Source organism: Myotis nattereri, assembly GCF_964212035.1.
Source record: "Myotis nattereri genome assembly, chromosome: 1".
Taxonomy (NCBI): domain Eukaryota; kingdom Metazoa; phylum Chordata; class Mammalia; order Chiroptera; family Vespertilionidae; genus Myotis; species Myotis nattereri.
In genome coordinates this window covers 224,822,076-224,893,850 of record NC_138075.1, presented here as the reverse complement: position 1 = coordinate 224,893,850, position 71,775 = coordinate 224,822,076, and the positions used below count along the sequence as shown (strand labels likewise).

Genomic DNA, 71,775 nt, shown 5'->3' with positions numbered 1-71,775 from the left:
ATGGGAGACCGCGCCGGACTCCTCTGTGACGCTGACGACTTCGCCTGAAGACACTGGCCTTTTCTGGGCCGCAGTTCCTAGTTTTTGAAACCGAGGGCTTGGACCTGGTGCCCTCCGAGGCCGAGGCCACCGCTGAACTGCTCGAGCTGGTGTGTGTGTGCGTGTGTGTGTGTGTGTGTGTGTGTGTGTGTGTGTGTGGCTCAGGTGCAAGCTCTTGGGCCAGGTCCAGGCAGAGGCTGCACCGGGAATCACCGTGGTCCCCACCAGCAGGCTCCCGAGGGTGCTCCAAGCATCCCAAGCGCCAAGCAACTGGCCACCGTCCCGCCAGCAAACACCAACCAACTCCTGAATTCCTAAGTCGTCTGCTTTCAGACACCAGGGTTTTTTCACACACGTGGTCCAGGTATATCTGACTTCACAGGGAAGCACTGCTATGGGTCAGGGGAGTTTCATATTTTAAACAAATGCTGTGCACCAGCAATGTTCCAGGAGCCGAAGCCTATTGTTTTATTTATTTATTTATTATTTTTAAAATGTATTTTTATTGATTTCAGAGAGGAGGGGAGAGGGAGAGAGAGAGAGAGAAACATCAACGATGAGAGAGAATCATTGACCGGCTGCCTCCTGGACACCCCACAATGGGGATGGAGCCTGCAACCAGGGCATGTGCCCTAACCAGGAATCGAACTATGATCTCCTGGTTCACAGGTTGACACTCAACCACTGAGCCACCATGGCCAGGCCTATTGTTTTATTTAATCTACGCAACCTTGAGGGTGTGGTGAGTAGAAAACATTATTATCCCTACTTTACAGATGAGGAAACAGAGAGTCACGTAGTTTAAATGACTTGAACAGCGTACACGGCTAAATCAGGATTCAAAACTGTCTAATGTCAATCCTGTTGGGTTTTCTAACCAGTTTTTCTATGAACCTTCGGGTTGATTCTCATTAAATGTTTCTTATTGTCTTCCTGACCCATTTCAATAGACCCGTTCATCAGAAAAAGAGCCTGGAACTTAAGAAAATCAAAGGAAGAATTCGGGCAGGCAAATCTAATGATTTTTCTGTTTCGTGCCTTTGAAAATAAAAGACGCCAAAGGCCCATGGATCTGGACATAAATCTTGGTATATGGAAAGAAAGAAACACCATTATTATTATTATAATCAATAAAATGAACCATGTGTAAAGGGAAACGGTTGGTTGCGTCCAGAAATATGGGGACCTGGGCCTTGCTCGAGGATGCAGTGATAAAGACCTCACGGAAGACGTTTCCTCTTCGGAACTTTGGTTTTCTTACGGGTAAAAAGCCCCTGTTGGGGGGAGATGACTTCTCGCGTTTAGAACATGAGGTACGGTCTCGCGAACCCGCCTAGGTACAATGGAGGACGAGCGCCACCTAGCGGGAGCCCTTGCGGAATGCGTGGCGTATGGATCTACTGAAACACCGAAAAGTAAAAGTTGGTTTCACACAACGGAATGCTTTTGCTGTTAATTGTCTCCACAGTCTCACGTTATGAGCAACCTAATAACGGAGATGTTCCTTTCAAAAGACTCATGCAGACACAGCCCGATCCCCACTGAAAAATCACCTCACTCAAGGGCAGGGATAGGTAGGGGATCCGCTGTAGTGGCCCAAGACCTGACCTAACACATCATCCTTGATTCCTCTGTGCAGGCTCCCCGGGCTGCCTCTGTGAGTGCTCGACCCAGGCTCTGACGGGATGCTAATTTAGGGCACATGTAGTCTGTATGCTTAATTGGAGTCATAGGAAGGTTTTTCAGTTCTTCAGAAACTAATTTTGTCATGAGACTAATGGGGGTATTTCCCCCTAAACATCAGAAAGTTCAGGCATTACAAACAAGCCCGTCTTGTCCCTCAGGTTTTATTTTCTCATTTGGGTTGTAGACGGTGCTATTTCATTTTGTCTGCTTTTGTGGGACGAGGTTAGGAGAAGGTTTCAGTGGATAAACAGGAAGATGATATGTCTGATGGTTTGTGTTTGAGATGCTTATCAATTTTTTTAAAAGTCTTCTGATTTTATTACCTTTCTGAGTCTAAGTAACTATACGGGGGACTCTCAAGGTATTATGCCAGGTTCTCCTTGCAAAATTTCCCAACTCATTTCTCTATTCTCTCCCTTTCATTCATTGAATATTCAACAGATTTTCCCTGAGTGCCTACTGTGTCTCAGATGCTATTCTAGGCTCTGGGGTTCAAGGACCCCTTAGACCAGGGGTGGGCAAACTTTTTGACTCGAGGGCCACAATGGGTTCTTAAACTGGACCGGAGGGCCGGAACAAAAGCATGGATGGAGTGTCTGTGTGAACTAATATAAATTCAAAGTAAACATCATTACATAAAAGGGTATGTTTTTTTTGTTTGTTTGTTTTTTTTTTTTTTTGTTTTGTTTTGTTTTGTTTTGTTTTTAGTTTTATTCATTTCAAACCGGCCGGATCCAGCCCGCGGGCCGTAGTTTGCCCACGGCTGCCTTAGACACTACTCTTCACAGGCTAACATTTCAGTGGTGGAATACCATCAAGAAATAAATGCTTGCCCAACTGGTTGAGCATCGACCTATGAACCAGGAGGTCATGGTTCAATTCTCAGTCAGGGCACATGCTTGGGTTGCAGGTTCGGTCCCCAGTGGGGGATGTGCAGGAGGCAGCTGATGGATGATTCTCTCTCATCATTGATGTTTCTGTCTCTCTAGCCCCCTCTCCCTTCCTCTCTGGAATCAATAAAAATATATTTAAATTTTTTTCTCCTAAAAAAAGAGAAATAAATGCTTAAGTACCACAATGGACAAAACATCAGATGATGTAAGTGCTATAAAAAATTAAAGCACCGTGGTTGGGAGAGGTGATCTGGGTTTACTTTTGATGGAGTGAGATGGGAAGCAGAAGGAATATAGGGACGAGATTTTTAGACAAAGAGAAGAACTAGACCAAAGGACACGTAGTGGGAACCATTAGAGTATGCTCAAGGACTCAAGGGGACACTCCTGGGGCTAGAATGGGCAGAGTGGCAAGAGTTGGGGTCCCAGAGGCAACCGGAGGCCAGACTGTGCAGCCTTCATAAGCCACAGAAAGGAGAAGCCACAGGAAGATTCGAAGCAAAGAGTTAACTGAATATGATCTGCACCTGAAAAAGATCATCGCTCTGGCTGAGGTGCAGAAAGGCTGTGGGGGTTGCAAAAGGAGAACTGTGGAAATCTGTTAGCGGTTACTGAGTCCAAGCCAGAGATGATGGTGGCTTCTATTAGGTGGTGCTGAAGATGGAGGGAAGGGCCGGCGTGGCATGGATTTGGGTGGTATTTATCATTTATTTCTTTAAAAATTGTGGTAAAATATACATAACATAAACTTTACCCCCTTTGAACCCTTTTGAGTATGCTGCTTAGTGTCGGGAAGTACATTCACTATGTTGTGCAACCATCACCACCATCCCTCTGCAGAACTTTTCTCGCGAGAGCAAAACGCGTTAAACTGCACCCATGAAAAGATGGCAGTGCTGGCTGGAGTGGGAGCCTGAGTATCAGGGGTGTTAGTTGGAAAGAGAAGTGGTTAAAGGTTTGGGAACTCAGTGAAGACTTCAGAAGCGCTGCCCTAGCCAGTTTGGCTCAGTGGATAGAGTGTCAGCCTGTAGACTGAAGGGTCCCAGGTTCGATTCTGGTCAAGGGCACATGCCCGGGTTGCGGGCTCGATCCCCAGTAGCGGGCGTGCAGGAGGCAGACAATCAATCATTCTCTCGCATCATTGATGTTTCTCTCTCTCTACCCCTCTCCCTTCCTCTCTGAAATCAATAAGAATATAAATACATACATACATACATACACACACACACTACCTTAAAAAAAAAAAAGACTTCAGAGATGCTCAGGTTATCCGTGACACCCAGGTCCAGGGTGATGGCCCTGGGTGGAGGCCTTGAGTACTGGAGGTGCCCTTCTGCCTTATTCTCCCAATTCCTCAAACAGCTCAGCAAACCTATGATATTCCTGTGAACACTTCCCCCCACACCCTTGGCTCCTGTTTCTCCTACCCATGTGCCATCTGTGCTGTTCCTTGCTGTGGAGACCCTACTGACCCACAGGTCTGGAAAAGGACACGAAAATAAGAAAATATACTATTTTTAAAAGATACTGTTCTTCACAGCCAGTGAAGAACACGCATTCCTTTAGTTCTGCGTCCTTCTGAGACTCTCTCACCCCACCTGCTGCGACCTTTCCCCCTGGAATCCGGGAAGCCCAGCTAGCCCTCTTTGTCTTTAATTAAATCAACTCATGGAGCAAGTTGCCACCTGGTGATGATAGACAAAGACACATCCTTGGAAAGTCTTAGCGTAGCACTTCATACACTACAGCCATTCGCAGACCTCTTCGCACACCTTGCCATCTCTGCATATCCACCTAGATCACTCTTTACTTAATACCTTCATGTAAATGATTGTAATCTAGACCACCAACTTAAACCATACATAAAAATAAACTCAAAATGGATAAAGGACTTAAACGGAAGACGGGAAACCATAAAAATCTTAGAGGAATCCACAGGCAACAAAATCTCAGACATATGCCAACGCATTATCTTCATCGATACAGCTCCTAGGGCAATGGAAACTAAAGAGAAAATAAACAAATGGGACTACATCAGAATAAAAAGCTTTTGCACAGCAAAAGAAACCATCAACAAAACAACAAGAAAGCCCACTGCATGGGAGAACATATTTGCCAATGTTATCTCCAATAAGTGTTTAATCTCCAACATTTACAGGGAACTCATACAACTTAACAAAAGGAAGATAAACAATCCAATCAAAAAATGGGCAATGGACCTAAATAGATACTTTTCTAAAGAGGACATACAGAAGACCAAGAGACATATGAAAACATGCTCAAAGTCACTAATCATCCGAGAGATGCAAATCAAAACAACAATGAGGTACCATCTCACACCTGTCAGAATGGCTATCATCAACAAATCAACAAACGACAAGTGCTGGAGAGGATGTGGAGAAAAAGGAACCCTCATGCATTGCTGGTGGGAATGCAGACTGGGGCAGCCACTGTGGAAAACAGTATGGAGTTTCCTCAAAAAACTAAAAATGGAACTCCCATTTGACCCAGTGATCCCACTTCTAGGAATATATCCCAAGAAAACAGAATCACCAATCAGAAAGGATATATGCATCCCTATGTTCATAGCAGCACAATTTCCAATAGCTAATATTTGGAAACAGCTTAAATGCCCATCAGCAGATGAGTGGATTAGAAATCTTTGGTACACCTACACAGTGGAATACTACACTGCTGTGGAAAAGAAGGCACTCTTACCATTTGCAACAGCATGGATGGAACTGGAGAGCCTTATGCTAAGCGAAATAAGTCAGTCAGAGAAAGATAAATATCACATGATCGCACTCATAAACTGATGAACAAAAACAGATCCAGAGATAGAGAAGCATGGATCAGACCATCAAACCTCAGAGGAAAGGGAGGGGAGGGTGGGGGGAAGACAGAGAGATCAACCAAAGGATGTGTATGCATGCATATAAGCATAACCAATGGACACAGACACTAGGGGGGTGAGGGCATGAGCAGGGGGTGTGGGGTGAGAGATCAACCAAAGGACTTGTATGCATGCATATAAGCATAACCAATGGACACAGACACTAGGGGGGTGAGGACATGAGCAAGGGGGTGGGGGGGCAATGGGGGGATAAGGACACGTATGTAATACCTTAATCAATAGAGAATGAAAAAGCTCAAAAGAAATGATTGTTGGTGAGCTTGAAACACCATATTTTCAAAAGAACCTTTGTATAAATACATACAAATAATATAAGTATATTTGTATGTAAATATATAAACAAATGGAGCACCTCTCACCACATATAATCTTACCCATATATTTTTTTAAAATTTAGATTTTTTAAAATTAATTTCAGAGAGGAAAGGAGAGGGAGTGATAGAAACATCAATGCTGAGAATCATTGATTGGCATGGCTCCTACTGGGGATTGAGCCTGCAACCCAGGCACATGCCCTTAGTGGGAATCAAACTGTGACCTCCTGGTTCATAGGTCAATGCTCAACCACTGAGACACCTCAGCCAAGTCATATTCTCTCTCTCTCTCTCTCTCTCTCTCTCTCTCTCTCTCTCTCTATATATATATATATATATATATATATATATATATATAAAACTAGAGGCCTGGTGCATGAAATTCATGCTCTTGTGCGGGATCCCGCAGCCTGGCCTGCACCCTCTTGCCATTTGGGAGTCCTCAGGGGATGTCTGACTGATGGTTTAGGCTTGCTACCCATGGGGAACGGGCCTAAGCCATCAGTCAGACATCCTTAGTGCTGCCATGGAGGCAGGAGAGGCTCCTTCCATGGCCGCTGTGCTCACCAGCCGTGAGCCTGACTTCTGGCTGAGCAGTGCTCCCCCTGTGGGAGCGCACTGACCATAAGGCCAAAGGGCTGCTCCTGCGCTGGGCGTCTGCCCCCTGGTGGTCAGTGTGCATCATAGTGACTGGTTGTTCCGCCGTTTGGTTGATTTTCATATTAGCCTTTTATTATATAGGATGCTGATAAAACAGTGTTAGTAAGCTAACGAGATATAGTGGGATGCTGAAGCGTGGGCCTGAAGTGCTCTCTATTATAAGGACAGATGAATAAGGGCTGGAGAGATATTATCTCACTCTAGCATCCACCTGAGGCTTTCTGATGTTACCAGAAAGACAAGAAAGAAATTGACCCAACAGAAATGTGCACGTAAGTTCACCAAAAGACACATGCCGGAATGTTAATGGCCTTACCTTCTAGTTCCCCAAAATCTGGAACCTTTTCCAAGGCTCATTAAAAGTTGAATGGATAAGTCAGGGGTGATCTGTTCACAGCATAAGATGTTACACAGCAATGAGAATGAACAAGCTACAGCTACATGCAGCCATATGGACCAATCTCATAAATGATGCTTCCAGTGACTCACCACGTGTCCCAGGTGCCTAGAATGAGCCTGGCACTTGGGATGCTCTTAGCAAATATTTACTGAATGGATGGTCTCATTTTAACCCTCTGAGACCAGTGGGACAGGTACAGGAATTTCTATTGACAGATGAGGAACCTGAGGCATAGAGAGGCCAAGGGAATTATTCGAGGTCATGGTGAACACAGCCATTGAATCAGGACGCCTGTCTAACAGCCTGTTCTGTAGGCCGGCTGACTCCCCATCGCCCTCAGGTACACAGCTATTCCCTTAGCCTTTTAGCACAAATAACATAGTTCAGTTTCTTTTGTTGTTGTTAAATCATTTTCTGAGGCAGAACTTGGAGATGTTTATTTCCATGATGGGATATTTTGGAAAGGGAAAGGGCCAGAAGGCTGTGCTTTTAGAAAAAAGGGGTGTGGGGAGAGGGTGGGGAGAGAGCTCACTGGGGAGATTTATGTCCAGGAATTGCAGCAAGCTGTCATTCTGCCTGAGTAAGTGTGGCTAGGAACAGGAAGGGGAACACAGGATATTGTGGGAGATCGCAGGCTTAATGGAATGTCAAGTGGACAGATGGGACCGAGCTGTCCTGGGAACCATCAGAGGAAGAAGCTTGAGGAGGCTTCGAAGAGAGATCTCCACACAGATGCAGATGACTGGGGCTGGGACGTGGACTTCCTCCAGGTCAGTGGTTCTCAACCTGTGGGTTGCGACCCCTTTGGCGGTCGAACGACCCTTTCACAGGGGTCACCTAAAACCATCCTGCATATCAGATATTTACATTACAATTCATAACAATAGCAACATTACAGTTATGAAGTAGCAACGAAAATAATTTTATGGTTGGTTCACAACATGAGGAACTGTATTTAAAGGGCCAGAAGGTTGAGAACCACGGCTCTAGATTCAAAGAAGGTTCTCAGGGAAACATCCAAAGGAAAAGGAACGGTGCCTTCTGTCCCAGCCATTTTTCTAGTCAATCTGTATCCAGGTCAGAAGGAAGTGGGACAAAATAAAATACTGAACAAGACAGATCCAGAGACAAAGAAACATGAAACAGACTGTGGAGTCTTAGAGGGAAGGCAGGAGAGGGTAGGTGGGTGGGAAGAGATCAACCAAAGGACTTGTATGCATATATGCATAGCCCATGGACACAGACAATAGGGTGGTGAAGGCCTGGGGCAGGGGGTGGGGTGGGCAAGAAGGGGTCAATAGAAGGACATAGGTAATACTTTCAACAATAAAGATTTTTTAAAAAACATGAACAAAAAAAGGAAGTAGGGATGGGGGAGTGGTTGGAGAGTGGACACATTTACTGAAACATGGATTTCACTTAAGGGTTAGCTTTACTTTTTAATTTTAAGATCCAAAATGACCGATCATATCTTTTTAAACTCCGAGGATGTTTACTGGGGAAAGAATCTTTCTGAAGGACCAGAGGACCCCAGAATGACAGGGATGAAGTTAGCAACGTTTGAAGGTAAACAGAGACCCAAGAGCCAAAAATAGGTGAAGGCAAGTTCTTGTTGAATAGTTCCTTTTGGTTGAAAAAAAAATGGGAGTTTGACTATTTTGAGTCAGAGTTGCTGAAGACTGACAAATTGGTTCCCGCAAATAAAAACAACTCTGAGCTCTGATGATAAACTCATTTTGAAAGGAAGACATTTTAAACAGAGCCTGGACGCCATTCTGGGAGAGGTCACAGGGAAGGCATGTTCTAGATACCAACGAGGAGACGGGTCCTTCAGGAGGTCTAAGCTGAGTGAACGAGGACACACAGTTTCTGCAGAGGGGCTGAGAGAGAGAGATGCCTGTGGACTTGCCATTTAGAAAGCAGGGCATCCTAGCATGTGTCCAGGCCCTGCTGCCACGGAGCGCTCAGGTGCCAGGTGAACGAATCCCATACTTGAATCGCACGCTCAGAGTGCATTGCTGAGCTTACCAGGGAAGAAGGGAATCCACAATCACAGTTATTTTTTAAGACTTTTTAATTGAATTTTTAAAGAGAGAGGGGGAGAAAACATCCATCGGCTGCCTCCTGCGTACCACCTACCTGGGATTGAGCCTGTCATCCCCAGGCATGTGCCCTGTCTGGGAATCAAACTGGCAACCTTTCGCTACACAGGATGACACCCAACCAACTGAGCCACCCTGGCCAGGGCATAGCTGTTCTTGTACAGGAATTTAAGTGTGCTTAGGAGGGTGGGTGGGTGGGTGGGTGTGGGTGAGCAGACGTGTGGGTTGTACTGATCACTAAGCTGTGGTCCCTTCACTTCATGCAGCCATCCCTGCTCTGCTTTGTGGTGGGGGCTGGGAGTCTGCAAACATCATTTCTCCTCAGCGGGCTGGCTCTCAGCTTCTGTCAAGCAGAGCACGAAAAGGAGGCCCGAAGGCTCAAGAGCGAGAAGGAATTTGCTTCCTCTTCTTTGCTCACCCTTCCTTCCGTTAGTTAGCTTCCCCTGGCCATGGCTCTTCACCTGGCAGTGCCAGTGGGTTCCAGATTCCTTGCTTGCCCAGAACCAGCCACAGGGTCTGTCTGAGGCAGACGGGCAGCACCCTTCTCCAGATCTGAGTCTCCACTCTGCACCCATCCCCTCCCATCGCCTCCCCACTCAGGCTTCCCTTTAATTCCCCAAGCCCAGGGCGCGGAGGGCTGCTTTCTGAAGTTACTCACTCTGTGTCACATCATGCTGCCCTATTGCTTTTTCGTTCTTAAATAGTGGTTGAAGCCCATTCTCAATATTCAATTATATGTTAAAATAGCTGATGCGGTCTGGCTGGTGTGACTCAGTGGATAGAGCGTCGGCCTGTGAACTGAAAGGTCACAGGTTCAATTCTGGTCAAGGGCACAGGCCCGGGTTGTGGGCTTGATCCCCAGTGGGGACTTGCAGGAGGCAGCTGATCCATGATTCTCTCTCATCATGGATGTTTCTATCTCTCTCTCTCCCTCTTCCTTCCTCTCTGAAATCAATTAAAAAACAAATAGCTGATGTGGTTCCCAATAGCGCACTGCACCCTAAGACAAGGTCTCCGGTGCAGGATGCAGTAGGAAGAGAATGGTTGGTGTTAGGCCTTCAGTCCAACAGGGAGGGGTGCCCGGCAGAGGAAAGTGACCTGGAGGTAGAAATTCTTGTCCACTTTAATGTTGACCTTCGGACAAATGGCTGACTGGGGAGTAGGTACTCATGGAAGGTCTTTAGTGGAAGGTGCCTGGTCTCTCCAGGAACAAGACACACAAAGAAAACCCCTGGGAACCTAGTGGTTTATGGGGCACGGCTCCCTGGAGAACTTCACACCAGCCAGGTCACCCGAGGAGAGATGTCCCACGTCTGTCACGGCGTCCATCGTGTGTGGAGCTGTGGGTGTCCTCAGACACTTCGTGTTAGTCTGGGCACCTTGCGTCCTGGTGGGAACGACCCAGGGAAGTAGGTCGGCTGTCCCGAGCTCTCGACCTCACTTTTGCCCAGCGACTACTTACATCCTTGGCCTTATTAGTAAGCTCGATGCTGGGTATCTCTCGCTCACGATTCTTAGTTATTGCAGAAGCCATTTCTTAGATGCTATTGGTGCTTCAGCAAACTAGGGGAGCAAACAAGCAAGAGGAAGGTGTGGGAAACAGGTCTGACGGAATCTACAAGGGAAGAGATGTGAAGGGCAATGGTTAGAGACAGACCTCAGGGGGCGAGGCGGCCAGTCCAGACTGGAGCAGTCTGACTGAAGCTGTCCCAGCCGCATGCCTCTGGCCTCGGATCCCATTAAAATCTGCCAGTGCCAGGAGTTTGGTCTAGACCAGCCGTGGGCAAACTACGGCCCGCGGGCTGGATCCGGCCTGTTTGAAATGAATAAAACTAAAAAAAAAAAAAGACCGTACCCTTTTATGTAATGATGTTTACTTTGAATTTATATTAGTTCACACAAACACTCCATCCATGCTTTTGTTCCGGCCCTCCGGTCCAGTTTAAGAACCCATTGTGGCCCACGAGTCAAAAAGTTTGCCCACCCCTGGCCTAGACCCTTCTGCGGACTTGGCTTCCTGGGTCATGCGTTAATATTGCTTTCTTTCTTCTCTATGCCATAAACATGGGAGGCAAAACATCAAAGCTTTTAGAATATAGATATGGTTTTCAGCCAAGATGCATCAAGAACTAACCACAAAATGAAGTTTCTATTCACTTAACATTAAAATTAAAAACTGTTCACCAAAAAGTACCATAAGGAAAACGAAAAGAAAAACTACACATTGTGTATATGTGTGTACATGTGTTGGAGAGTATTTGCAACACATATGCACAAAGTTTTATTATGCTGAATATATAGATATACTAGAGGCCTGGGGCACAAAATTCATGCATGGGTGTGTGTGTGTGTGTCTATGTCCCTCAGCCCAGCCTGCACCCTCTCCAATCTGGGACCCCTCCCACAATCTGGAACTGCTGGCTCCCAACCACTTGCCTGCTTGCCTGACTGATTGCCCCTAACTGCTTCTGCCTGCCAGCCTGATCACCCCCTTAACTACTCCCCTGCCAGCCTGATTGACGCCTAACTGCTCCCCTGCCAGCCTGATTGCCCCTAATTGCCCTCCCCTGCCAGGCTGGTCGCCCCTGTCCTCCCCTGCAGGCCTGGTCACCCCCAACTGCCCTCCTCTGCTGGCCTGATTGTCCACAACTGCCCTCCCCTGCCGGCCTTCTTTGTGTTGGAGTAATGGTCAATTTGCATATTACTACTTTATTAGATAGGATGTTTACTAGTATATCTTCATATAAGAATATATGAAGAACTCCTACAAGTCAGCAAAAAAACCCCAACCAAACAAAAAAGCCACAAAGAACAAAATGGACACAAGACATGAACAGGCATTTCACAGAAGAGGAAGAAGGATGGAAATAAACACACGAAAAGATGTTCAATCTCCTTGAACATCTCACCACAGTGAGATCTTTCCCACCTCCCAGAGGCACAACTGAAGCAGCCCTGTACTGAACCACATGTCAGGGAAGAGAAGTACACTGCTGGCAGGAACACACCGTGGCTACAGCATCTGGGAAACAATCTGGCATTATCCTGCAGCGCCGAAAGCATGCTTACCCTAGGAATGAGTTGTACCCTGGAGCAGAAAGCTGGTGTGTCTTGACATGGGGGATGGGGCTACATTCAAGTCCTAGCCTTCAAAGTGTCGGGTGGGCTGGTGCTCTGGTTCACAAGTTATTGGCCCCCTCGGGCAGCAGCCAGCCTTGTCCTCCCACTTACCTCCATGTGCCGACAAATATCGATTTCTGCACGTACAATGATAGTAATAAGTTTGGAAAGGTCTGCCTGCCAAATATTTATAGGATATTCATAGAAATATTGTTTAACCTGGAAACAATCTGAAGACCATAACAGGCAAATGGATAGCTTAGTACAGTGGTTGGCAAACTGCGGCTTGTGAGCCACATGTGGCTCTCTGGCCCCTTGAGTGTGGCTCTTCCACAAAATACCACATGCGGGAGCGCACGTACAGTGCAACTGAAACTTCGTGGCCCATGTGCAGAAGTCGGTATTTTGCGGAAGAGCCACACTCAAGGGGCCAAAGAGCCGCATGTGGCTCGCGAGCTGCAGTTTGCCGACCACTGGCTTAGTATACTGCGATACAGTCTTTACACCAATGAAAATGAATGGACCGGAACTACATACAACTCTGCCAATTCTTGGTGAACCCTGTCAGAAAAGCAATGCCACCCAATATTCCGTTCTGTCAAGGGGGACACCTTCACTATTTAAATGTGAAAATGGAACATGTCTAAGAAGAAATGGTTTTCACAGGGAGAAATTGTAAAGTTAGGAAAAAAAAATTCTTACCACTAAAGTTTTGGGAAACATTTTATAATTTATATATAAAATCTCAGTAAGAAACCATGTAAAATGACAGAAATAACCACTTTACATTGAGTCAAAAAAAATTTCACACACACTGAATGTAAATTTTAATTACAAAACAAGAATATGAATAAAACATTTTAAAATAATCTCAATTATTTGGCAACTCATCACATCATTGCTAGAGACAAATTTGATCGTAAGAACAGTTTAATCTTATGAAAAATTTAAGTTGGACAGTTTGCTCGTATGGGAGTTGAAGGTGTTTAAAAAAGGACCTGGCAGCAAAGCCAGTCTCTATCCTGAAGTAATTGTGCAGGAGACAACACAAAATCCTGAATCATGATAGCAGTGACCTGATCTGTGAAGCGTTTCTCTTCCGGAAAAGGTGATGGGGAAGAACAGGGCCTCAGTCTGGGGGCAGCAGAGGGGCGCGGCCTCGGGTGGAGGGGTTTCTGCCGCAGGCGACAGCCGCCAATGCTACCAGACCAGAGCCCCTCCCGCCCATGGGCTGGAAGTAAAGTCACAGATGCGAGAATCGTCTAAAACAAGTTACATTCCTAAAACACCGACCCACGACTGTGAGCAGAAGAGCGGCGGGCCGTGAGCTAAGCTACTTCACTGGCTGCATGCGCGGAGGCTCCGGAGTTCCTGCCAGGCCAGGCTGAGACAGGTACAGGGCAGGCAGTCCTAAAACACTTCTAATGACTGCACAGCCTTTAAAACCCTTCCATTAATTAAAAAAATAATAAAATAATAAACAGATATATAGTAAAGTTCACAGATAAGTTTTCTCTGTAAAATAAATAAAGTGTTCATTGATTAGCATCATACACAGAGTAAAATACAACCTATTTTTACATGTTTATATACTGTACACAGGGGACCCGCAGGCGGCCTGGCGTCCGATGGGCGGGAGGGTGTGTTGGTGGTGTGCCCCGTGGGGAAATCCTAATGTTAAAATATACAGCTCCTTTGTCTTGAGTTCAGATACAAAGTAAACTTATTTTCCTTTATCTGAAGTAAATGTACATAATACCTTCTATGAACAATAGTTTATAAAGCTGTTTCAAACCTAACGAGGAAAGCTTGCACTAGGAACTCAGCACATGCATGTCCTTTCCCTGGTTAAAGCCCGCTGACGGCGAGGCTGGAGCGTCCTCCCGCTTCTCCATCGAGACCGCTCGGGCTCAGGACGCCCAGGGCGGCAGGCAGATTACCGCTTCACCTTCTTCGTGGGCGCTTCCTCCACTCTCTGCTGGCCTCGCGTGCGCGTCCCTGGTGGGCTGGCCTCCCTCTTGCGCTTGGTGGAAGGGGACAGCTGTGCCTTCGACCTGCAGTGGACAAAATCCAGGCAGGGGTGAGAGGTCAGAGGAGCTGCTTTGAAGGGTTTGGGAATTCTTTAAAAAGATGGAAGGTTTTGACCTTGAGCGCCCAGAAGAGAAAGCTGGGGTAGGGTTCTACGGGAAAAGGAGAGCCCGGAAGAGCTGGAGCCGACCCGCTATTTGCTGATGGCCTCATCCAGAGTCAGAAGCCTGGTCCGGCTCTGCCACACTCTAGGTGCTGACCTTGGTCAACTGGACCGCTGGGCCCCAGCTCTTCCATCTTCACACAGCCACTCACGCACACTGCCCCCCGTGGGAACAGTGGCAGCAGGCATGGTTGGCCATGCTGCGCGGAGTTAGCCAGGCATTCAGGCCTGTGACCGACAGGAAAACAGGCCTCGCCTTCGGTCCCGGTCAGGTGCTGGCACGCAAGGCTCCCAGGTGTTGAGGGCAGGCCTGCACAGAAGGGCCGTGTGGGGAGGACAGACCAGTGAGGCCCCCGAGACGCCCTCTGCACCTTCCCAGTCCATTTGGAGCAGGTTTCCACTTGGGAAACCAGTGATCCCCAAAGACAGTTATTTGGCAAGACACAATTCCTCAGGGAACTTAGGAAGAAGGCGGTGCTGTACCAGAACTCGTCTCAGAGTGTTAGTGGCCTGCAGTGCGCAGGGACTCCCCTCCTACTGGGACTGACCAGCTGTTCCTGGCTGCCCAGACGGCTCTCTACAGAGCTTTCCGAAGGGACTGCAGAAAGCTGGGCCTCTGGAAAGGACGAGGCCTGTGGGTGAGTCAGAGAAAGGGGACGAGAGGAGGACAGTGGCTGGTCTTTGGAACGTGGCTAACGAGCAGATCTCATGTCTCCGAGACTAACTCTGTTTTTTTCTGTGTGAGATAGTTTCCAGCGATTTACAGAAAGACGAATCTGTGATACACAGGATACACATTGGCTGACAAGGTAAAGATCCCAAAGTGTTCACGAGAGTGGAGTGCGGGGCCGAGCTTAATGAAGGCACAGCCTGCAGGCTGAAGGCGAAGGCCCTGGGACTGGGCCCACACAGTCTACTACATAAGTTTCAGGTGAAGAAGACCTGGGTCACCAGCAGAAACGCTACGAGGAGGACCTGCTGGGCGCGTGCGGGTCAGGCGGGAGCTCAGGGTCTGCCACGCCGACGCAAGGTCTCGGGAGCGGGGGTGGGCAGTCCTCCGTGTACATCAGCCTACACTTGGTGCAGAGCGCTTGCTTCTTAGAGGAGATGTAAGCTGAGGACAGGGATGACCAGGGGCGCACACGAGAGAAGCCAGGCAGCTGCCCTGGGATGTTTAAGGGGCAGCCGCAGGGAGGCCGGCTCTTGCGGAGGCCCAGGAAGGAGAACAGGAGAAGGCGGCTGAGAGGCCAGCGCGGCTGTGCTGGTGAAGCGCCTGATACCCAGCTGTTAGCGGCACTGACCCGCCCAGACCCCTCCCCACCCTGAGGATCTGTGTAGACGCAGGGACTGTGAAGACGTGGCGCCTGGAACCCCTCACCCTGCCAAGGCACCTGAACCAAAGGGAAGAACGCTTGTGAACCAAACGCTTTAAAGCACGTAAGGCAGAGCACCGATAAGTCAGTGGTTACAGGACCGAGTCAGGGGAGATGGACTTCTGAAGAGGAAATTGAACAGGCAGATACGACAGCTGCTCTGAGACACTCACTGCAAAATGCTGAGGAGCCGGTGGGACTTTCTGAGGGGGCCCGACTGAGAGGGAGGCGGTGGTGCTGGGGGTGCCCTGCACCTGACGCAGGGCGCTGGGCTCCCGCACCCACCCCTCCTCTCAGCAGGGATCTAGATTCTGACGTGTCTTCTATTGATCTGAGCTGCCCCCCCCACAAACACACACGGGACCACCTCCCTCCCAGACATGTGGGCACCTCAAGTTTCCAGCCCGACAGTCCGAGTCTCTGAGGAATTACACCACGGCCCAGTGGCTGCTAATGACAAGCTGGGAGGAATGATAAATCGGTTGGTATTCAGCCTCTATGTAAACATAAGGTACTCCCATGGCAGGCGTTAATAAGTGATATTCTAGAAATAAATATTCCTGAACTTTTTAATCTTGGATAAGAAAATTACAGATGATGATACCAAGATTAACAGCTGTGAATCACATTAAAAATGGAAAATAGTCTCACTTCAGAAAAATTATTAAACTATAAAGTGATGTAACGTTTCTGAAAAGTGCAGTGGGGCGGGGAACGCTGGTGGTAACAGGAACACTGACCGGCTTCTCTCCTTTAGGACTATGCCAAGCCCCTGATGTTCTAATGCACCCCGAGACGGAAGGGATTGCGCAAACACACTGGACTGTGGCACTATTTCCCAGAGGCTTCTGGCTAGACGAGGGTTTGGGAAACATGAAATTACTAGTTCTGTAAGCTAACAATGGTCTCATGTGGGCAATTTCACGTGAACAGCCCCTTCCGGAGACTGGTTGGAGGCCCCGCCCTCGCTCGTCGGAGCGAAGCTGCTGCCTGTGGGGACTGTGCTGCATGGGTTGTTTTCACCCCGGTGATCAGCGTATCAGAGACACCTACGCACGGTCGATAAATAACGTGTAAAGGCTTCCACCAAACAGGTCTCTGAGACCTGGCAAGGACTGTGATCCCCAGTAATGGTGGAAGATGGAAACAGGTTTGCCAAGGAGAACGAAACGTCAGGGGCTTAGAGCACAGGCTCCCTGACACGCAAAGGCCTCTGGGAGCTCTGTGTGCCCGTTACCTCTGGGCCTCTGACCTGGCGGCGGACCTGGTGGTGGCCCCCAAGGGCTCGTCTTCTTCCTCCTCCTCCTCTTCCTCCTCCTCGGACTCCTGGTCTTTCCTGTCCTCGGTGGCTTCAGAAACCGACTTCTGGCGTTTCCTTTCTGGTTCCGAGGATTCTGCTCAAAGAGAAGAGTCACACCTGGATTGTACAATTCTCAACGTGCTTCCCAGGCCAGAGCCCGGAGTTCAGAGCGTGGGGTGTTAGGGACCTGCAGGCAGAAGTGGTTTTCCATTTCCTCTGGGTTTCGGCGCTTGCGACTCACAACTGTTTAGCTTAGTCTCAAACACATTTGGGAGAGTTTACTTAGGCAGTGCACAGCCAGCGTTCATGCACACTTCACGCGGACTCGGAGCATCTGGGACGTACCACTTCTGACACGGGATTAGAGCCGGTTCACACGTATTTACGTAACATTAATACCAGCTGTGCCCCACCGGAGTTTTCTCACCCCAAGGGAAACTCAGAAGGGCGGTGTTGAGGTGAGAAGGCTCTGCTACCAAGCACTCGCTGGGAACGTACCGGCATCGTCGGAAGAGGTGAGAGAACGCTTGGGCTTCCTTCCTCGCCGCCGTGCACCCGCCACCGTTCTCTCGTCACCATCATCCTAGAAGCAATTATGTTAGAGTTGAAAGGGTGGTCCGCTGAGCATTTACTGAGTTTATCTCTAAAGGCCATGTCTTGATAAGAAAATCAACACTTACGTTGCTTCCACTTCTTTCTTGCAGGGCACCTGGTTCTTTACTGGACTCATCTTCAAGAAAAGGAAAACCTCTGCATTAATACTTCATCAGTGCAACAATTAAATGGCAACAGTCTGGCTTGTGGTCTATGAATACACCACTGCTGATGAATGAATTTTCAAACAATTCATCGTGTTTTGTATGAGCCAAGCAAAGTCAGAGTTGCAACGGCTGGCATATATGGATGTGAGTCACGACACTGAAGGTTTGTCACTAATAAGCTCTGTGATCTGGGCAAATTCCTGGAGCCTAGTGTTTTCAGCTGTAGGTTGAGGAGTTGGGTTAGACCACCTTTATGGTCCCTTGCAGCTCAAAGGCTCTAAACCCAGAAAGGGAGGAGGAAGGGTCATGGAGGGGTCCCCCAAGGGCACCAGGAACTGTGGTCAGGATTGCAGACTCCACTGGAATCTCAATGTAACTCTGTAAATATTACAATCCCATTATATAGTTAGAAAAAAGGAGGCTCCAGTAATTTCATTTAAGCAATCTGTTCATCACATAACTGAGAAATTGGGTGATAGCTGGAATTCTTTGACTCCAAATACTTACATTATGGTAACTAAAAAAAATTTAAAAAAAATATTTTAAGACACTATTAGTTTGTATAAGCCTATTCTTCATGTATTTGTTTTCTGTAGGTATTATAACTTCCTGTGCCTTGGTAAGAAAAATGAACTTTAGAGTTTAGTTTGATACACTATCTTCCAATAGCTAGATTATGGGATCCTCGTAAGGCGCTCCACAACCCAGACACTTATCAGTGATGGGACGATAGCAGTCGCCCTTCTCTGTAGTCAACAGACAAGCACACATGGAAGAGCTGAATCAAGAAAAGGGCCCACAAAGAGGAATCCACTCTAAACTGGTCATCATTACCCCGATTCAGAACAGCACTGCTAAACAACCCCAGACACAATCACATAGCTCACACTGGAATCCTTAAAGGGCATTCAAGTTATAAAAACCCTTGCTATATGGATTTAAAATATTGTAATATTGTGAATAAAAATTGGCTAAAAGCCAAGCATAAGCAGAATCTTGTTTTTAAGACAAACAAGCAAACATTAATCTTCCAAGAGATAAGAAAAACTAAAGTATGACCACAGATCACATGTGTTAAGTGTGGAGAAACTTACATTCTCCATTTGCTTGACCTTGGTGATCAAAATACACCCCCTCCTGATTTGACCATGATGCTCATTTGACCCAAAGTAGCTGCCACACCCATCTTTTTGCCTATGTTGAACCTACAAAACCCCCTAGTGGCTCTTCTTGCTTTTATGTAAAAATTGTTAGACCATGAAATGAATATATACACATTGTAAAAAATTCTGGAAAATGTAGGCAACAGTAACAAAAAACATGGAATGTGCCCATCATCCCAGCATCCGGAGCTAATCAGCATCAACAGTTGGAACCAAGACACAAACACTTGAACAATTTTATCACTTGCATCCTGGCTTTGACACTGCAAAAGCTGCTTTCGAAATTCTCCTTCTGAGAACAATAGGCTCTTGGTAGCAGTGCCCAGCCCCGAGGCTGGTTCATTTCTCCGAACACATGTCCAATAAGTTATGGTTTGCACATGGCAAAGTGCCTTCCCTAGTTTGCATTTTCCTGCCTTCATGCTCCTCTCTGAAGGCTTCCCGGACTTCTAAAACCAAGAATGGCTCAGATCACAGGGAAAGCCAAGAGCCACAGTCTCTCATGGCTGTAAGGACAGCTGTCTTCTCAGTCCAGTGAGAAACCATGAAACTGTAAAGCTACCCCTGCAGCAGCCTTGTGCCTTTCTTACATTACACAGAGCAACACTGTAGGTACACACCTGCTTGCATTATTTTCGGTTTGCCACCAGGGGGAGACTGTTCTACCTAAATTTAAACAAACAAAACATTGAAGTCAGCATTTGTCATCAGCACATAGAGAGAAGGTTCAGGATCTCCATTTAAATAGACAGAACATTTGGGTCCTATTTTCTGCAGGGGATGAAGAACACCAAGTGAACATGATGCCATGCTTTTATTGGGGCTGCCACAGCCTCCTCACTGGCCACTCCCCTCCCCGGGACTGCAGGACATGCAGCACAGCCCACTGTTAATAGTCCCCAACCCCCATGACCATCTCTCACACTGAGAAATGCATTCACATGTGTCTCTTTGGTTCTGATGTCTTACAATAATTCTATGGTACCCAAAGAAATGAACTCTCAAAGGGCCAAGTGGCTGGCCCCATGTCATGGCCTGAGAGTAAGGGGCAGAGCTGAGGCCCAAATCCCACTGCCCTCTGTTAGTTCAGCGGACATGTCTGTCCTTCTGATGATGCTGTCACCAAAACTCATGCAGTGGAATCTGGATTCAATGATCTCGTTGGGCATATGTCTCAGGGTCAAAGATAAAGAAGCCACTATCTAAAAACTATGCAATACAGCGAATTTCTGCATTTTAATTAAGAGTGACCACAGAGGGCAAGTTCCTAGAAAAGTTTCATGTAACCAAACTCTCACGTGAGGAAGGAAGCAGACTGAAGAACCAACAATGCTGATGTGAAAATATTAGCAATCAGATAGTAGTTGAATGGTTATTCAATATTTTCTTTAAGAAAGCCTTTTAAAGCTTTTCAAATACGGTTAAAAAATGAAATTGTTCGGAATATTAGACGCTGCGGTACACCCTTTCTAGGTCAAGAGCAAACATGAAGAGTTCTCATCTTTTGCCATTACTTACAGTGACAACGCCGGTATCTGCTTTGCAGTCTTCTTCTAAAAAATGCAAAAACAAATCTCACTTAGAAAATCAGTTTGAAAATGTCTTGTGTGAACTACAAACACACCAAGTACCCACTTGTTTTTACTGCTGTTTCCACAGGGTGTTTCCGAGGTCTTCCTCTCTTCCTTTTAATGATCACTGGCTGGTCTTCCTAAGGGGAAAAGGAAAAAATATATATTCATTTTACCTGCCATTACACAGATCATATGTCACTGTCTCAAAACGAGAGCTAGGGTTCCTTCCGAAAGGCCTCCGATCCTGGCTCCGTCACGTAAGAGACACAGGACGTTGGGCTCAGCACTGCTTTTCTCAGCGCTGTCCCCTCACCTCAAACACTGGCCACTGCAGCGCGGACTCTCGGCTGTGAGAATCCTGAGACAACGGGACCGTGCCAGTAGGCGCTTGGTGTTTAACTTTCACTTCTGAATAAACATGCACACCCATTCGCCTTCGGGTCCAGTCCAGTCACTTGTGACCACACCTTATTCCTTATAAAGAAGACAGGAGGCCACTGAATTTCTCACATAGAGTATGAGAAAACAGAAAGAATGATTACAAAGTCCGGCAAACGAGGCCATGGTTATCTAGAAGGCCTGGCGGGGGCTCAGGCTGTTTCCCTGGATTCATAGGCCTGTCCCAGGCCACTGCGGTTCTGTGCCCCGCTGGGCTCTCTGCAAATCCGAATGGAGAGGGAGCGAGCAGCCTCCCAGGAGCCTCTGCTGGGCCTCGAGAATCTGGTCCCCGTGGGACCCCCCACACCTGCGGCTGCTGCTCCCATTCTGTCCCGCCCAGACCCCAGGCGCAGCAGCACTTGCACTCTGGCCTGCACTGCTGTTGGGTAGCTGTGCTGAGCTGCCTGTGAGGTACCTGCGTGGCCGTGAGGACAGCTCTGGGCTGAGCCTGTGCGGCTGTGACAGAAATAGGCCTCATATAAATGTTAGGATTAAATGAAGGTGAAGAGAACACAATGAATCAAAATGACACTGATAAAATGGCACCCCCGTAGTTAAAAAAAGCAAACCCAATTTCTTCAACTCCTTCGAAAGAAAACTGAGGTAACAGCATTTTATTTGTTTTTAGTCCTTAAGTAAATGGGAACAAGTATGAAAGCTGTCCTCACTCACCTCCTGAGACTTAGGGTTGTCATCGTCATTCTGCTCTGCCTTCTCGCCAGCAGCTTCGCCACCGCTATACTCATCTGCAGAAATGGCAGAGCTCCGTTGGCTGGGGCCAGGGTCCGCCTCCTGCCGACGCTACCCAGGGGACCACACAGCCCCTGCCAAACACGCACTCCACTCTCAGGCCCAGGCCTCCACAGTTAAGGAGCCAGAGTCCGGTTAGCTGGTAAGCAGCACATTTTGGGTAGCACAGGACCCAAATCAAACGATGCCCACGCCTCAAAAATATTAAGCAGGTGTGTGACCAGACTGTCAAGGGCGAACGAGTGGCGAGTGCCGTTTCTGTTGGGGATGCCTGGCCCGAGAGGCGGCTGCCTGAACAGTTAGTCTCCTCTCAGCACATTTCATCTCAGCAGACGGCCCCTCACCTCGCTCCTCCATGGCCCGAGCGGCAGCGCTGCGCGTGCCGGGACTGGTTTTAGATGACTCTTCCGAATCCCCAGAGCTTTCTTCCTGCAGAGGAGTTGAACAAGATAAGAAATGCTTTTTACAAACTCATCCATTTAGCCTCCCAAAGTTTTCCCTTTTTATTTTAAAAACAATTCCACAGTGATATTTTAGAATAGTCTGTTGTAAACTGTTTTAAAAAAGGAAAAATTGTTGCTACCAGTGAAAGTATAAAAAGGATACAAATTTTGAAGACAGACGGACATGAGATAAGCTTCAAGTATAAAGCACCAACACTGCCAGTTTTCTCCCTGCAAAATGGAAATCGCTCTTTTCCCTCACCCTTGACTTGGTGTTTTCGAGAGAAAATGCAGGAGAACAGGAACTTGAAATAAATTTAATGAAATAAAAAAAAAATGTACCTGGATTTTTATTAGTGTCTATCTTATAACAAGCACATTAATATAATTTATTATTAAAAAAATAAAAAATAAAGTGCACCTTTTGTTTCTTTTTTGAGCCTAAAAAACACACCTTTGATAATACAGTGATTATTATTAGAGATTCGTAAAGGAAAAGGGGAACTGGAAGGAAAATATGTACGTGCTCACACTGCAGGAACGGGTCACTCCTGACATTTAAACGAGTGTGTGGAAAGGTACCTTCGCCTCCCGTGGCTCGGCTTCAGAGCGTCGCCTCCGTGCCGCTTCTATTTTGGAATCCGGGGCATCTGAATTATCGTCTGAAAATCAGTTTGGACAGAATCACAAAGGGATAAAAGCTAAATGGGAAATGAAGCGCTTGGCTCTGTTTTAGGATAGTCTGAGGCTTCTTTCTGGGGCTTGTGCTTCAGAGAGGCTAAGTATTCTAAATGTATGTATAATGTCATGTGATTTGAACACTGAACACTGGCCTTGAGAAAGCCAAAAAAATAAATACTAATATAAAAATCCACAAATGCTCAATGACACCACAAACACAGCAGTTCTACGGAAAGGGCTTAGGGCATGTGGATACTCCACCTTCCTGAATGAGTTTCCTATGAGGTGCAGTTAGTAATGAAGACCATGGGCTTGGCTGGGAATCTCTCAGGATCTTATTTTCTTTATTTATGAAATGGTGATAATACCTAACACATAGTTATTGTGAATGTGTATATTACCATGGATAACTAGATATAGTATGAACTGAATAATTGTAAAATAGTTATGTTCCTTGCCAAAGAAAGAAAAGTATTTATCCATTCTTTCTCACATATTATTTAACTAGTGGCCTGGTGCATGGATTCATACACATTGAAAGGAAATTAATTAGCCGAAACCGGTTTGGCTCAGTGGATAGAGCGTTGGCCTGCGGACTGAAAGGTCCCGGGTTCGATTCCGGTCAAGGGCATGTACCTGGGTTGCGGGCACATCCCCAGTAGGAGATGTGCAGGAGGCAGCTGATCGATGTTTCTCTCTCATCGATGTTTCTAACTCTCTATCTCTCTCCCTTCCTCTCTGTAAAAAATCAGTAAAAATATATTTAAAAAAAAATTAAAAAAAAGAATATTTTTAAAAAAAAAAGAAAGGAAATTAATTAGAAGAAATATTTTAATATCGCTATTCGTCCTTTCTCTGTAATAGAAGTGTCAACCAAATTCATGATTGACAATGACAGATCGAAACACATGCGTGCAATTGGCACCAGCGAGAGCTTTATATGTATACTAGAGGCCTGGTGCACGAATTTGCACACCAGTGGGGTCCCTCGGCCTGGCCTATGGGATTGGGCCGAAACTGGCTCTCCAACATCCCCCAAGGGGTTCCGGACTACGAGAGGGCGCAGGCCAGGCCGAGGGACCCCACTGGTGCATGATTGGGGCAGGAGAGACGTGGGAGGTTGGCCAGCTGGGGAGGGACCGCAGGAGGGCCCTAGGGCATGTCCAGCCTGTCTCGCTCAATCCCAATTGACCAGACCCTAGCAGCAAGCTTATGTACTGGTCGGAGCATCTTTCCCCTGTGGTCAGTGCACATCATAGCAACTGGTTGACTGTCTGCCCCCTGGTGGTCAGTGCACATCACAGAGAGTGGTTGAGCGGCCTTAGCATATCATTAGCATATTACACTTTGATTGGTTGAACAGCTGACCAGTCGACTGGACACTTAGCATATTAGGCTTTTATTATGTAGGATTTTTAAACTGCCACTGTGTGTTATATGTACTGGCTGGTTGGTCTTGCGCATGTACTAGTCAACGTTTATTTTTAAATTGCCAGTGTGCATCAGATGTACCGGCTGGTAGGTCAGTCTGATGGATGGATGGACGGTTGGTCACTTAGCCTTTTATGGAAATAGATAAGCGTTTACTGAACTTGTACTTTGTGTCAGGTATCTATAAATATAAAAGGCTAATATGCAAAGTATCCCCATGGGAGTTCGACCAGGAGCCACTTGCTCGCTATGATGTGCGCTGACCACCCTAATCGCCGGCCAGGCCTGCCCATGCATGAATTTTGTGCACTGGGCCTCTAGTTAAAGTATAAAATCTCTGCACTGTCCAGTAATGGTAGCTACTAGCCACATGGGGCTCCTGAAATTTAAAGTAATTAAATTGGAACACAATAAAAAATTCAATCTTTCATTTACATGGACCACATTCAAGTGCACAGCTAGTAGCCACTGTCCTAGACAAAACAAACATAGGACATTTTCCTGCTGGACGGCACTGCCACAGACCAGGAGGAAGCCAACGAGGCAGAGAAGGGCTATTGGGTGCCTTTACTCTAGTGCTTCACTAGCTCTGTGGGGCACTGGTTTATGTTCTAAAATAAGGAATTTCGTGGTGCCTGGCTGGGCCTCAGGCCCAGGCTGCAGGAGTCCCAGGGGCTGGGTCTCCTCAGCAGATAATCTGGACCAAGTCCATAAAAGACCCTTCAGGCGTCAAGCTGGTCTGGAAACAAACTAGACTCGAACTGGGAAGTAAACAACTACAATTCATCCGTGAACATACAGACTCGATTTAAAAATCCGTGTACATGCGGGCCCAGGCAATTCAAACCCACGTTCTTCAAGGTCAACTGGATTTTCGATCCTTGGTTGGGAATCTGCGTATGCGGAGGGCTGACCTAAGTTACACTCAGATTCTCTACTGTGCAGGCGGTCAGGGTCCCTGCCCCTCGTTCTGTTCAAGGGTCAACTGTACACCCTCTACAATTCGCTGCTCTTAGCCCACTATTTCACATGTGAAAATAACATGATTTTCAAATATGCCTGAAACAAGGACATGCATGTTCAAAGTACCCAGTTCGTCTTCTGAGGAGGGGTAGTGCTTCTTCCTTTTCCTCCCACGCGTATTCCTTTCGTTCTCCTCCGCCTGGAATTTAGAATGACCCTGTTAAAGGCACCTGGATTTGCATCCTGCCTGCTGAAATGCGGCACATTAACTTCTAGCCTTCAGAATATAATTTCATATAAATGTAAAAGTCTAGGACAACACTTTTGGCATCTAGATTTGGATTAGTCTAAGCTTGAGTCTTTTCTTTTTTTCAATTCGAGTATAAATCTACATGAAATATCAAACCTGTCTCTGGTTACATACTATACTTCAACAGCTCTGAAACACATTTACAAAACATTTCTCATGCTGCCATCTCTGCAGTGAGCTATGCGTGACCATCGACGACACGTGATGAACTAACTGGTGTCTCTCTCCCCTCAGGGGCCCATGAAAGGGCAGATGAGAGGCAGGACATGAAAAGAGATTCTTGAGTGTGAACAGGGACATGTCCAAGTCACCCTGGGGTCTGTCCAATTACCTGAACACCACCTGAGCAGACACAGATCACAGTGATATGGAGAACTCTCAACCCTCCCCGTTATGCTTGACATATACACAGAGTGAAGCTTCTGCGCCCACGTGAAAACACTGTATAAAACACGAAATCCCCAAGTGTCTCATAAAACCCACCTCTGTAGGATCTGCTTCAGCACCTTGACCCCGTCCGACTTCTGTGCTGTCATCTCTAGCACTGGAAATCTCTGAGCAATAAACACAAAAAAGAAAAACAACCTTAAATACTTATCCATCCCAGTACCTACTGTAGGGGTGAGTGTGGCAGGGGAAGGAAAGAGGAGGAGACTTTGCAGACGACATGGTGGGACCCTGCCGGCACCCCAGGGAGGCCTAGGACTTCCATTTCCAGATGTGAGCCAAGGGGGTTCAGGGAGGGAAGAGGACCTCTGACTTCACAGCCACCCTCCTGGCTCCGGCAGCAGCACAGCATGAGTGCCCAAGGGAACAGGCATCACTTCTCAGTCATCAGGTTAGCGAACACCCAAACCACAGGATAATTAAACATGGGAGAAGGCGTGGGGTGAGAACTGAAAAGCCACCGGGGACAATTTGGCTCATTCAGTCAAGTGGAGGAGGTGTCTCTCTCACCCACACCTGGAGGGACAGGCGCACTCACTGCACATGCACCGGGAAACGGGCAGGATCACACGCAGGGGCCCTCTGTAATGGGAGAAGTGACAAAAACCTAACGGAGCGAAAAAGTAAGACCTGGTCTATTCACACTCGGAATCCTAAAGAGCAGCCGAAGAAAAGCAACTAGAGTAGACACATGGACAGGACAACCTTTCAGAGCACAGTGCTGCCGAACAAACGTGGTAGAGTTTCTGCAATGAGATACCCTCTTCCTAAAGCTCGCACCATAGGCTACGTACTGTGTGAGAATATATACAGTGAGTACAGAGTGGTGGGTCCCTGTGGGGTAGATTAAAGGAGATTGAGATTGGGATGGTATAATGTAGATTCAACTGTATCTGTAACATTTTAAAAAAAGCATCTGAAGCAAATACACTAAACTTTAAGTTATGACAAAATTAGGTGATGGGTACGTGGATTTATAATTATTGCTGCTTTCTGCTGGTTTGAAATATGGTGTAACACACTATAAAATAGCTGTAGCAAAAAAAAAAAAAATAGCTGTAGTGAGGATTAAGACCACTTTCCCCATTCTTGGATACAGAATGAACAAAATCTATAGGAACAAACCGAACTCCGTGTTCTGTTGGAAAAGAACAACTCCCTCTGGAGTTGGCAGCCTTCCCCGTCATGAAGTCATGAAGTGAGGGCCCACCCCTGGGAGAGACCGACATAAAGGTGACAGCCCTGATCCATGAGGAACTAACCCAGCCAACCCTCAGCTCAGAATTCTCCTGCAATGCAGACCACAGGGGACTGCATGTCCGTATGTGCACGGGAACGGAGCCCAACATGAGGTCACCTGCAAGTTCTAGTGCTCCAGGCACCACTTACACACTGCATGCTGCACGGCCTTGACTAAGCCCCTGGGCCTCTTGGGCCTCACTCCCGATGTGGTGCCACCAACGTTCACCTGACTGCATTACCTTAATTCAATGAGAGGAGACCTAGGGGTACTTGCCCCAGGGCCTGGCACACAGCAGGCACTTAACAATTGTCATTGTAGCTGCTAGTAAAATGACTACTAGGAAATTAGCTAACTTACCTTCTTTGTTATGAGACTTGCTGTGAGCATCTTCATTTGTTCTTGAGCCTGAATTTTCGACCTAAATATACAATAGGAAAGTTGCTGTGGTTGGTCTGAGAAGTCTGGGAGGCAGAGGGAAAGAAGGCGATGAGCGTCATCGGTTAGTGGGGACACTGAGAGGGGCTGGGATGCGTGCTCTTTTCATTTTCACCCGGAAGTTCAAGAGCACAGAGCATCTTCCTCTGGAAGAAGGTCCCGATTAACAATTACCATTCTACCGTGCGTATTCTCCTTGCCTTTAACATTACTGACGCAAAAGTGCAAGAAAGAAAACATACCTGGATTCTGATTTCTCTTCCCATCCAATGATCCCTCTTGATTTTTTTCCCCTTTACTTAAAATGCTAAAGGATTCTGTTGTTCTGTCATAAGATTTCCCTTTGGCAAATTTTGTCAACTACACCTTTTGTTTCCCTCTTTACTGAGGGAAAGTTTCAGAATAGCCTACAACATTCAAAATCCAATATTAGAAAGGATGGCGGTGCCTGGATGGGGAGGCAGCTGTCGGGACGCAGGGATTCAGGGAAACTCTGAGGTAGGACAGGGCACATGCTGGGAGCTCACAGGCACCTGCTAGCTCTGCAGGGAAAGCCTGAACCAAACCAAGTGGGCTTCTCCTTCCTTCTCACTCAGCAGCCTGTGCACAAGCTTCCTGCTCCAAACGGGGTGTTTCCACAGCGTGAGGCCCCTGAGGCCACAGGGAGCTGGGAAAGATCATGGCTGCCTGCAGGGTGCGTTTTACAGTATTCACTACTGGTATGATCTCAGGGCACAAAAGGGATTATGAGAGCCACATGTGAAAAAAAAGTATATATGGCCATTACAGTTTGGTATAATCAGAAAAACTGTACTAAAACATAAAGTCAACTTTAGTTCTCAAAAATATGTTGTGTCCACAGCACTGTGATTAATGACCGCCACAACCCGACTTGCAACGCAGCAATTATCGATGGAAAGGCCAGTTCTCTGACATTTCCTTAGCATTCGTGCCCCAGGTGAGCATTCTAGTCTCAGTGATCTGGGCAGCCTTCCACTTCCTTTTATTTCATGATACTGGCCTACATTCAGTGCTGAAAATTCAGAGTGACTTTTTTTTTTCTTCGAGGAAAACTATATTTCATGACATCAGTAAATATAGTTGGACATGAAAATGGACAAGTAAATACTTTGGTCAGGTGAACTCGAGAGGAGAGCATGCTACTGACGGACTCCTGTCTCCTAAAGTAATGCACAGGACAGGCCTCCCCCATGGCTCTCAAACACTAAACCAAAACCACCCCAACCATGAGGAAAACCAGCCGTCACAGCGACTCACCTTCAGTGATGCATTCACCGACCCAGACTCCCTCTGCTGTTCAGCTGTTCAAAACAACAGTGAGAAATAAGGAAGCTGAGTATTGTGCCTGAACCACGAAGAAACAACTCAGATGTTCAGAGCAGTTAGGCAGGGCTATGATGCTATGCGCCTGACTACCTCTGTGAATTTTAAAACTCTGACCACTTACTCTCGATGGTCCATGTTCTATCAGAACATCCACAGAAATGGAAGCCGCCGGCCTCTTTACTGCAACGGCAGTGTCCCTAATTCACCCCCTGATCTCATGGCCGAGGACCTGAGGCTCGGAAGAGACCTCCACTGACGGGCAGGGTGCAGTGTGAAGCTGGTTCATCAAATGAAAAGTTAGGTCCTCACCGTTGAACAGCAAAGGTCTATTTATATTCTTTGGAAACTTGAAGTACAAGGTCTACTGCTTCTACTCAACATGACAGAACACACATTTTTCTTTCAAACAACTTCCTTTTACGTAAGTAGATCTCTTACGGAATCATACCCAGACACAGTGATCTGAAATAACTGGGAACAAAGGACTTCAGAACCTCCAAAGTGTTCTTTTTTTTAAAGTATTTTTTATTGATTTTTACAGGGAGAGGAAGGGAGAGGGAGAGGGAAAGAGAAACACGGACGTGTGATCCATCGGCTGCCTCCTGCAAGCCCCCGACTTGGGAATCAAGCCTGCAACCTGGGCATGTGCCCTGGGAATCGAACCAGCAAACTTCTGGTGCATGGGAGGGCGCCCACTGACTGAGCCACACCGGCCAGGGCTCAAGTTTTCTTACTTGGTAAATGTCAAGAGGTATAACCCACACAACAAAAACTCTCCAGGATCCTCAATGAGTTTTAAGAGTGTAGAGAAGTTCTGGACCAGTGTGTGTTGCTGTCCTAATCCTTCCTGACACAGGGCACACACTCTAAGAAGACTGCAGTGGCCACTGACGACTGTGGTGTGGACAGGTTGGAAGGCTCTGCAGGCTGGGAGCAGATTTGGCGCAGTCACTAGGGCCCAGAGCGGGGGTTTAGAGAGGTGGGCGCAGGGCAGCAGACCTGCCTTTTGGAAATGAGCTGTGATAAACAGCCTCAGCCCCTAGGAGGGCAGCGAGGTGCAGAGACACATTTTGGGGATGGAGCAAGAGCTTGCTCAAAGCACTTTCTGTTTGCCACAGTGACTGGAGCTATCACATTTAAACAGTGGCTTCCTATGAAAATGACGGGCACTTCATAAGGAAAGGTTTATGTTAAAAATGAAATCTCTCTATCTTAGAAAGCGCAAGGGAAATTCATATATCCTGTCAGCATATTGTGATGAACTGGCTACTGATTCTAAGCCGCAATGAAAGGTACAACCACATGCAAGGGAAAATGATGCAAACACCTGCTGAAAGGAGCTTACCTACTCCAGTCGGCTTTCTCCCACGTGGACTTTCTGACGGTGCTGGAATTTCATGAGTTGTCTCTTCCATTGCTGGTACAAATGTCTAAAAAGTCCAAAGTGCCATAAAAACATAACTTAGCTGTGGTTTTTATAACAAGAAGGCAAGACTAACCTCGAGGGATGTAAAAAAAACCACCCAGAATTTTGTAACAATATAAAAGTCTACTTTCAAGTCTGCAAAATTTCAAAATGAATACATGTCGGCTTTTACAAACAAAAAAAAAACAAAACGAAAAATCAATCTAATTTCATATTTTACCCATCAATGGCTCTCCTACTGCTTCAAATTAAAACTCTAACTTAGTACAACACGAAGGCTCTTCCTGACCGGCACCGCTCCCCCTCGCAAGGCTGGGACCTCGAAACCACCGCAGTACGTGGATTCACCACGGGCCCTTCCCTCTGCGCCTACAACAGGCTTCCCTGACTGGCAGGCTTTTTGTTCTTTCTCTGGTGAACTTCTACTCTACTTGCAAAATTCCAACGCAAACTCCCATGTCCTCCGAGCTCTCCTGCCTGCCTACCACTGCCCTGCTCACCGCTACCTCGGCACACCGGGAGGGCGCTTCGGGAGCAGGCTGAAAAGGGGATACAGCGACTATAAGTATGTAAACCACAAAGGCCATGAGAAACCAGATTTCTTCTAAGTATGACAGAAAGTCACTGGAAATCTTAAGCAGGGTAATGGCATGACCTAATTTATGTTTTTCAAGCTAGCTCCCAGGCTGTGCTAATCAGAGCAGGGCTGGAGAGGAAGGAAGTTAGCAGGGACCCACTGAAGCAGGGCTGAGACTAGGGCAGTAACTGCAGAACCAGAAACAGATGGACTCCAGTTACACTCTGGACGGGAGCCTATGAGAACTGGCCATGGATGAAACGTGGGTGACTCCGGTTTCTGGTTGGAGCAAATGGAACTGATGATAGCCCTACATTCGGGGATGATGGAGGCTCTTGGCTCCCCACCACAGGATGTAACATTAACCATACTTGAGTGTCTTAACTTCAGTGGGAACAAGAGAGCTACACACAGCTTACGTGTCTGTGTGTACATAGGGTGAAACGGTATGGACACACTTACAGCTCAGCGCAGCTGAACCATCAGCCATACCTCAGTCCTCAAGCTGGCTTTCAAGTCCAATCCTCCCAAAACATCCGATGGAGACTCTTCGCTGCCTAATGAAATTCAAAGCCATTAAACCAATGTAAGAACTTGCTTGCAAAATACATCCTGAACCAAAAGGAAACAGAAGGTTCTTATCTAGCACACTGCGCCACTTTGCTGTTTTATTTGGCAGTCAATAGAAAATGATAAAAAGGAACATGTATGAAAATTACCCGAGGAAATGCATGGGTCATTTAAGTTTTTGTGGAGACGGTAAAATTGTTTCTTGCTGTTAGGAGGGCTGCCCAGAAAGAATGACGCAGTATATTATCTGTGGAGACATCTATTCCCAAGTGTTTTTCTACAGCGATCTGGCTCCCCATTTTATACAACAGAAAGCTGAGCTTCCGAGGTAGTGTTTTCTACCTCATTGCAGGCACCCAAGTACCATGCAAGTTACGTAAGTTCTATGACCCCAGTTGCCCATTTGTAAAATAGGTGCTAAGAGTACTGATTTCACAGGGCTGATGGAAGGTGTCCGTTTGGATGGACAAGGAACCTGAACTGAAGGTCAGGGCGGTTCAGTAGCCTGCAGCTTCCAGTCTCTCAGCCTCCTGCCTCTGCCCTGTGTGTCCATGAGAAATGAGTCTGAGGCTTTGAGCTTTTGAACACAAGTTCCTCTTGGAGAGGCTTGATAACTGAGTTTGATAAATTATTTTGTGACATGCTGGAACCAAAACCATGTTTTGGAAGGTTGCTGTAAATGGGCTCAACATACAATCACCTGTGTAAAATGCTAAAATTTGCCATTAGAGAGATTCTCACCTTTGTCACCCAAATTTTCTTCAGGAGAAACAGTGACCGCGAGGGCTCCTTCCTTCTGGGATGGCTTCACCACGCCATCTCCTGTTTTCTCAGCTGGTGCCTGGACACTCTTGATGGGCAAGTCCTGCTCACATGCGGCTGCTGTCAGAGCCGCACTGCAGACATCCAGAAGGACGGAGTGGGCAGGAGTGGCATCGGGTCCTTGGCCCTGAATACGTGCGGTGGTGGTGGGGTCCTGCTGGGCAGGAGGAAGAGACGGCTGCTCCACTTCAGCTTCAGCGTCTCTGCCCTGTGGCCCGCCCTCAGCCATTTCAGCACCGGCTTTCCCTGCCGTCACTGAGTGGGCGCTGATGGAGGAGCCCTCCGCCGTCTGCCCAGGTGTTTGCTCTGGTCTCAGGCTCACAGGCTCGTCAGCACTCCGCTCCAAGTCCCTCCCTGCCGAAGGGCTGGCTGTACTGCTGTCCCCTGCCGTCTCTGCCTCGGGGCTCCAGGGTATTCTCTTCTCTCCCGACTGGCCTCCCCCTGCAGAGAGTGCGCTGACTGGCACTCCGTCCCGCCTCTCCCCGGGGCTCACTGCTCTTCCTCCTGGGAGTGGCCCGGGGCACTGACAGCTGTTCTCAGCAATAAGACTGGGCATGGGAGCCTCACATTTGCTCACCTTTGCAGCGGACTGGCCCCCTGTCCCTTCTGGGTGGCCTGCAGTCAGCAGAGTCTCCCCATGCCCGTCCAGGCTGGCGAGGACCAGCGCGCATTCAGCTGTGCTGGTGGAGATGAGGGCGGCCTCACTCACATCCTCCACCCCTGCGGTGGCAGGCCGGTCTTCATCCCGCAGCCCAGCACCCCTCATGACCGCTTCCCGGCCTTCGGAGGTGCTTGTGGATATCACAGTGGTGTCGCTTATCTCCTCAGCTGGTGTGGCCGAGGGGCGGACTTGCTCCTGAGGGACGGCACTGGACACCGGGCCCTCACAGTCCTCCACTGAGCTGGTGGAGATGACCGCGCTCCCATCCTTCTCCTCTATGGCCGGGCCAGGCTGCTCACCTCCACTCTCTGCAGCGACCCCGGCAATGCAGGCCTCACAACCCTCCGCCACGCTGGTGGAGATGAGGGCACACTCGTCCTTCTCCTCCTTGCTGGTGGAGGCGAGAGGGCTCCCGGCCTTCGTGGGTGCACTGGGCATGGGCACCTCGAAGTCGTTGGTGCTGGCCAGCATGGGGCCGGTGGCTCTTCCTCCAACCGCTGTGACCGGCTGCTGGCTGCCAGCACCCAGGATGGTGCTTGCGCTGGAGACAGGCACTTCGCACTCTTCCCCGAGGCTGGTGGAAATCATGGCGCACTCGTCCTTCTCCTCCTCTCCCACGAGAGCGAGGGGGCTCTCCTCTCCCGAAGCCGCACTGGGCATGGGGGCCTCGAACTCCTCCGTGCTGACCCCGGTGCCTTCCGCACCTTCTTCAGCCCTCAGAGAACTGGGATGACCCTCCCCATCCATCCTGGCGCTGAGCTGCGCGGTGCAATCACTCATTGTGCTGGTGGAAATCACCAGGCCCATGCCTCGACTCTGGTTGGTAATGGTGTCACTGGCGGTGGCAGCCACGTGGCCATCGCACTCCTCACTCTCCACAGAGGTGATGGCACCTTCATCTTCTTTCTCCCTGGGCGACGTGTGATGAACTTCCCGTTCTGGGCCTGCAGCAGATACCAGTCTCTCATGACTGCCCCCCACCAGGCCAGTGGAAATAGCGGTCTCTTCGACGTGGTCTTTTCTGGCCAGCGGACTGTCCTGACCTGAAGCTGCACTTGTCATGGGCCCCTCACACCCTTCAGGCCCCAGTGCCGCCCCAGCCTTTGCCGAAGCCACACTGGTCACGCTGCTTTCCACGATCCCCTTTGCACTGGAGCAGATCTCTGTGTCTTTCAGCTCCTTGTCTGCGGCACTCATGCTGTCGACGTTACTTTCATGGGCACCAACGGTAGCTCCGGCCTCAGCCGCCGCATGCCCCACTGCAGTCCCGATCTGAGCATCCCCTTCCTCCGCACTCTCACACACGGGCACCCCTTCACTCTCCTCTATCCCCGTGCAGGCGGAGGCATGTCCAATCTCGTTGCCTCTTCCAGTGCTAGTCACCACATCCTCCCCTTCCTCATCCTCCTCTTTGGCACCCGTGCTGGTGACAATGTCTTCGTCGTCACCAGGACCGGCAGCGACCAATGGCACGTTGGTGGCTTCTTTGGCTGCAGTGCTGCCCGTGGCACTCTGTCCATTCTCTTCTGATTCACAGCTTAGAGCAAAGCCTTCACTGCCCTCCTCCGAGCCTGTGCAGCTGGCTGGCCCCTCTGTGTCTTCCGTGATCCCTGTGCTGGTGACGGCGCTCTCGCCCTCTGCCCCGTCATTCACAGACCCACCTCCCTCTTGGGGGGCACTGGCTCCCGGTGGCGTGTCATTGTCTGCCAGGACCTCTGCGGCACCCGTCACCAGGCGCTCCTCCTGGGGCCCTGCTCCAGTGACTGCGCATGCCGCCATGCCTTCGCTTCCTCTTTCTGCTCCTGTACATGTCACAGTTCCCTCGGGTTCCTTTTTGGGGCCCACTCTCATCACAGTTCTCTCTCCACTGCTCAAGGATCTCTCCCGCAGTTCTGTCCCAGCACTGGTTACGGCTCCGTCACTCTCGCCTTCCCCAGTGAAAGTCACAGTCCCCCTGACTCTTTCTGAGTCTCGACTGGAAGAACCTTCGCATTTCCCTTCGGAGCCCGCGCTGGTCACAGCATCATCCTTCTCTTCCGTCATAGCACTGTTGACACTGTCATTGACTGTGGCTGCCTGGGCAGCTGCTGGGTCTGCGGCTGGCTCTCCAGATCCGGCCAGAGCACACTCCCCACTCTCTCCCTCCTTCGTGCTGGTGAGGAAGGTCTCGCTCTCTGAGAAGCCCTCCGTCACCACGGCCCCACCTTCTTCTGCTGCGGCGAACACGGTGCCTGGGCTGGCGTGGGCCCTGGCGTGCAGGGCATTGGTTCTGGAGCCCCTTGTGAGGCCATTGTCTGCCTCAACGCTCGTGCAAGGCAGCGCCACCTCCCCGTCGCCTGCTTCTGAAGTGGTTGTGGCAGCCCTGGTGTTTACAGGGTTTGAGGTCATGCCTTTGTCCTTCCCTTCAGTGCTGGTGGCGAGAGAAGGCTTCACCCCATCCTCAGCTTTCCTATTCCTTTGGTGTGAAATGGAGGAAGCAGTGCTACCTCCTGCACTGGTGTCTACCTCACTGTTTTCCTTCCTTCTTGCAACAACTGTTAGGTGTTCTACTTCACTTGGGCCTCTACTGTGCTTAAGTTCACCGGTTTGAGCATCTTTTTCGGTGCTCATGCTCACACCAGGGACAACAGCGAGCCCATCCTTTCTGCCACTTTCTGCTGCAGTTCTAACCATCTGCTTTGAGGTGGGCTCTGCACTCAAGGCACTTTCTCTCCTGGACTCATCCATCAAGCCGTCTTCTTTGCTAACATTCTCATGTCCCACAATCATGTCTGTTAACTTGCTACCAAGAGGTACGTTTACTTTCCCTTGTTTACCATGCAGTGTGGTGGCCTGGGAACCTTCTGGAATTTGTCTTTTGCTATCTAGGCTCGCTTTTGCTGGCATATCTGGTGTGGAAAGTGCTCCACCTTCTTTGCTGTGACTTGACCTCAGGACTTCCGATTCTCTCACCAACAAGCTCTGCTGAGGGAGACCCAAGCGGTCCCCCAGGCAGGTGCTGCCCGAGCCATTATCTGAAACAGGCCTTCTGTCGCCTACAGGGACAACATCTGCACCATGGGGTTGTTTCTGAGGCACAGCAATCACAGGACTTAAGGACAGCGATGGGTCCGAATTTGTGGAATGTTCATGAACAGCACCTCCTTGAGCAACACGCTCCTCAGTGGGTCTTGGGTGCTTCACAGTCTTTTGTGCCCGGCCATTTTCTGCCGGGACACGAGGCACCATTCTGGGACCAGCCTCTGAGTCCACACTGGTTTCATGGGTCCCTGGCTGAGGGGGATCCCTCTCCCCGGGACTCAGCTTGGACACAGCACTTTGGACGTGTGTTTTTTTGGTCCCGGCACTTTTATGGTTTGTGTGCTTTTCAGAATTACCAGCAGCCACTGTTCCACGTTCGGGTTTAAAGGTGGGAGCAGCTTTTGAATCTCCTGTGGAAGTTCTTAACTCATCCTTTAGGACCATGGCTGTGGCTTTTGATTTCATCACATTTTCAAGGCCGGTATCTTGCTGAGAACCGCTGCTGCTGCTCTCCGGGGTTTTTGATACTTCCAGTGCGTTTCCGACAGCAGGCTCCATGTCGGTCTCCATTGGCTCTTGCCCGGGGACCAGTGTGGCATCGACTCCTCTTTTTGGTCGCGGAAGGGAGGAACTACTGGGAGTGCCTGCAGCATTGGCTGCCAATTTCTCTTCTCCTTTGGTCATTTCTTGGGATGAGCTGCCTCTTCGATTTTCACACACCCTTCTACTCAATTTCTTTTCCATGACTGAGCTATTCCCTCTGGCCTTTTCATGATTACTGTCGACTTCTTTCCCATCCTTGTCATCGGATTTGCTTTCTTCCTTCTTCCTCATGTCCTTACTACTGTGCTTTGCGCTTCTGCTCTTGTGCCCATCTGATAATCTCCTCTCCAGTCTGGAGGAGCCTGACTCCTTCTCCCCCTTGTGTTTGTCCTTTGCCAGCAGCGGCTTTGCTCGGTGACCGGAGTCCTTCTGTGCACCGTGGGCCAAGGATGCCACACCCTCAGCTGCAGGGTCAGCACCGGCCTCCTCGGATCTGTCCTTCCGCTGTCTGTCTGGGTCACTGTCTTCTGTGTTCCTCTCCTTATCTGGTTTGGAAGTGGTTGTCTGTCTTGTGACACCTTCTTGTGATTCTATGTCACTGGCTTTTAACGGCTTGCCTTGGCTTTTTGATTTTGACTTGAGCGCAGGTCTTTCGTCTAACAAGCTCTTGGCTCTTCGCTTCTCCTTGGGAACAGCCTCTTCAGGTTTTGAACTGCTATCTAAATGAGTCGAGTCCATGTCACCCTTATCCTCTGAGCAACTTTCACTTCTTCTCTGCAACGGGGTTCCATGTTGCTTGGAACTCAGAGAATCTTTCTGAATTTTAGAATCACCCGATCTTCTCGATTTGTGCTCTGCCTTAGTCTTCTCCGTCAACAGGTGTTTCTCCTTTTTGTTGTTTTCTTTACGCACATTCTCATCTGTTTTTATAATATATTCAGAAACTGGCTTTCCATCTTTGCCTAAAATTGACAATTTCCTTTCATTCCTATGTTTATTCTTCCGTTCAGCTTTATCATCCGCAGAAAGCTTAGGTTGTTGGCTTTGCTTCTGAACGCTGTCCTCCCCTTTGACCCCTTTCTCAGGGGGGTGGGGCTCGGTCTCATCGCCGGCTTTATGCGCACTCTCCCCTTTATGTTTATGCTTCACAGACAACTTGTCTTCAGAGAGAGTTTTCTCTTTCTCAGGCTTCTCCTTGAAGGACTTTGTCTCTTTCTTAGGGAGGTTCTTCACATGCTGTGTTTCAGAATCCTCCTTCCTAACATGCTTTTCACTTTTCAGGGTGCCTTTCTGTTTCGGGGGTTCTTCTGTGACCATTTCTGAGCGCTCTGCTTGCTTTTTCCCATCACGCGCGTCCGTCTCCTCCTGTGCCCCTTCCACCACCACAGGAGCAGAGGTCCGCCTTTTGTGTTCTTTTTCCACTCTGGACTCATTTTTGCTTTCATCAGCTGAATGCAAACACTCTGAGAGTCTCCGGGTAGGTTTACTTGCTTCACTTTTTGTATGAACATGCTTCAAATCCTTGGAAGAAGACACCTTTTCCTTTTCACAATGCTGTAAGAAAGTAAAGGTTCAAATATAAGAAATACTACAGTCCATTTTTTATATCAAATTTAACACCTGGGTGCATTTCATGTGCTGAGTGGTCACATATTTTATACCCTACTTAGTCTGTGTAAGCAGCCTGTGGTTGGGATTATTAATTTCGTTTTTGCACGAGGAAACGAACTCAGCATGACTCAGTAAGCTCATACCCGGGCAATGCGTTCAGAGGATCTCAGTCTAAAATCTAGTACTTTCCCCCTACACCTCAGGCACCATCATAGAGACTAGCTGCTTCTCCAGAGCTGTCCATGCATGTAGGCCTTCTTTAACTCTCAACCACTATAGTCCACCAATGCCAAGTGGTCATTAATAAATATAAAATGAGTGGATGACAATCCAATGTTCTTTTCAGTCCAAAAGCATTTGTAGCCAATTAAAAAACTTTATACTAAAATAAAAGTTTCCAACATTTTAGTTTAGACACAAGAAGTTTTTCTTATTTAAACGATGGGCTGAAGTTCTCAGAAAGATCTCTGTGCCTCTGGGTCAGCTTACCATGGGATCTCCTTACAATTTAACACAAAGATTAACGTACTTCTACTAACACAGGGACCAGGATATAGCAAGATCTTAAAAAATACTTTAAAAATGAAATACCTCAAAGAAAAAACTAAAAGGGATTTCATCAACCTAATTTTACCTTAAGTTCTAACAAATTAATGTGAATAAAATTTTGGGATCATTTTCCAAAGAAATTTATCACAAAATAAAATTAAATATTTTTTAAAGTGACATTAAAATATCTGAATATACTTAAATATGCCTCAAATTTGTAAATAAAGAAATCAAGAATATTTACTGGCTGTGAATAAATAATCACTAAATTATTAGTTTTTCCCCTGGGAAGTGTTAATTCATCTATAGAATTTTAAGTAAGGATTTAAAGCCAATAAAAGCAAAAGTTTATCCCAAGAAAATAATCCAAAAAGGGGAAGAAATGTATTCATTGTCCATATTTTTACAATTTAAAATGATTAAATCTCAGAAATATCTAAGTGCTCGACTATAAGGAAATGTTTACATTATGGTCTATCCGTTCAATATACACTATGCTACCAGTAAATATAATACTTAGGAAGCTTATAAGGTAAGATAAAATAAGAGTGAATGGTAAAAACATTTTGCAAGAATACATCCACACTACAAAATTATGTGCATATATGGATGAGAAACAAAAGAGAATGAAACAGGTGCTTTGTTATGGGGGAGGGATTTTATTCATTTCCCTTTTCTTCTACGTTACTGTAACTGGCAATTTTGTTATTGCCAATATAAGAAATGGGGTCGGGGGGGGGGGGGAGGGAGGAGTAGAAAAGTAGCTACTATCTAGATAGAAGATCACATGAATCAACTTGCCAAAATGAGGAATTCAGACCATAATAGGATGTGAGGGAGTTTTTATTTAACTTGGAAAAGATGAATTGTATTTCTAAGTGTTACTTCAAAGGATGGAAGTATCTAACAAAAGAGCATTGAAAATGGGCTTATTAATCAAGACACACCTCACTTGTTTTGAGTGTTTCTTTGGAATCTTCTTCTGCTTGCTGTTTCTTTTTAGAATTATCTTCAACATTCCTATGTAGGGGGAAAAAGTCAAAATAAAACTTTGAAATGTAAGAAATTTTCAGGAAGGTTAAAAAAAAAGTGCTTAGCTTCCCTTTTGTATAAACACTTGATCCATAAATGGAGACTTGTTATGTTTCAATTGAAATGCTATTCTTGCCCTAGCCGGTTTGGCTCAGAGTGTGGGCCTGCGGACTGAAAGGTGCTGGGTTCAATTCAGGTCAAGGGTACATGCCCTGGTTGGGGGCTCAATCACCAGTAGGGGTCATGCAGGAGATAGCCGATCAATGGTTCTCTCTCATCACTGATGTTTCTCTCTCTTTCTCTCCCCCTCTCCCTTCCTCTCTGAAATCAATAAAAATATATTTTAAAAAAATAAAGACTTTTTTAAGAAATGCAATTCTTAGTCAACAGAGAACACAATCCAAATGTGATGTGGAAACACTCTTGGAACACTTACACAGGAAAATATAATGGACACAGAAATTCCTGATTTGCTGCTTGAAACTGAATATATTATGATCTATAATTACATATTGAAAGTCTTACTATTTTTTTTAGTAAACAGGGTAGTCTTATTTGTACAGGTCAATAGGAATGAGGTATTAGCAAATTGAGAGCTTACTCTCTCACAGATTTTTGCAAATTACTGACTTAGGTGTCTTGAAGTCGTAAAAAATTCACACGATTGCATCTTAATGGCACAGCAAATTGTAGCCCATGGCTCACATGACGCTGGAGCCACTCTGCCCCCTCAGCTTTCTAATTCTACAGAATTAACTATGATAATGCAGTATTACGAAAGAATATGGGTCAGACCTCTGGTTTATGGGGAGAAGCATGGAATACTGGTGAAGCGAGTCGCTGGAAAGACGGGAAAATGAAGGCCGTCAGTGTAAGTGGTTCCTGAATGTTCAAAAGGGAGACACTTCCTGAGTCCATCGAGAGCGTCCATAAGCCCTCTGAAACTCTAGGGACAACTGTTTGTTTACTCACATGTATTTTTCCGGGGAGAAAGTCCAAAGCTTCTATCAGATTATCAAAAAGATCTGGGCCCCCTCCACCCCCAGCGATTATTAAGGTGAACACTTGGAAATATTATAAATATTAGCACACTGAATTAGGATACTAAAAACAAAACTCCCAGGTCTTTAACAAGCATGCAACAACATACACACTCAAGTCTGGCTCTTCACTGTCACTTTCAATGCCGTGCTTCTGAAAGCATGCTGAGAGAATGCTACAATGGGACCGTGGCCAGGTAAAATATGTACCTTGAATCTTTTTTTCTTTTTATGCTTAAGGCTACTTTTTTCTCTAAAACTTTCCGTTCTTTAAGGACTTCTTTAATTCTGGGGGCTTTAGGTTCCAAACTCTTTGCTGATGATTCTTCTAAATCCACACTACTTTTGCCTAGGAAAGAAAGGAATCTATAAGGGATTTCACAACAGTTCTAAACAATGTAATAATTATTTTTCATTAAATTTTTCTAATCAGTGTGAAAATGCAAAATGGCTTTAAAATCAAGTTGTGCTGGAATACAAATAATATTTTAGATGGAGATGACTTGTCTTTTATTTCAAGTGCTTACACAGGGATGGGCAAGAGTATTAATAACAACAACAATAATACAACAATGAACAGTAACATAAGAATAAACTGTGTTTCAGGTACTCATAGTTGTAAACCCACCTTTGCCCAACCTCCTCTATGTGTAATATACAAATACAGGGTCAGTGACAAGAGGAAGTTCAATTTTGTTGAGTAAAATACTGCAGACAAATGTTTGACATTTGTGTTGATATGAAGCATAGATTAATTCCAATAATATCACCAGCACAGCTTGATTACTCACTTGTTAACAAACTATTTTCCAGTGATAATTCATTGCACAGCCATTGGGAAATAAATTGCTAACATGTGAGTGACATAAGCTGGTACCTGATAGAATGTTTAATTTAGAAACAGCAATATAACTTTAAAAACTTGACTAAACACATCAGTTTAAAAAATAAGGAACTCTTCCACAACTGAAACTATAACAGCTTTACTGAGGTATAATGTAGATAACTTTGTTTTATAATCATATCTCATAAGTACTATAAATTTCTAGGATCTAAAAGAGTATGTAAGATAGTTTAAAATATTAAAGTTAACATCTCCTATACCTTGACTCTTAGCTTTTGAAGACTTTGTCTTTTCTGCTTTCTGTTTTCGTTTCTCTTCAAGTTTTTCTCTATTTATCTGCCTTCTTAAAAGCCTCTCTTCTTTTTCTTTAGCCTAAAACCACAACATACTCACAATTATTCTGATTATCAGGCAAAAGCAAAACACTGAAAAAACAATGTTTTTCCTTCAAATGTTCTTACAAATGAATGGGCTCTGCAAAAGTGCACATGCACTACACAATTTGGAAGCTACCAGAATAACAGAGACAGATGTGAATACCATTGGTTTAAAGAATGGGAAAGGTATCATTTTGAGCAATGGTGGTTTAATAAACTGGTTGCCTCAATTGAAAGGATAGCGGTGAAAATATCTCTGAGCATCAGGGGGACAGAGCAGGTCTCTGTAATTTTTGGATTATTCATTAAAATGCAGAGTCTAGTGACAGGCTAGTCCTACAGCAAATATGACTTGTTGGTTATACTCTGAGGATGCAGGTTTTGGAGGTGGAACTTTCTGCCATTGAATTTTAAAGCCAGAGAGAATCCAGTCACTGTATTACTCCTACCGCCCCTTTCCGGTCAGAATTCACTGTCTCAAAGTTTGTTAACTCCTGATCAAACAAACTTTTCAAGAGTTAAGCCACTAGTAGCATTTAGTGTACATCCTTCAAATCATTTTTCTACATAATATATTTCCTCATTGTAAGATGCACAACCTCATAGTTTAATGTTTCTGAAATTTTAAGTCATCTTAAAACTGATGAACATGTATGATAAAGTAGTAGTTTTTTTCCTAAAAAGCTGTTGTCAATGACACATCTTATAATTAGAAGTATTTTCACACCCAGAAAACACGTGGACTGTACTTCCCTCTTAATATTATGCTCATGACTCCACCACAAGCGCGATTCACACTTGAGTCAAACATTTCCACACCGCGAAACCTCCGGCTTGCTACCAGGTTTTCACTCTTAACCACAATGACACGAACACCTGTTACGCGTTAGTGTCCATTCTGACCAGTGAAATAGCAGGGTGCCTGAAGGCAGAACCTGCATGCTGCCGATTCGTATGCTCACTACTCCGCACCCAGACAAGTCATTTGTCAACCTGATTTAATGTGGAAATATCACTACTCTGCACCCAGACAAGTCATTTGTCAACCTGATTTAATGTGAAAATAACAACAGATCAAACAAGACTCACAATCGACTGTCGCCGCTGTTCTACCGTGAGTTCGTCATCGGAATCACTGTAATACTTCGAGTAAAGGTATGGCTTGTGAACGTAAGCTTGCCGTACACTTTTAGCTTTTCCTTCACTGGGATCACAGGTTTGAGGTTTTGTTTTATTCTGTTTGTTCTTCTCTTCATCTGGAAGAAAGTCAACAGAAAGGAATGGCTCCATGAATTAGTAATAAAACCAACATTATTCTTGATCAACATCAAGCAGCACAAGCAGTATCCATGTAGTTCAAGTGTATTTGCAGATCCAACAGAGGAAATATCAGTATGAGATATTTCAGAAGTTTTGACATTTATAGATGCTGGAATCCATATCTTCATTTATTTCTTAACGATCATAAGAGAGATAAAGGAGGATGGTAAAACAAAGTAAAGCTTATAGCTATTCATGTTTTCTTGAAAAACAGTGAATCCTTATTTGTCAGTAGCCTTGACATGAATGCTTCACCGCTGTCCAAATGGATAGAGGCACTCGAAGCTGCGCCCTGCCTGCCCGTGTCTCTCTTACGGAGGACGCAACAATCAGTAACTGGCCCCCCACCAAGCAGACACTAACACGCCTCCACTTCAGGAGGCAGATCAGCTTCCCAGGGACACAGCAAGAAGGAAACCTGGGAACAAGGTTTTCCTTTCCTACCACTGGGAACTCTCAAAATAGCTCTTTTTTTTCCTTCTGGATCCCATGTAGATAAAATCTAGCTCTGTCCAGGAAAACACTTGAAAAGACCCAACAAAGCATCTAGAATTAAAAAATAGATCTGCAGCACTGAAAGCGACTCCTTTTTCCTCTAGATATTCCATCCCAAAGCCAGCATCAAATTTACATGCTATCTACAGGCGGTTGCAAATAATATTCAATGTTTTTGATTTTTAAAGAAATCATAGAATTAAATCGCGTGGTAAAGAGCAGCACATGGAGTTGGTTAGAAGCAGATGCAGGTCTGAGATAGGCACTGGTGCTCATGAGCTACGTGACCCTGGACGAGACATCTCCCTCAGTGACTCCACTTCTTCACCTGGACCTCCTTCCAAGGGTGGTTGTGAGGACTACAGACGTTACTACACAGAACAGAGTAATAACTTAGGCCTGGGCCAGGAATACAGTAAGTACTTAATAAGGGTTACTAAAAAACCAACTGTATAGTAAAGGGAGGTCCAGGCTTTGCCCCTGGCTTCTGGGAGGTCATCTCTAAGCCTCTGGAACACCAGGCCCGAAAGGAGTGTTTTGGTCGCGTGGGGGTGTGGTGTCAAGCCAAATCATCTAAGAGTATGACTTAGGGTGGGGGCTTTGGATCATGGAGCATCAGCTGGATGTCCAGAGGGGCGGCAGACTTAGACCAGACACCTGGGAGGTAACTGTGATTCTTTGATGGAGACCTACAAAAACGTTGGACATCAAGACTCGGGTGGGCTTCCCTGGTTGGCAATAACCCGTGTGCGCTGTCAGACATCAGTGTTGGGAAGGTAATGCTGTCCATGACTACACAGGAAGTGAAAGCGCCATGTTTGGAACTTTCCTGGACTCTGGCCTATGTCCTCTTCCCTCGGCTGATGTTAATCGGTGTCCCTTACTATAATAAGCCGTAACCAACAGTTTCATAGATTTCACGGAGTACTGAGTCCTTTTAGCAAATTACCAAACCTAAGGGTGATCTTTTTTTTTTTTAATCTTTAAATTCTTTATTAGTTAAGGAATTACAAATGTGTCCTCATTCCCCCCCATTAACCCCCATCCTCCCCCCACCACTCATGCTCTCATCCCCCTGTTGTCCATGTCCATTGGTTTGGCTTATATGCATGCATACAAATCCTTTGGTTGATCTCTTCGCCTTACCCCCACCCTCCCCTACTTTCCCTCTGGGGATTAATAGTCTGATTGCTGTTTCTCTGTCTTTGTTCAGGGTGATCTTGGAAACCCCAAACTTGCAACTGGTATCAGAAGTGATGGGAATCTTGTGGACAGTACTCCCCAAATGTCGTACACATACACCTGGTACACATACATCTTCATACACATGATCTCATCTAACTTGTATAATCATCCCAGGGAATGGAGATAAGAAGTGGGGAACCAAGACCTGTTGAGGTTTAGGAACTTACCAAGCTTGCTCAGACAGAAAACCTCGGAGCTGGGACTCAGAAACCAATCTTCCAACTACAAAGCCCCATGCTCTGGCCACTCTACCACACTGTCTTTCACGATATAGCCATGTGAATACACACAAAACGCTTGGCGGAAGCTTCACAGAGGCATTATTAAGTAAAATGCTTTACCATCTGACGTAATCTCTCCTTCCTCCATGCTATCAGACATTACAACCTCCTCTTCAGTGTCTTCTTCAAAAGATGAGAGGTCACTGGTATGGACAGAGCTAACTGTAATGTCCGTCAGTCCATCCACGTCAGAATCTACTGCAGAGCCATCTTCAAGAAGACAAAGAAATAAAACAAAATACCCATAGGAGGTAAATCATTGCGTTACAGGAACATACTCAGCACCCAATTCCCAAATTACACTTAAGATTTCTTTCTTTAGATACATTTCAAAGAACTTCAACTTTAGAAATAAAAATCTCTCATAACCAATATCAAACAAGGTAGAGCTGTTTCCAGAAACTACAAAGGCAAACTATTATCCAGAAAAAAAAAGAAAGTATTAATTTATGATGTGATAGAAACAAAAGCAAACGTTAAGTAATTCATACATTTACTATGTGATATTTTAAATTTACTATGTGATATTTTAAAGAGCAGGATATACAACTATAAATTAAGTTGCTTGAATAATGCATGGTAAAAAATTATGAGTTAAATTATAAGGTTTAGAGCCTCTCTGCTCATTTACTTTGTCAATTCGAACACTAGTATAGAAAATAAATACACAAATGTTATCGTCCATTTTTTAGCAAAGGGGATATGTTCCCAGGCTTTGAAATATAAGAATCAAATCTATTGTCCTGGCCAGTGTGGCTTAATGGTTGAGCATTGTCCCCTGACTGAGAGGTCGCTGGTTTGATTCCCGGTCAGAGCACATGCCTGGGTTGCGAGCTCAATCCCCAGTACAGGGTGTACAGGAGGCAGCTGATCAGTGATTCTCCCTTTCTCTCTCTCTCCCTTCCTCTCGCTCCCTCTAAAAACAAAAACAAAAACAAAAACCAAATTTATTAAAATTTGAAGGCAAATTTGGTATCTTCTGGTGGACACTGTTTGTTCTTTACACTGCTGTATATTTTTGTAAGTTTGTACCTTCTTTTGTCCCTTCCATGGCTTTAGCTTTATTACTGTTCTTTTCTGAAGGAACTTTTGTGCACTCTGCTTCTTTATCCTTTGCTTGTTTTTCATCTTTGACTTTTTGTGTATCTTTACTCCTTTTTGAGTGATCAAATTTCTTTTCAGTCTTTTCCTTCTTTTCTTTCTTCCTTTCTCCTTTTTCATTGCTGTCTGGTTTCTTTTCACCTTTGTCTGTTGACTTATTTTTTTGGTCACTGCTTTCCTGTTGAACATCTTTATTTAGCAGAACTGAACTATTACTCTCTTTTGTGTGATTTTTAATTTCTTCAACTGGACAAGGAAGATCACTACATTCTTCAGACCTCGGGGCCGTTTCCTGTCCTTCGCCCGCAGAGTCTGGCACAGACTTGTCTTTATCAGCCATGTCCTCTGCAATTCTCTCCTTCTCAGTACTAGTGTCAGTGCTTGGCTGGGACGGGAGCCTTTTGGATACCCGCTCACTAGTCTTAGGGTTTGATGTTTCTGTGGAGGCCCTGGCAGCAGTAGCTTCTTGGTTAAGAGAAGTGATGGTTTCCAAGATGGACATGGCATCATTGGCCACATTGGCACTGGGCCCAGGAGCAGGGACACCTTGAGGGAAAGACAAGTTTTAGGATAAATTTATACAGAAAGTCAACCCCCTGGCTGAATCAACGCTACATGCACGGTCACCTTAGTCTGGTGCACATGCTGTGCAGACCGTTCATATGCTCACAGCCTTTCGGGCACCAGTGCCGGTACTCGGCACACTCTGCCTCTCCACTACAGTATCTCAGAAAGGCACCATGCAAACCTGAGAACAGCCTAGCTCCAGAATAACAGTATCTTCTCTAATTATTTTAATTATTCCCTGCTGAAATACACATATACCCCGCATATATCACTAAAATGCCTATTATTTTGTATTAAGGCAAAAAACGTTATGCCAGTTAAGGACTTTGGGTGGTATTTGAAGTAACACAATTTCACTATTGTGCCAAGTAGACAAATGGTTTAAAAACCCAAATATCCAGCCCTCGCCGGTTTAGCTCAGTGGGTACAGCGTCAGCCTGTGGACTAAAAGGGTCCGGAGTTCGATTCAGGTCCAGGGCACATGCCCGGGTTGCGGGCTTGATCCCCGGTGGGGGTCGTGTAGGATGTAGCTGATCAACGGTTCTCTCTCATCATTGATGTTTCTATCTCTCTCCCTCTCCCTTCCTCTCTGAAATCAATAAAAATATATCTAAAAAATAAATACATAAAATAAAAATAAAAACCCAAATACCCATAAACTGACACTCAGTTCAAGAGAAAAAGGGATGCACCTTGCGTGCTGACGGCAGAGTCCGGCTTCTCCTCCTCGGGGGTCACGCTGCCCCCGGCTTCCTCCTTGTGATTTAGTGTGGCCAGAAACTCATGCACAGCTTTCTCTACCTGAGGTCTGAATGTGTGGTTGATCTTTGGATCCACAACTTGGGAAATAATTCGGTCGATGCCAGACTCCAACATTCCTGATCTGAAACACAGGATAATTTACAGAAAGGTTAAAAATATATATAATATTTCATTATTATCCTATATAATAAAACCCTAATATGCAAACTGACAGAATGGCGGAATGAACGGTTGCTGTGATGCGCACTGACTACCAGGGGGCAGATGCTCAACGCAGGAACTGTCCCCTGGTGGTCAGTGTGCTCCCACAGGGGGAGCCCCGCTCAGCCAGAACCCGGGCTCACAGCTGGTGAGCTTAGTGACAGTGGCAGGAACCTTTCTCACCTCCGCGGCAGCGCTAAGGAGCAGCGAGCAGAGCGGTAAGGAACAGCGAGCAGGTGGACGGTAAGGAGCAAGGGGCCCTGGACTGTGAGAGCGATGTCTGACCTCCAGCTTAGGCCCAATCTCCTAAGCTGTCAGGTGGACATCCCCCGAGAGGTCCTGGACTGCAAAAGGGCGCAGGCCGGGTTCAGGGATTTCCACCCCCTCCCCCAGTGCATGAATTTCGTGCACCGGGCTTCTACTATATATATAAGTATATATAATAATTGCATTAATTACTTTTAGGTAAAACAGTCTCTCTCCAACCTTAAATTTTCCCAATATGTTCATCTAGGTAGAGAAAGAACAGGCAATGACAAGTTCCACAGGACAGCAATGACATCTGGATATACCATCTTGCAAAAATTTCTAAACTCGTCACCACTGTCACTAGAACCACTGAAGCAAACCAAACAAAACTAAAACAAAATTAGACACAGCACACTATCTAGAGCCCAGGCTTACAGATGATGCTATTGTACTCCAACCCTGCCCCTAGAGGAATAAATAATCACTAGAGCTCAGTTCTGGATATAAAATAAATCAATGGACTCTGCACTTTTATTTTTAAGCAGAAAAATGTAAGACTTTTATAAGTATTAGAGTCTCCAGGAAAATGGAAGAAAATACACAAAGTGTAATTCCATCAAACTTACAAAAAAATACCTTTAGAACAAAAATAAAACTTAAGATTTTTTTCTTTCTTTTTATTATCTTCTTGCTATAAAAAACTGGGTGATTTATTCATTCAATAAGAATGAGTGTCTTCTACACTAACAGGCACCCTGCTGGCCACTGGGCTGCTGCAAGCCAGGCCTGGTCCTTTTTCTCGTGAGGAGACAGATATAAACAATTAAAATACAAGGTGACAGGCACCAGGACACACCATCTACTGTAGGGAAAGAGTGGAACACGGATTTATTAGATATAGCGAGATAACTGGGGAATGCTTCACAATGGAGAAGACATTTGAGTTGAGAAGAAAGAGCTTAAAGAAATATCACTGACAAGAGACAGAAGAGCAAACAGGGCAACTAAGTTCCAAATGTGCAGAAAATCGTAAGGGTGTGTGAGCAAAATAAGAGGATGTGAATTTATTTTGAGAAACATACTTAAGCCTTGTTTCTTCCTAAAAAAGAGCTTGAGCTTGACGCTCATTGGTAGAGCGTTGACCCATACACAGGAGGTCACTGGTCAGGGCACATGCCTGGATTGCGGGCTCGATCCTCAGTAGGGGGAGTGCAGCTGATCAATGATTCTTTCTCATCATTGATGTTTCCATCTCTCTCTCTCCCTCTCCCTTCTTCTCTAAAATCAATAAAAACATATTTAAGCAAAATAAAAGAGCTTGAGTAGTTCCCTGGATAGTGTCAGAAGAGCACGGGTGCTGGTCCTTTCCAGCTGCTAGACCTCAGGGTCTCCCTGCAGAATGAGGGGGTCTCTCCTTACTACTCAAATGCCGGTTTGAGTACAGCCCTGTCTGGAGTGGAAGATGAATTTGATTTTCATTTCCTGAGGCACCTTGAAGCCTTGTAATACTATAATGCTGTGTTATGTGGGCCATAGAGAAAAATGAGTCAACCCTGCACAAAGTAGGTAACCTGCTTTTTCAAGTTCTAAGATAAAGAACTGAAAATCCTGCAATGCATCTTAGAGGTGACTTTAAAATGTAGCAGGTGGGAAAAAAAACAAGGACAAGCAATCATAAAGATGTTTTGATTTAAGGCACAAGTATAAAGGCATACAATAAAAAATAAAAACCACCCATCCCAAATTATTGCTTCAGTTTGTTTGCCTATTTTCTGGTTCATTGTCCACTTTGGTCCACTCTCACAGTGGTCAGCTCTGACCGTGAATAAGGCTGTAGGCCAGCGCTTATCACCCCACCCTTCCCAGTGGGCTCACTCTAGAGCAGCGGTTCTCAACCTGTGGATCGCAACCCCTTTGGCGGTCGAATGACCCTTTCACAGGGGTTGCCTAAGACCATTCTGCATATCAGATATTTACATTACGATTCATAACAGTAGCAACATTACAGTTATGAAGTAGCAATGAAAATAATTTTATGGTTGGGTCACATGAGGAACTGTATTTAAAGGGCCAGAAGGTTGAGAACCACTGCTCTAGAGGCATGGCCAGAGACAGTTACCTCACTATAGGGAAACCACACTCTAGGTTCAAGGATAAAGCGAAATGCTAGCAGCTGGCACTGTCCTGATTAAAGCTAGTTCCTTATCTTCCTTTTAAATCCTGTTCGGTTAAGATAATTATTTCAGAGCTATCCAGCATTTTTAGATTCTGTTGTACAAATGAATACATAGATAAAATAAGTTTTCCCTGCAGTGAGTCTGCAGATTAGCTATTAAACTGAACCATCCCAAATTTTTGATAGTAGACTGTTGTCCTACAAAAATGACAACTGTAGATGGTTCAACATAACAGTCAACTGAGTGTTTCTGGAACTATAAGGATGAAAAATTGTTTGAAATTGTATTAATGGTGGCCAGTACGTCCTATACCATTAGCTAGACACAACTAAATAGTCTCTTTCAGGAAGCTTTAAAATGTTATCAGTAACATAACTTTACTAATAGAATTTAAATAAGAGAAGTTTATTACAAATAAATAAAACAGCGAGAAAGTACTAACTTATCCAAGAGACAGGTGCTTCCCCTCGTCACCCACCAGCAGAGCACTCCTATGCTAACCTCAGCACAGAACCTCTTCCTGATGTGCCCCGCACCCCTCACCAAACACCAACACTGTGGAAACATCATCTCGCAGCGGTACAGCAAGAATGGGTAAGTGCCTGGTCTTACATGGGCGAGACTGAGTTTAGTTCCCGTAAGAACAAAATAAGCGGCTGCTTCCCTACTTTACAGGTTTGGTATGCTAGGAAGTAAATGCAATTCCAGGAAACTGGCCTTCCATTTAGTCTCAATCTGAAGACAAAGAAAGCGAATGTGCTTTTAAAGAAATGGAGTCCTTTGCGGAAGGGAGGCGGCTATGCAGATTGTTGAGTGAAAGCACTCAGTACGCAGCAAGGCGCTGTGTCAGTGTGAGGGACACTGGGGAAGCTTGCCCCCCTCAGGAACCCCCTACTTTCTTGGTTACTGTTCTCCTAAATGCCTGGAAATGAGTCAACTTTCAGGCCTGTCAACCCAACAGACCCCCTTCAGTCTCACCTTTTTCAAGAAAGGCTTTCACTTTTCCCCACAGCTGTTATGCAGCCTCTAATGGCATCTTTTGATCTCATTTGGACTCTTTACAGGTTCCTCAAACATCTTTTAAAATGCAGACAACAAAGTTATTGTTGAATTTCTCTCTTCCCTTCTTCCCTGGAGACAGGAGTCAGGCTCCTGGTTCTAGTGTTACCTGCGGCTGAGTGGGCCGTGGAGTCAGTGTGAGCTGTGCGTGCGGGGCTTCCTGTGGGTGACAACTATCAGCAGAGGACACACTAGGTAGGCTTGCCAGGTTCCCACGGGGCAGGAGGGAATTCAGAGGAGGCAGGTATAAAACTATCTGCTTAACTGTTTTCCTGCAAGATTTCATTCTAAATGATGTGCTGGAATGTAAATATCTGTCAAGGCGGGAAGATAACTTACGCCACCTTTTTCGGGGGCTGAAGTAGGGACAGAAAGCAAATATTTCTTGTCTTGGCAAATATTTATATTTAAGAACAAGATAATATTGCAAATCTGCTTTTCTGGGGAATAAATATGACTTTTTTGTCCCTCTAAACATTTCATTTCTTCTCATTCTCTTTATCTTATGTTCAACCAAAAATGGCTGACAGGTCTAAATGCACTTTTCTTGTTCTTGTTCTTTTTTTTTTTTTTTTCTGCAATAGCATCACTAAAAAGCAGTTTAAATCACACTAAAATGCAACAGATAAAATGGGCTGGGGGGAGGGGGAAGACTGTATCAGAAGACAGAAGATATGGCTTCAAAAATCAGGGAAAGGTATTTTAATTTCAGTGATTTTCAATGTCTTCATTTGAAAACTAATAATAAAGCCTTCTCTTTATAGGGCCAAGAAAATGGTTGTGAAAATAAACGGTACAGAATATGCCAGCATTTACCACCTATTAGTATTCTATCTAGGACTTTTCTAAGTCACATTGTCATTCCCTTCCTTCAGTATTTTCAAAGGGCTGCGGAGAAATCCGACTATTAAAATTGTGGGGGAAATGTGAAGCGACTGGAGCCTTTTAAAATCATACTATATCACAATACAAAAGCACCAAACTACACAAAATTATCAGAGGTAAACAGACTCCTGCAGAATGTCTCTGCTTTCAGGTAACGCAGACTGTGGCATTTTCAAGCCCGCCTTGGAACTGTAATTTTGGGACTTACTTGAGCACTTGTTGTCTAATATTGTTTCTTAGCTGGTTCTTATTGAGGTGGGGACTCCAGGTATGAGTTGCTAAGTGGTTAGCAACAAAGTTGTCAACACGTTGTCTCAGATTCTGATAAGCAGGCTAGAAAGAAAAAAGAAAAGACAAATGTTGAAAATCTCCAATGTTATACAATAACAATATTGATGGTCTCAGAATTTGAGTATCTTAACAGTGACGACATTTCTTAGAGCAGGGGTCCTCAAACTACGGCCCGTGGGCCACATGCAAATACAAAGATTGTATTTGTTCCCGTTTTGTTTTTTTACTTCAAAATAAGATATGTGCAGTGTGCATAGGAATTTGTTCATAGTTTTTTTTTTTAACTATAGTCGGGCCCTCCAACGGTCTGAGGGGCAGTGAATTGGCCCCCTGTTTAAAAAGTTTGAGGACCCCTGTCTTAGAGTATCAACACGGCAACAAAGTTTTATAGCTTATATTTGGAGATATGATGAGTACCAAGAAGAAAGAACATACCTCTTATTTGTAGACAAGAGACAGAACACCGATAAATGTTACTATGCTGATTTGGCGCAAAGAAAGGGAGAGGAAAAGAGGGAGTAAGCCTTCACTGAGAATGCGGCATTTGAGCTGAACCTTCAAAGTTCCACGATGCAGCTGGGAATTCGAAGGTCTGGGAATTCGAAGGTTGTCTTGCAGGCACCCCCAACAATGAAGCAGAGAGCAAGTGGGTGAGAAAACATGAGGTTGGGAACACTTGGGGCTCCCAACCCAAATTACTAAGTCCAATTTGGTTGGAAAAGAGAATTTGAAAAAGCAGAGAAGTGAGGTTGGAGACAGTTTGGGGCCAGGGGCTGGAAGGCCTTGGATACCTGAAGAAGAAGTCTGTAATTATGGGATAGAGAATGGTAAGCCCTGCACATATGAGCAGAGTGATATGTGATGGCTGAGCTTTCTGATGATTTAATATCCTACAGTGAAGGAGTAAACAGACACTAAATATACCTAGAACAGCATGCCACAGGGGTGGCAGAAATGGGCGGAAAGGCATAGATCTGAGAGGAGTTATGGAGGGACAACCATGGGAACCAGGCATTACATTCGATGTTAGGCAGTGGCTCTCAGGAGGGGTGACTACTCCCCAGGGAACATTTGGCAATGTCTGGAGAAAAGTGGGGGAGCCACTCCTCACATCTAGTGGCAGGAGGGCAGGGATGCTGAACATCCTACAGTGCAGGGGAACCCCCACACAACAAAGAACCATCCAGCCCAAATGTCCACACTGCTGAGGCTGACAACCCCTGATGGAAGGGAAGCAGGAGAGAGGACACACACCATGCCATCTCCACTGGAAAGGCTACTCCTGCCTGGAAGGGATGTTTGGAAGTAAGTTCTCATCCACTCAAGCAGGACCACACACTCCATTCCTAGTTGTTGCCCATTCACGCACATTCTTTCTTTTAAGTGGCTTTAATGCAGATAGATTTGAGTATTTCCAAATGTTTTAAACAAAACTGTACAGCCTCATCTACCGTTCCCTCTACTTGTCCATTTGGCAAACTTCTCACTTTCAGAACTCACCCTAATCTGTACAGTCATCCTGACACCCAAAGGTAGCCCCATGAGGCCCATCCCCACATTCTTCCTGTCTTCTATACCTTCTATATGTCTATCATCTCAGCAGTTCCTGCATTGCACCGTATTTTGGGGAGGGGGGGTACTTACGTCCCCGCTGAAGGGTAAGCCTGCTCCTACTGCTCTCTTAATCTTTGTGTTCAGGAAGCTTATTACACTGCTTGGCAGGTAAGCAATTAAAATGTGGTTGTTAGATGGGTCACCAACTCCAACAGGGATGCTGAAGGTTTCATCCCTTGGTGATGACCTTGTATCCCTTTCAGTTTCCCGACTTCTGCTAATTCCCATTTCAATCCCACAAGAAACAATCTCATGATCATTTCTCGTGTTCCTCTCTAGTTATTCACAATTAATGGGAACTGAAAAAACCAGTCCTTTCTCTGGATGATTTTCAGCAGAACTGTAAAACATACTTCTTTCCAGGATTCCCAAGTCTCAGAAATATTAGGCTAAAAAAATCACAATGCATTTAGCACTCTAGTTGCCCCATAACACACTAAAAACTGGACCACAACAGGTAATTTTCCTTGTTCCCAGTTCTCCTGTCAGTAAAAATTAGCCTGGTGACTCTAGATATAAGGATTCCATTATTCTTCTGGGAACTTTTTTAAAAAAAATATATTTTATTGATTTTTTTACAGAGAGAAAGGGAGAGGGATAGAGAGTTAGAAACATCGATGAGAGAGAAACATCGATCAACTGCCTCCTGCACACTCCCCACTGGGGATGTGCCCGCAACCAAGGTACATGGCCTTGACTGGAATCGAACCTGAGACCCTTGAGTCCGCAGGCTGATGCTCTATCCACTGAGCCAAACTGGTTAGGGCTCTTCTGGGAACTTTTTGCTGTCTCTTCTTCCCATTCCAGAGAGCTCTGGTCAAAAGCTTTAGAGTCATTTTTGACTCCCCTCTTCTCTTCCACTGCAAATCTAAACCATTAGCAAATTCTGTCAGCACTAGCATCACAAGACATCAGGATCTGACCACTTCCCACCATCTTTCCTGCTACGATGCCGATGCATTTTCGTCTCCTGTCTGGAATACAGCAACTCATCTCCCTGTGTCTACCCTTGCCCACCTGAAGTCTATTTTCCATATAGCAGCGAATGCAAATCTTTTAAAATTAAGGCAACCATATAATTTATTGTCCAAACCAGATCATGGCCTAGCGTGAAAGGAGACACTATTAATCATTACACATGGCCAATCCATCTAAGATGGAAGCCAGAGCAAGCCCGTCCTCCTTACGCACACCTGCCAAAGGCTTCTCAGCTCAGGTAAAAGGCAAACTCTTTTTTTTAAATGTATTTTATTGATTTTTTTACAGAGAGGAAGGGAGAGGGATAGAGAGTTAGAAACATCGATGAGAGAGAAACAACGATCAGCTGCCTCCTGCACACCTCCCACTGGGGATGTGCCCGCAACCAAGGCACATGCCCTTGACTGGAATGGAACCTGGGACCCTTCAGTCCGCAGGCCGAAGCTCCATCCACTGAGCCAAACCAGTCAGGGCAAAAGGCAAACGCTTAAAAAAGCCGGCAGGCCAGCAGAGCTGAAAAGGGAGGGAGGGGCACCCCTACTCACCTCCTGTCACTTTCTCCTGACAGTTTCTGCCTGAGGCTTCCTGCACTTGCCATGGCCTCTACCTGGAACACTCAGCCCAGATAGCTAGCTGCCTGGCTCCTTCTGTGATGGCTCAAATGGCATCTTATTTGAAATCTCCCCTGAACTCAAGACAAATCGGTCCTTCCAGCCTCACCCTCCTTTATTGCTTCCATAGGCCCCATGACATCTGTTTTTTTCTGCGGGGCGTAAGCTCTGTAAGAGCAGGGACGTTTTGTTCACTGATACATCTCTGGCATCTAAAACAGTGCCTGGTACACCATGAATATCTGTAGGGTGAGCACCTTTCTATTTTTTTGTCTTTGGTACTCCTTTCAAATCTAAGAAAAAGCAGACAATAATCACAGTGACCAGGAGTCATTTACACCCCAGAAAGTATCTAAAAATTGGCCTTTAGTACCTTTACTGGGGAGAGAGGTGCCATAGTTACTTGTTTGACGAGAGCTCCCTGCCTGGGGCAGAATGATGGACACTCAGACCTTCCCTCCTCACATTCTCTAGTTGCCAATCAATGCAAAGGGGTCAGACTGGCTTTGTGACCGCCTAGCTTACTCCAGGGAGCTGGACTGGGAGTCCGCAGCAGAGGAGCCTCAGCACTGGCTAGTCCTGGGCTGCCCAAGGTCCCAATTCTTTGGGTGAGAGGGCTGATGTGGTCTCATTCTCAGATCTCTCTCTTGACTGGACCATCTGTGACCCCAGTACAGTTTGAGGGGTTCTAGGGTCCCCTGGAGTGGCAGCAGACTTTGGAACTTCTCATCTTGCTTTGAACACAATGGGCCGGATGGTAGTGTTGCTCTTGGAGAGCACCTGGCAAGTGTCAAATGTCTTGATCCTTAACTATGCATGTGACGGACACCCTGCATGCTATATACTACAGGTCCGAGCTTGGCAAAGCCAGTCTTCAGGGTTCAATTAGCAAAAGCACCATCCCCCAAGTGGTCTAAACCAGCCGTGGGCAAACTACGGCCCGCGGGCCGGATCCGGCCCGTTTGAAATGAATAAAACTAAAAAAAAAAAAAGAGACCGTACCCTTTTATGTAATGATGTTTACTTTGATTTTATATTAGTTCACACAAACACTCCATCCATGCTTTTGTTCCGGCCCTCCGGTCCAGTTTAAGAACCCATTGTGGCCCTCGAGTCAAAAAGTTTGCCCACCCCTGGTCTAAATTCTAAGGTGTTCCTTACAGATGACAGAGACCTCAGGATCCCATTAAAATGATGCTCCTTTGCATGAATAGGGCATCTTATTTCTGCTTTGGCCCACTTGCCAAATTGACAGGAAGATTAAACTCATATAAAAGAAAACTTTGGCTTTTGTATGTTCAAACTTACTCTTTTTGAGAGACAGAGGAGACTACAAGACTGTCGGGAGGGGGCATCATTTCAGTTCCACTCTTTTCTAGCATCAAACATCAAAACAGGGACCTTATTCAGTGGTCCCTGAACACTCCCGGAAATTACATATCAGGTTGAGCCACATGAAATTGCCAACTGTCAACCATTCTTGAATGGTAAAAAACAGCGCTTTAACATGTACATGTGCATTTTTCTTGGGAGAAGGTCCTAGCTTTCATTAGGACCTTGTCTAAGAAACTGTGCTTCCCTCCTTCCCCGCAAGACAGGTATTAAGGCTTCACTCTGAGAGGACCTGTAGCAATATCACAGACACCGAGCAGTAACGTTTAGTGGGGGTGGAGTGAAGAAAAAGCTGAGCCTTACACACAGTACCCATCAGTATATTTTAAATTTCCATACCCAACAACGCAGATCTGTCGGTTTCTGGGAACTGCAAATTGAAATCTCGGACACAAATAACTGGCTTTATCCGGGTAACGTTTACCTGGCCATGCTTATCTAATATCCCATTTAAAAAAAAGGGGGGGGGGAGGGTAACAGGCATTATTTTAAAAAAGGTGGCTGTGCATATTCCCTAAAACAAAGCGAGAAAACGACATACTCCCTGCAGAGATAAACATCCCAAGTCAATTGAATTCTCTGTGGTGAAAATGTCCAATGCCTGAAAAGGCACCCTGCACTCTGGTCCACACAGTGGGCCAGGGTCCTTGTAAGAAAAGACCTGCCTAGATTTTCACCAAGGTTTTCGCAGGGGACACAGCAGAACCGTGCAGTTCACCTCAAAGTTGCAGGGCAGAATTAACGGCTGGGCACGGCAAACACCCCTTTCTCAGAGAAACGGGGCTTCTCAGAACAGCGGAGCATGCTATGAGAAACCCCCCACCCCATCAAAACCACCCGATGAGCCCAACCAGATCTAAGCCAAAACCAGCCACCCTCCGCCCAACCCAAACACAAGACCACACTCTATGCTCTGTCTTGTACCAAACCAAACCAAAAAAAGAAAAAAGCAACAGCTTTCCAACTGTTCCCAACAGAGGCTTCCAGTACTCCGTTCCTCTCACCAAGATTGCTCCTTCCCGGTGTCCTCGGCTCTGCCTTTGCAGAACCGGGTGAGCTTACCTGGCGCTTCCTTTGCAGAACCAGGCCCCGCTAACACCCCTTTCCCTCTGACATTTCGTGCTAAGCCCCGCCCCCTGGGCAGCCCCCGACTCCTCTTGTCCAGGGAAGCGCTTTGCAGACCTTTCCCCTCTCCTCGTCTCTCTCCTGAACTCTTCTTTCCTGTCCTTCCTCCTCCATCCTCTCCTCCATCCTTTCCCACTGGATGGCTCGGGTCTCCCCTCCGCCCCCAAACTCCTCGCTGTGGGGAAGTGACTTGTCCTAAGTTACCCAGATCAGACAGCCACTGGGAGACACTCAAGTTCCCATCTCCCCGACCCACCTTTTCGCTGTCCAGCTCTACCTTTGCACCTCTGCACACACCGCCCGCTCCCCCATCCAGCAATGCACCCGACACACAATTTGATTCACGTATCACTTAACTTCTCCAAAGGACAAAGACACGGCCCTTCCCGCCCAGAATTCTCCAAGAGAGGAGCATGGATACTAAGTAAACCAAGAAAAAAACAATTCACCGGGGATGAAAGCGCTGCTTAGCGTTTCCAAACGTGTCCCCACAAGAGCAGGGAGTCTTGCTCGCGGGAATATCCCTGGCGCCCAAGCCGCGTAGTAGGTGCTCAGCCCCCGTCCGGCGAATGAATGAGCGCGCGGAGGGAGCGGCTGCCCGGGAACCGGGGGAGCGGCGCGCGAACGGGCCCCGCTGGGGAGGCAGAGGCGCGGCCGGTCCACGCACGCGGAGACCGCCGAGAAGGCGGCCCAGGGAGCCTCCCCTTCCTTGCCCCGCACACCCATGCACGCGCGCGCCCCGAACCTTCGTGTCCACGTCGGCCAGGCAGTCCCTGCGGAACTGGTCGAAGAGGCCCTGGCTCTTCAGGTGGTTCACGATCATGGCCACGAGCTGAGGATCTCCCGCGCCGGCGCCCGCGCCGCCCGGCCCGCCCGCGCCCGGACCAGTCCCAGGGCCGGGAGGCGGCGGCGGCGGCTGCGGCTGCGGCTGCGGCGGGGGAGGCGGCGGCGCGGGCGGCGGCGGCTGCGGCTGCGGGTTGGTGGCCATGGCGGCTGGGCCGGGAGGGTGCGGGCCGGGAGGGCGGGCGGGCGAGCGGCGCTCCTGGGAGGCGGCGGCTGCACCGGTCCCGCTGCCTGAGGGAGGCCCACAGGATGTTGTTACGGGACCAGCGGATCCACAGCAACCCCGGAAGTGAAAGGGAACTGGGGGAAGGGAGGAAAAGGCGGTGACAATCGCGACGGAGGGGCGGCGACGGAAGCCGCGCAGGGCCAGTTCCGTCCGCCGTCCGCGCAGGCGCACTGCGTCCGGAGCGGGGGTGGGGGCTGGGGGTGGGGGCGCGGAGCTGAGTCCACCACTGGCTGGCGTTCCATCCGCGCGGCTCCCCGGGCGGCGGAGGCGCTGGCCTGGTGCTATCGGTGGCGCTAGGGCCTGACGCATTGGCTCCTGCTTCACGGAGCCGTCGAGATCCAGAGACCTTTATAATGCGAACCGCACGTGGAACTGCTTGTTCTGACCTCTCCCCAAACCCTCGTTTTCAGGATCCAGCCCAGTTTTCCTGCACGCAGGTAGCTCCAGGGGCCTCCTGTCCGGTCCCCACCCCATCCTCCTTGTCCTCGGGCCCACCCCTTGTTACTCCCAGGGTGCCAGCCAGGTGGACCCGATCCCTGCAGCACCGGTTCCCTGCCGGTGAAGATGAACCCACAGGCTGTTAGTTTTAAGGGATTTGCTTTTGATTCCTCTGATCATAGCTGGTCACGCTTGCATAGCATGCACTGTGTACCAGGTTGGCGTCAAGAGCTTTGACCTGCATCATCTCACTCAATCTTTGTAGCAACGCTACACTGGGTCCCACCACTACCCTCAATTCGCAAAGCGGGAAACAGGCCCAGAGCTATGAGCTAAATTGCTGAAGGTTACAGAGAAAGCCAATCGCGTGATTCTGGACTATTATCCTTAAGATATTAGCACACAATCAAAGCAAAACAAAGATTGCCGATTTTCATAGCTATTGAGTAGAATGTGAAACGTGTTGGCAAATACATCTTGCCCAGCTGGTGTGGCTCAGTGGTTGAGTGTCGACCTTTGAATCAGGAGGTCGTGCTTTGATTCCCGGTCAGGGCACATGCCGGTTCCAAGTTGAATCCCCAGTGGGGGGCATGCGGGAGGCAGCTGATCAGTGATTCTTTCTCATCATTGATGTTTCTATTGCTTTCTCCCTCCCTTCCTCTCTGAAGTCAATAAAAACGAATGAAAAAGAAAATGCATCTTGGTGAAGTGGATAGCATCCTATATAATGAAAGCCTAATATGCTAATTGTCCGGTCCTCTGGTGACTGGTCGACTGTTCAACCAATCAAAGCATAATATGCTAATTATATGCTAAGGCCACTCAATGGCTCAATGACATGTACTGACCACCAGGGGCCAGGCAGGCAGTCGACTGGTCAACCAGTCGCTATGATGTGCAGTGACCACCAGGGGGCAGATGCTCCGACCAATAGGTTAGCTTGCTGCTGTGGTCCGGCCAATCAGGACTGAGCAAGATGGGTTGGACATGCCCTGGAGCCCTCCCTTAGTCCCTTCCCAGACCTATCATGCATCAGTGGGGTCCCTCCGCCTGGCCTGCGCCCTCTTGCAATCCGGGACCCCTTGAGGGTTGTCAGAGGGCTGGTTTCAGCCTGATCCCACAGGCCACTCCCCTCAGGTAGGCGCCAGACACAGGGCTCACAGCTGGCGAGCACTGATGTGGCAGTGCAAACCTCTCCCGATCAGAACTAATTGGGCGCGAACCCTCAGCAGGCACAGTGGGGCCCAGGATGAGCAGGAGCAGCAGGTAGGAGCTGCAGGCGGCATTGGACTGCAGGTTTCATTGGACTGCGGGTTTTGGCCCGATCCCAGCAGGCCACCCAGAGGGTCCCCACCTGTGCATGAATTAATGCACTGGGCCTCTAGTAGCTTTATAAAATTCATTCTTCTGTGGGTGATGTCATTGCCAGAACAGGAAGAGTTGCACATCCATTTAATCCTAATTCTAGTTTTTATAGCCGTATGCTGTCAGAAACCCTGTTCATATAAACAAGTACTGTACCTGTGGACAGAGTTTTATTGTAGCAATGTCAATTCTTCATATCAAAAAATTAGATTTGATGATCTGTGAGCCGACTATTCAATTAGGACCTCCAATTTTGTTGAAAGCAAAGAATTGAAAACCGCCTCACTTGTCAAAAGGTTTGTTTACCTTGTGCTTTTTTCTTTTTCTTAATCTTTCAGTTTTGGGGAAATATACCAAATAGGTTTTACCAAGGCATCAAATGACTTTGAAGTTGACCTCCCCGCACTCCATCATGAGATGTACCATGTTTACCTGATATATTCAAACTTTGGGGAAAATGTAAACATTTTTCATTTTCATGAAGTTTTTGGATAAAATGCCTTTTGGTGTTGTTGTTAGGTGGTTCAGTTTTGTTTTTGCCCAAACTTTGCAGCTAATGATACAGCTCATTCAAGGTGAAACTGTCAAGTATGAAAAATGCTTGTCTTATAACCTAATTAACATCAAACTAGCCAAATTGCATTTACTTTCCCTCAGAAACAGTTTGGCTTAATTGCATCAATTCCCATAAAGTGTCATGCATTTTGAGGCGTATAATGAAGGCTGCAGTGAGAGTCATGAAATGAATCTTAAAAGATTTATTAGTAAAAGCAAGATTAAAATGGTGGGAGATATCATTATTCTATCCATTTTCAAAATTAGTTATGAAAACAAGATGGGAATATGACATATTTTCCCCTTTACCTAATTACCAACAATATATTTAGCAATAGAACATGTCGCTAAATGTATATGTTATAAGTGCGTAGTATGATAAAAGGTGAACATGGTGGATGGTGCTTGCCGGCAGGCTAAATAGCCATTTCAGATGGTAATTAAAGAAAATTGATTTTTTTTGGGGGGGTGGGGAGGGTAAGAGATCAACCAAAGAACTTGTATGCATATAAGCATAACCAAGGGACACAGACGATAGGGGGGAAAAGGCCTGGGTTGGGGGGCGGGGGCGGGCTGGGAGAGGTCAATGAGGGAAAAAGGGGACATATGTAATACTTTCAACAGTAAAGAATTTTTAAAAAAGAGAACATTGATTTTATTTTGGGAAAGAGGAAGAGGGATGGGATATCCAAAAGGAAGGGCCACACAGACCCCAGCCAAGGGGACATTGTGTTGATGATGGCAGCACCCAGGAGCTGAAGTTTCATTCTTATATGCAGTTACTGGCAGGAAACTTTGTCATCAGTAGGTTTGGGGGCTGAGCTGGTGGGCTTGGAATGTGGACGGAATCCAGTAGGTGTGTGATCAGGTGTCTTCAGGACAGTTTCAATTCCTTACATGTTCTGATGCCTGGTGTCCGGTGTTAATGTAAGAAACATTCAAACCAGTAAAGACTTTTTGGTCAAGCCAGCGTGGTTCAGTGGTTGAGCCTTGATCTATGAACCAGGAGGTCATGGTTCCATTCCCCATTAGGGCACATGCCTGGGCTGCTGGCTAGATCCCCAGTGTTGGGTGTGCAGGAGCCGCTGATCGAAGATTCTCTCTCATCATTGATGTTTCCATCTCTCCCTCTCCTTTCCTCTGTAAAATCAGTAAAAATATATTTTTTTTAAAAAAAGAATTTTTGTGAGTTTATTTGAACTCAACTGTCGACAATTACCGAGAAGCAGAATCTCAATGTATTGAGATAATGCTCTGGAGAATGGCGGGTTTTTACCTATTTTTATAAATTACCATCAAAGCAGGAGATGTAAGTAGGTTCCATGGAACCCATTGGTGATAGATTAGGGAGGTGGGAGAAAGCAAAGCAGGGAAACCTCTGGGGATGGGGAAAAAGAAGAATGATAGACTCGTGCTTCTTTTACATAGGTGGGTACAGGATAGTTAACAGTCAACACTGAGGGACTTTGTGGTGTCCACCCTGGTGCCCTAAGGCATTGGTATGGAAAAAGAGAAGTTACAGTTACCTTGACATTGTAAAGACTTGTTATCATAGGTACAAAAAGACAGTAGGCTCAGTTAAGATCAAAGTTGATCTTTGTCTGATATTGATCAACTTACAGTGGTGGTTAAAAAGTGAGTTTTGCAGTAAAGAGCATTTGTGTTGTTTTCAAATTCAGGACTTGCAACAAGGAGTGAAGAGAGAAGAAAATGCACTTTTATTTCTGTAGTCCCATTTCCTGCTATTAGGCAGCTGTGCAGGTGCCTGTGCCATCGTGCTTGTCCTAGGCGGGTGTGCCTAGGAAGGGAAGCCCAGTGGGCTTGGGCCCCCGTCTCAGGGAGCCACCATGCTACTTGGAAAGAAAAAACATGCTTGCTAAGCACACATACTGCATAGAAGATAATATAAGAGTGGCTGGGTCACGTAGAAAATGAATGTGTCCGTGTGTGGAAGGGCACTGGGGTGGGCTGAGTTAGTCACTGAGGCACTACGCAGGGAGGCGGCCTTCACCCTGCCTTTGAAAGAGATGACGGATGCTGGATGGGCAGAGGGAAAGGAAGGCATGAGCAAGTTGTTAAGTAGCTCAATATTCAAGGCTAGTCATAGAAGAGATAGATGCATACAATTAGAGGCATATTCACCCCTGAAGTGGGCATTTTTCTTCATTTTGATTTACATAGAGCAGCAGATAGCCCTTTGACTAATGAATGTCAGAGGAACTAATTTAAATTTAAGTCTAAAGCAAAGGCAGATTTATTTCCATTTCCTAGATTAGATGTGTAATGCATAAAGGGGGAGGTGGAGCCACAACGCGGTCTGCATTTCAGCTTTGCTGTTTTCCATCCAGCTTGACGACTCCGTGGGCAAATTGCCCCACCCGTCTGCACCTTGTTTTCTCATTAGTGAAATAGAAAGAATAAGAGATCTACCAGATAGGGTTTGGGGGAGGATTGATTGAGATAATTTATTCATTCCACGAATATGTTTTAGGCTCCTCATATGCACCCACAACAAGTGGGAGAGAGAGCAGGTGAGCAAGGCAGGCTAGCCCTTGTCCTTCCGGTGCCTCCATTCTAGTGGAGCCAGTGGCCAACAAACAAATGCACGAATAACGTATAAGGCAGCGATATGTGCTCTGCAGAAGGTTAAGTAGGGTCATATGACGGAGGGCGACTGGGTAGCAGCTTGGATGTTAGGGGAGCTCTTTCTCAGATCTGAATGTCCCGGTGAAGCCAGCCATGGGAAAAGAGGAGGAGCCGCCCTGGCAGGGAGAACAGCAAGTGCTAAGGTCCTGGGGCAGAAGTCGGCTCAATGTGTTTGAGGAGCAGGTATCAGGTTATTACAGATGAAGAATACTAGACAAGGGGGAGAGCAGAATCAGATGGAATTGGATCAAGTAGGTCTTTGACAGCAAGGACAGGGGATGTGCCCCTAGAGAAATTTAACCTGGTGGATGATATGGTTTCATCATGGACGTGAAGTGCTCACCACTGACTCTGGCTCAGGATAAACACACGGTACATTTCGCTGCTGTTACCGTTTCACCGAACCCTCACAGTAACCCGGTGTGGTGGTTACTGTGAAAGGAAATCATTCCAAACCTCATCTGGCGCAGAACTCTGGGGGCTGATGTGATTTTCAGCCCATTTGGGTGGGATCTGGCATACCTGATGGACTTTAATGCAATTGGGGATCCTTCTGGGAAGGCAGACTGACTCCACTGCGCTGACTGCAGTTCATTAATGTGCCCCGAAACCCTTAACCAGATAGCACAGGTGCCATGAATGCCCTCTAAGCCTGAAGTTATCCTAATAACCTTTAAACCAGGCATTCCTCTTATAAAACTCTAGCTGAGTAGTGCTTATTAAGTCACGTTGATTTTCCTCCCTAAAGAACACCTTTGGGTTAGTATTTTTGAAGTCTTTCCCCTGCCAACGAGCTTGAATTAAAGAGTGGATACAAGTGCATGCTCAATTCATCCCAGCAACTGCTGTGACAGCGTTGTTAGTGTCACCAGTCCACCGACGAGGAAACGGAGGCTTAGAAATGTTAAGTAACTTGATCAGTTCCATAGATTTCCACCCAAAGCCTATGCATTTAAACACCCCACTGAACTTGCCCCCAGGAAAACCAAACTCAGCCCAGTGTTCGAAGCAGCAGCAGCAAAGGAAATCGGAACCGGCGGGGGGGGGGGGGGGGGGGAGGGCATAGGTCCCAGCTATCACATTCCTCTTTTATTGCAATTCCATTATTATTCGTTTTATGCTCTATTGCTGGTTAAAGACGGTTATTCTGTGATTCATTGGACCCACCGTCAAGATATCTGCAGGTGGCCCAGAGTAGGTTTGCATTTGTTCCTATGGGAAAAGACATGCAGGGTATGATTATTGCCATAGCTTTACTTACTCCAAGGAATGTCACTCACAACCATAAACTTACTTTTGCCCTCCCCTGTGTGTGTGGCTCATCCACACTCTCAGTCTGCTTTTTGATTTGTAAGAGTTTGAATTCGTTCTTTAACTAATTGAACCCAATCTTCACCAGGATGGAGCTTTTCTCCAGTTTGTCAACAGCCATGACATCAAAGCTCTGGTCCGGGATGTCACCTACCCGACGAATCTTCAGTCCTTAGACCTTAGAGCCCGGAGCCGTAATTGCAATCACACAGTCAGACTGTGTGGGCCTGCCGAGCTGCAGTCAATTACCCTTGTGAGGAAAAACCTGCAGGAGGTTCTCGAGCGATTCTAAGCACTCAGGATGATCTGGGACTGGGGGATGGGGGAAGGCCCCACTTCTAACTAACAAGCATTATTTTCTTAGAACAGAATCAATTCCACAAGTATACACTGAGGTTAAAGTATCAGGAAATTTGTGAAGTAGTTGATGCCAAGTTGGTAGCTGAAACTGGCCACAGTGGGAGCGTTTCCACCACAGACATTGGCCAGTGCCACAAATCAGGGCTTTCTTTTTTCCACGGAGCCAGTTTTAAACACTGAGCAGTACATACTGCAAGTGCCTCTATGGTTCACCCCTTTTTCTGCCTAGTTACAGAACAAGTTGGGGACCTGGAGAGAAAGGGGCATGGTTGCCAGGGCAGGTTTTTGGCTGGCATTCAGTTCCCTGCCTGTGTTTCCCCCTGTGTCTGTTCTGTAGTCAGACTCTTGCCCCCCCACCCCCTTCATAGTTACAAATGAGGATCGCTATGATTCCCCCCCTAGGGTCGACCCCACCTCCATCTCTACTTGCTCTGTAACTCAGGATAGTGAATTATCCATGACTGTAGGCCCAATTCTTCATCACTGTAATGAGGAGAATATTGGCAGCTGTGTGTGTGTGTGTGCGTGTGTGTGTTGCATTGAAAGGCTTTGCTTAGGACTCAGTGCATTGTAAACTCTCAATAAACGACGGCTTTAATTGAAATTACATCATTTGCTAGATATCCACAGACACTCAGAGGGCTCCTGCCCTGGAGTCACTTGTAAGGTGCTAGCTCTGTGCAGCCTCACGTCTCTCCCTGATGTCAGAAGCCCAGGAACCAGCCTGACTTGCACCATCTCCGCCACAAGATGGCGCGCCCTCTCTACCAGTGCTCCACGTGGCTGGGAGCCCTGGCACAGGTGTGATTCCCTTGTATTCCCAGCCACACACTTTCCCCTTTCACTCAGTGCCTGCCTCCCAGGGATACCTCACATGCAGACTTTTGGATTGTTGGAAGCTTCTGTTTACTCTGAATAAAGCTGCTATCTACATCCTTGTAATGCCTTTGGGTGGATATATGGACTTAGCCCTTTATTCTCTTGAGTCTGTACCCAGTAGTGGATTTACTGGGCTATAGGTTAGGTGAATATTTAACATCAGTAGACCCGGGACTTTGTTTTCCCAGTGGAAGCTCCACGAAGCCAGGCGCTCAGGTCTCCTCCATCTCTGGTGCACCCAGCACCCACAGCAGTTCCTGGCTTAGAGTCAGTACTATGGAGCCACGTTGAGTAGGTGAACATATCTGCATACTGTGCGTCTTGGTTCTTGGCTTTGGACTGGGGCTGTCATCTTTTAGGAAACAGTGAGGACAGAACCTCTGTCCCTGTGCCCAGCATCCCTTTGAAAACAAGTCTTTCCAATGCCTCTTTCAATATCTTGGAGTTCACAGGTAATACAACCTGTCTACACAAGTATTTTCTTTTTAATCCATATGGAATCCTAACTATTATACAATGGAAAAATTAAAAGAAAGTAACTTTGTATAGTAAGGTAATGTGTTCTTCAAATGTTTGGGGGCTACTATATTAGAAGACACAATGAAATACACAGACACTTGTAACTACACATTTGGTCAGTTCACAAGCAGAGTGGAGAGGGAGGTGTGATGGTCTGCTAACTTCTATCATGAGTTGCATTGTTATTGGTGATATAATTTTCCAAAAGATGACAGATTTCTAGTAACAATTTTCTCTCAATTGGCTCTGGAAAATTCATTGTATATTAAACTGGGTAAGGATAATCTATTTTGGTGTGTAGAATGGAGTTGGGGTCTAGGTTCAGACAGGTGTTTCAACTACAGGAATGTTCTGTGGGATATATGTGGCATGAAGCACATTGGTCATTGGACAAGACAACCCCAAGCATCCCAGAGGGTGTCCACTGTTCTTGGACCTCAACTGTGAAAAGCCAGTGAGTGTCCTTTGTATCACCATGCCAGTCATTCCCACAAATTTCCAAAATATCCTTGGGAGTGATTCCGTCCCCATGAGAACCATGGTTCTATCTCAACTCCCTGATTTCACAGGGGAGGGAATCATTCCCTTGGAAAGGGAAATACTACCTCCTGGATTACACAGGGATTTAGAGATTAAGCACAAAGCATAATCTCCTGACTCTTTGCTCTGAATCAGGGTTCTGTCCACCATAATAGTCAAGTAGACTCAGGTTCAAATCCTGGCTCTGACTTTAGGCAAATTGCTTCATCTTTCTGAACCTCTGTTTTATTATTTCCAAAACTGTGATTAAAAATGGCATTTTTCGTTAAAGACTTGTGAGAATTAAACAAGATTTTGACTATAAATTTCTGGCACATAGTGAGATCTCAACACATAATAGCTATTATTACACCCCTTTAAAGCTCACTTATTTTTTTATAATATATTTTTATTGACTTCAGAGAGGAAGAGAGAGTGAGAGATAGAAACATTAATGATGAGAGAGAATCATTGATAGTCTGCTTCCTGCACACCCCACACTGGGGCTTGAGCCTGCAACTGGGCATGTGCCCTGACTGGGAATAGAACCGTGACCTCCTGGTTCACAGGTCGACACTCAACCACTAAGCCATGACAGCTGGGCTAAAGCTCATTTATTTAAGTGCCAATAGAATTTCGTGTATCATATTGCTGGAAAAATTATCCTTGAACCTTCCTCTGCAGAGAAACACTTCTTTATCTTTATCCTTCTAATTCTTCACACAGTCCCTTTCCAGGGGAAAGTATTCTTCTAACCTCTTCCCCACCAAAGCTATCCTAAGCCACATTGAAGAACAAAATGTCTTGTGCTGAGCAGCTCAGAACCCCTTGACACAGAAAAAGAACCTTGAAGCTGAAATTTGGTTTGAAAAGGAGGAAGGCAGATGATGGCATTTTTGGACACTTATTTTGTACCAGATGCATTGCAAATGGTCTATTTTTTTCATTCTCTTAACACCTTGAGAGGTGGATATTGTTTATTACTACCTCTATTTTATAGATGAGAAATATGGCCTTTCTTAAGGTTGCACAGAGCCAAGATGGAAATCAGATCTTATACTAGTAGACATTCTCTTGATTTGGGTTCTTCAAAAGCAGATCCTGAGGCCAGGATTTGGGGACAAGTATTTTATATGGGAGGAGTATTTGTTACCAATGCATTGCCTCTCTGCTCTGTGATAAAGGAATTCCTTAAAGTATTTCTCCTTCAATGTGAGCACCATATTCAGTTTTCTCGGTAGAGGGCGCTAGAGGGACACGGTGCTGAGGGTCTACTCTCACATGCACTCTGGAGGGTGGCCTCTTGCATTTGCGAGACCTGCAGACTAGCTCCCAGCAGGCCAGAGCAGCAGACTTCTCTGCTAGTCCGTGGGCAGAACCACATCTCAGAGATCTGGATCCCTCCCAACTTTGTCCTTGCGTGGGTACTCACCCTAAGCCATAGGGTGCCTGATAGTTTCCTTGTATCTTACAGTTACTCTTTATCAGAGTTAATGATGCTTTGCATTAGTCTTTTTTTTTTTTTTTTTTGGTTTAAATTACTGTGTGGTTTCTGTCTCCGGAATGGACTCAGATTGTCCAGGAGGTGATCCTAGGAAGAAGCCAAGAGAGTGGAGAAGGGCAAAAAGCCAAAAGGAAGGGGTTAATGAGTGGGTCACTACTGGGAGCACCTGGGGCTCAGTTGCATTGGTGTCCCTCTGAGGGCTGGATCCGGATCTACCATCTCTCATCTCTCATTGGTTGAGGGTTGCTCTTGGGGACCTTAACTTTTTGATACTTTTGTCCTGCTCTGCATGCCTGAACTGTCCAGGGCATACTTTTGGAACCAGAAAAAGCCCCCGGGCCCCGCCATCGTGGTTCAGTGGTTGAGCATTGACCTATGAACCAGGAGGTCACGGTTCGATTCCCAGTCAGGTTTCGGGCTTGATCCCCAGTGTGGGGCGTGCAGGAGGCAACTGATCAATGATTCGCTCTCATCTTTGATGTTTCTCTCTCCCTCTCCCATTCTCCCTGAAATCACTAAAAATATATTTTAAAAAAGAAAAAAAGAAAAAGCCCCCAGGTGGAGAGAAGCAGGGCCTTGATGGTGATTTATCTGCGTGCATGAGAACTCCAACTGAAACTGTGGGTGACCTTCAGGCCTGGCCAAGGGCATGTGGGTAGGCCCTGATGCATTTCCTACAGACCCATTGCAGGTGCTGAATGACAGAAGGGAATCTGTCAGCCAGATGCTGATGAAGGCTGAACTCAAGGGGGGATTTTCTGGAAAAGTCAGTTGCAGATCAAATGTTTTCCTAGCTGGTATAATTTAATCGTACAGTCAGTATTTACTATGGATAATTGGATTTTTCTTTGACCTTGGCAGTCTCTCTGGCTTGCTGCCTGCACTGGAAGACGCCGTTTTTAAACTCTTTTCAATACAATGAGTCAAATGTGACTTCCATCGAGAGCTGGCAGCCCTGCCATTTTCAGGACGGGCCGATGGCTGGGGTATCCAACCACAGGAAGGCAGTGGAGTTTGTATTTTCTGTGTTGCCCTTTACAAAAACATTTCAGCTGAAGTAAAAGGCTTTTTCCACCACCCTGGGCGTTTTAATAGAAATCTTGGTAGCATTAAGCCCTTTTAATTCTGAGCACCAGCTTCTAAAGTTCAGTGACGCCAAAGCTCTATTCTGGCATGGAACACAGTGGCGATCAAGACGAGAGATTTTCATCAGCGGGGGCACCAGAATGGAAACACAGGCAGGAGACAGACACATTTATTACAAACGGACAGGGACAGTGTTTGTGGGTAATGTGGGCTGAAGAAGGTCATTTCTATATTAAACATTTGAAGTCATTCACATCTTGCAATAATATTTTTAATCCTCACCTGAGGGCATTTTTTTCCATTGTTTTTTAGAGAGAGGGGAAGGGAAGGAGGGAGAGGGAGAAAAGGAGAGAGAGAAACATCAGTGTGAGAGAGACACATTATTGGTTGCTCCTCTCCTGGCTGGCGCCCCCCCACCCCCGCCCCCGCCTCAAGTGCTCCAATGGGGTTCTGGGATGGAACCTGCAGCCCAAGTATGTGCCCTTGATGGGGAATGGAACTCCAGACCCTTCTATGCACAGGCCAACGTTCTAACCACTGAGCACACCAGCCAGGGCACATCTTGCAATAGTTTAACCAGTTTATATGGTTCCCCAACTGACAATATCTAAAATGCTCCATGAAGAAAGAACAAGAAATCTCACTTCTGTCCTGAATTGGAAGGACCTCTGGGACATGGTGTTATGTAGACCAGGGTTGAGTAGCTATTGTATGAGAAAGAAGGAAAAAAAGATTATATAGTTATATTCTCTGTATTTACTCAAAAATCTAATAACAGTGTCTGGGTAAGAAAGACAGAAACGAGGGGTGATATTTTTTTCAATTTACAATTTTTACATAGTTTTGATTTCAAACTCATGTCAACGTATTACCTGCTCAAATAAAGAAATACATTGCTCAGTGAAAAATAATCGTTGAAGAGCAAGCTTCTTTTCTCTGATCATTTTTTACAACCTGTTAAGGTAACTTCAGATGGAAAATGCATTTCACCAAATTAAAGCATATACACACAGTGAATCCTTTGCAAACGTTTAGGGTTTGAGTGTGTTTTTTGACGGTGGATATTTTTTACGTCTATGCTGCTATTTGTCATCCAGGCAGCAGGGGGGAGTGTTTCTCT

At 46.4% G+C, this 71,775-nt stretch overlaps 1 protein-coding gene across 2 annotated transcripts; it reads right to left on the bottom strand.

Moving 5' to 3' along the window:
- Nucleotides 1-12,940: 12,940 nt before the first annotated feature.
- On the bottom strand, nt 12,941-59,532 carry BOD1L1 (biorientation of chromosomes in cell division 1 like 1). 2 transcript variants are annotated; one of them, XM_081084023.1, is made up of 27 exons: nt 59,150-59,532; nt 52,602-52,726; nt 47,753-47,943; nt 46,425-47,039; nt 45,453-45,602; nt 43,141-43,307; nt 41,935-42,046; nt 41,041-41,179; nt 39,706-39,778; nt 32,951-38,152; nt 32,293-32,527; nt 31,474-31,538; nt 30,324-30,408; nt 28,910-28,953; nt 27,554-27,614; nt 25,990-26,060; nt 25,323-25,395; nt 22,704-22,783; nt 22,023-22,107; nt 21,601-21,674; nt 20,552-20,627; nt 20,435-20,469; nt 19,537-19,582; nt 17,673-17,722; nt 17,491-17,575; nt 16,930-17,086; nt 12,941-14,182 (listed from the first exon to the last, which is right to left on the bottom strand). In XM_081084023.1, exons 1-27 carry the CDS (start codon nt 59,390-59,392, stop codon nt 14,065-14,067), a joined length of 8,457 nt encoding a protein of 2,818 aa, XP_080940149.1. In that variant the 5' UTR covers nt 59,393-59,532; the 3' UTR covers nt 12,941-14,064. The 2 variants fall into 2 exon arrangements, with proteins under 2 accessions (XP_080940149.1, XP_080940148.1); XM_081084022.1 differs by having other exon boundaries at nt 32,293-38,152.
- Nucleotides 59,533-71,775: the final 12,243 nt, after the last annotated feature.

Bases quoted from the DNA above. Each gene is read 5' to 3' on its own strand.
- BOD1L1 (XM_081084022.1), bottom strand. From the start codon at position 59,392: ATGGCCACCAACCCGCAGCCGCAGCCGCCGCCGCCCGCGCCGCCGCCT. The intron at 52,727-59,149 runs GTTCGGGGCGCG...TTTTCTTTCTAG, and splicing joins TGGCCGACGTGGACACGAAG to CCTGCTTATCAGAATCTGAG. The intron at 47,040-47,752 runs GTGCATCCCTTT...CTTTCCCTCAAG, and splicing joins CTCTGCCGTCAGCACGCAAG to GTGTCCCTGCTCCTGGGCCC.